This window comes from Brachycentrus maculatus, unplaced genomic scaffold, assembly GCF_059751285.1.
Source record: "Brachycentrus maculatus isolate JH-2025_06_01 unplaced genomic scaffold, ASM5975128v1 h1tg000324l, whole genome shotgun sequence".
Taxonomy (NCBI): Eukaryota; Metazoa; Arthropoda; class Insecta; order Trichoptera; family Brachycentridae; genus Brachycentrus; species Brachycentrus maculatus.
This window is the reverse complement of record NW_028281073.1, coordinates 495,810-566,079: the sequence shown is the minus strand read 5'-3', so window position 1 is coordinate 566,079 and position 70,270 is coordinate 495,810. Positions and strand designations below refer to the sequence as shown.

Sequence of the window (70,270 nt, the reverse complement as noted above, 5' to 3'; positions counted from 1 at the left end):
ACGCTGATGACGTTACTATCAACATGTTTTTAAGAAAGAATTGCCTTACATATTATCAAAAATCAAGATAATAATACTACATCGATACGATGGAGTACCCTATCATTGAGTGCTCATAAGGGGTTATTAGAAACGATTTTACACTAAAAACTTGGCACTTTAAAACTAGTAAATTTATAGAAATAATTACTCGTTTAGTGACAATTTCCAATGTGGCAACCGTCAATAATATTTATGGCAATACGATGCTGGTCGAATAGTTAATTATTTATTATTTATATCAGCCTAAGAACAGTATAACTAGGTACTAAATTAAGTAAGAGAGGGAAAAAAGACTAAATATAATGTTTTTTCTTGCTTTATATTGAGATATTTCAACAAATGGTGTCTTCAAAAATGTAGGTTGTCGATAAGTTCTGTCGGGTCAGATGGCGTGTTTCCTTCCAGGCTACTTAATATCTCTGGATGGAAGGAAATCTGGTGACATCACACCCAAACATTGCACAGAAATGCATTTGTGCAACCGATGGACTAAATAAATTCATACAAAATACAATGCAGCTTTATCCGGCACTTTGATGGACCTAAACATCACAAAACAAATTGCTGGCATACTCATTTGGCACTTTTATACTATACGAGATTTTTCCTATAATATAAAAGTATATTCTAACCGCAAATTGATATAGTCTTGACGTTTATATCTTCCATGAACTTGACATAACAAATCACTGCTGACAACCCTAAAGTTTTTTCTATAACTTGTATGAATTTAAATACAACAAAGCATTGCCGACAACCTTATAGAATATAAAACAGTCGTGCTAAACATATTGAAGTGTGACAATGCATACAAAATATTATATATATTTATACACAGAAAATAAATAAATAAATATTCACTAGTATTTTAAACATTAGTTTGGAGACCTGTATTTTTTTAATGTAAGAATTTAACCAAAAATACATCTGCGTCATCCACTACAAGGCGATTATGATTTATTAAAAATTTATATAACTATTTGCGTTTTCGGCTGACATTACTGACTGCTTTGCACCGTTCATTACATAGCAATAAAACAACAAAAAAACAAACTGAATTTATCACAAATATATAAAACAAATAATTAATTAATATATGATTTAAAATTTAAATATAAATTATATAAAACAAAACACATTTGAATTATTTCCAAATTTTTCATCAATAGTGCAATTATTTTATGTTATATAAAACAAGAGGATTGATTTTCGTAAGTTAATTTTTTTTCTTGAGTGGGATTTCATACAAAAGTTATCGTTTTAACTACATAGTAAACATAACATTTTTACTGAGCTTTTATTGCCTAAAATCTTAGCATTTTAAACCAAATTTCGATTAGTATTATCAGAAATCTAATAACACTGGAAAGAAATTTGATAAATGTTTGTTTAACGATTTAATAAAGGTACATTTGAAGTTGTCTACACTACAAAGAATAAACTTTTACTTTCGTATATAATCGACACCCTGAAGTGTGTATATAGTAGTTGATAATACAAAATAAACATATTTTTAAATAACATTAAAATAAAATTAAAGTATAATGATCCATTTTGTTGATTTCTTGAGTTCAGACATTTTTCTTTTTTTTACAATTTTGTTCTTCTCGTCTCCGGTCGCTTCCTGACATCCGTTGGGACAATTATTTCTTGAATTCTTGAATTTCTCGAGCTCCGTGTAGCGTCAACTGCATTCGGTTGGAGAATGTGTACTATGAGGAAAACATCTCAAACACGAGACACGGTGGCGGCCATTTTGTGAAAATGGACGCCATCTTTTTTCATTGCATTCTGGGAAAGACATGTGTGTATTTGCGGCATCTTTTTGAGTGGAAAGGGAACTTTTGAATAACATTTTATTTATGAGGATTGAATAATTGATTTGTGAACTATAGAAGTCATAAAATATCCTAAGCTTCTCAATTTTTATTTAAAAATTATGTCATAATAATTACATTAAATAAAGTTATTTTTCTCCTGATTTGAACAAAAAGGATGAGTTTTATAACTTCTATTTAGAAAGGTATTTCTGTGGATTTTCAAAATACTTTTTTGTGTCGATTTTATTTCAATACATTAGACTTTTTATCCAAGATATTTTTGACTTATGACTACATGCCAGTAAATGTTTTTTTTTCAATCACATTTCTGTGTTTTTTTTTGGTACATTTAGTCTGTATTTGTCAAATGAACATAGCCCTTAAAGTTATAAAAAATACAAACGGCTTTTACCATACAAGGTTCAATACACTATTGACTTTATCGACAGTTATTATCATAACTTTGCATTCTTTCCGCATTTCCTTAACTGTAAATCATTCAGTATAGTGGTTGGAGAGTTTGGCTACCATTCCTAAAGTCCCAGGTTCAATTTTATTTCTTTTCCTGGTTAGTTAACGGACGAGAGATTGAAAAAAGGTTATTAAAACAGTATATGCCAAGTATTTTATATTAAATCCATCTGTAAGCAATGCAATTTTCCATGTCTGTAGTTAGCATGTTTGTCCCAGGAGATAAAAATAGGACTTTTTCATGTTCATTTGAATGATTATTTACATCTGTTTTTCTTTGCGGTATACAGTAGGAAAAACAGAATCCATCCATCAACACAGTCGTCTACCTCGATGCAACGATTTTAGAAACGTTGAATTGTGTGTTTCGTTTCTAAAGTATAACTGAGAAAATGCATAGTTCACACGTTTCCTTTAATATCAGTTTTTTTTTTCACACTAAAGTAGGTAGGCACTGTTTATGTGCCTACGCGGAACGCACGCCACTGTCTTGATTGGTATTTCAAGCTAAAGACAGCATCGATCCGATGCACTATTGGGTTCATATGCGCCAGGAGAAATAATTTCATAAACAGATCAAAATAATTCACCTGGAAAGTCAAACATATATATCTTGGATAACGTAGTCGATGTACTGTAACGCAATTAACAAAAAAAATTAAAAATACACATTATAATATATTTTTGTTAGTATGTATTGAAAAATGATTGATATTAGATGCCGCATGCTCTATTTTTATCTAAATTTTCTAAAAGGCTGCTCGAAAATGGGTTAAAAACGAAACAAAACCAAAATAACTATAAAATGGGTTTAAAAACAAAACAGAACCAAACCAAAGTAACTCTAAAATGGGTTATTAAGTGCACAAATCGTTTTCGTGATAATATAATTTATTTTCTGAAAATCACTGCGTGGTTTACAAATTGTGAGCGGTGATGTAATGTTACTGTTAGATGGGCCATTCTTTGGTTGTGATCAAAGCATCAACGAGTCATTTGAATAAACTAAACGGTGCAAAACTAGCTATTGAATATATAGAAAAGTATCGTAACCACGTGCAATCTATCATCGGCTTTCAAAATACAAACATACTTATCTTGAAAGTTGAAAGGATATCTATCGATGGTAGTACACAATAAAATATCTCTTTTAGCTTTAGTTCTCTGTGCCGGCGACAGATGGCAGCGCCTGTCAGACAAATCGACTCGATACAAAATGGCCGACCATCTCCTCGAGCTGTCTACTGGCGGGTGATGCGCTGAGTGATTTTCTACAAGATGGTGATGGTAAAAATGATGATCAACTGCGGCTAATGACTCTGTCACATGCTTTGATCAAAACTAATTACAAAATCATCAAAAGCCACCGATATTGTGGAGGTTATAAGAAATTACAAGAGTTTGCAGTTAGAATTACGTACAATGTTTGGTTAATGATTCCGCATTGGCCAATCTTGCACTAATGAAGAAACAAACAATTATTATTTGTTTAAAATCATTATATATCTACTATAACTATTTTCGACTGATGGAGATTCCATTCTAAGCCTTGATGAACACCAAAGACAAGAGTATCAATCAATGGATAGTTTTACATTTTAATAATGTCGGAAAAGAAGCTGATGGCTTTAAAACCAGTCGAAATTATAATTAAGTAGTTATAACATTTAGAGTGATTTTAAACAAAGTTATTTTATAAGTTATAAAATAGAAAATCACATAGTAAGTGCTTCACTATGTGATTTATTCATTAGTGCAAGATGAACCAAGCCTTTTAGTCAGTTTATATGTAATAGCAAAAATACAAGATTATTCCTCTTAGCATTGGAAAATGCAAGCAACTGTGAAGAGCACTTGCCGAAATGTTTTAATGGCATTATTTTTTGTAAAGATTTGATATTTATTGTATAAATCCAATGTTTATTGTATGGATGCAACATGTATCGTATAAATCCAATATTTATTGTATAAATCTGATATGTCTTGTATACATCCAATATTTATTATATAAATTCAATGTGTATTGTACAAATAGTTATCAATCAGATTGTAGCATCATTTGTAATGTACATTCTATGCAAATTTATCACATGAAACATTTTAATTATTGCACATTTATTGTATAATTCTTAAAAATGCAATATTTATGTTCATTTTGTGTGAAGAAATGTTAAAATTATTTTTATATTTCTAGAAGCATTCGTAATGAACATTGCATTTAGAATGCGATATTGATTGCACATTTTTCAAGTAAATAAAAATGATTTATTGTATAAACCGCAATTTGTCCGCCTCCGTAGCGTAATGGTCAGCATGCTCGGCTACCATTCTGGAGGTCCCGGGTTCGATTCCCAGGGGAGGGTCAAATAAATATAAGTGATTTCACTCTAATATTTATTCGATTTATACTATCCACTGACACTTCGTGATGGAATTGCATTTTTAATTTATTATTAGATTAAAACCAATATTTTTAGCTTTTCCACTTTTTTATTTGACCAGCGACCGGGTTTCGTCGTTACCGACATCACCAGTCTGATGATGTCGGTAACGACGAAACCCGGTCGCTGGTCAAATAAAAAAGTGGAAAAGCTAAAAATATTGGTTTTAATCTAATAATAAGTTAATATTTATTCAATATTACCCTGGACTGGTACCTAGAGCGGAGGGCTGATCACCTTTCCTTCATGTGTTAACGATCGAGATAACACTGCGTGTATATGATGCAGTGCCCTATGCACCATTGGGGTGCGGATTAGGGTTTGAATGAAAATAAACCGCAAAGTCGCAGCATTACTTGTATAAATATCAAATGTTCCAATATTTAGGTTTTTTTTTAGTCACTAAAGAGGAATTTCTTGCATTTTTACACAATAAGCAGAATTTTAAGTGGTTAGTAAAATACTCGGTAGAAATTCTCAGCAATCGATTTATCTATGGAATACAGAGCTCGTTGAAAATGCCGGATGCATTTTCGTAAGATCCACAGATTTATCGATTGCCGATTTTTATTTTAAATTACAATTTTCGGATGGTAGGAAGTTCATTTTGAAAAAGGTGAAGAAGAGAAACTATTAGTTTAGAACCAATTCGTACCTATGAGCTATTTACAATTTTAAAAAAACATTTTGGACGGGCGATGGTAGTACTATGTTACAAGTAAATTAATATCAAAGAATTTTTCAATTGAAAAAATAAAGTTACAACAGCAAAATATATTGTATAACAGGTTATGATTGTATAATAATGTGTCAGGTTGGTTTATTTTGACACTAGAACCGCAGAGTTGCCATTTTAACCGATAAAATCATTGTACGGTAACTAACCTCAGAAGTATTATTTATATCCCAGGGTAGGTACTGCAATAAGATAACTTTCAATAATTTCATTAATTGATTCGGCAGCCATTTTGTGGTAAAATCTAATCACTTTTAATTTAAGTTTTACTTGGTAAATACCACTATTTTGTCAAATCTATTGTGACACGTGTTTCAATGCATACATTGTCACAATAGATTTTTACAGTGTCACAATAGATTTTAAGAAAAAGTGGTATTTATTAAGTTAACCTTATATTTAAAAAATTAATTAAAAAACTTTAAATATTTAATATTGTATTGTAAGTAGTATGATAAATCAGGTTTTGTATTTTTATAAGATGAAAAAAAAAATCACAAACATTCGTGTATTTTTTTCAATGTATTTTTTTTGAGGTCAAGGGATCTTGCTTCCCTTATGCCACTGCGACCATCTAAGGTCTATTGTGACCTCCCTCTGTGTCACAGCTCACTCCCAAGACCTTCGTGAGTCATGTAACTCACGACCTGTCTTGGTGGTAGGAGCTTCACCTTCTCGGAGTCCAGTAGAGGTCCTCCAAGGATGTGACTTCGTTTGCGAGCGAGTGGGTCACAATTATAGAGAATATGGATTGGCGTTTCGTTATTATATGATCGGAATGTGTTATTATATATTTATTTATATTTGACGCATATACGGATCATATAAAGATGTATTCTTAGTGGCCAACTCGAAAACTTGGATGTCGAAATTACCTACTTGCAGTTTTTACCCCACAATATATTGTCATTGATATATATCTCATTTCAATTCTGAGACTATAACTTCTCTAGTTATATACAAACTAGTTTTTTAGTACACGATATATCGGCAGTTCTAGTGTTAATTCAGATTTCCTTGTAAATTTTGACACAATATATTTTAACCCTGATTACAAAATTTTTATTTTTAATGGATAAATGAAAATCAATCAAATTATATAAGTTTGGTGCATTTGTTAAATAAATAATCGTTGGTATACTGACATATCTACAAAACAATTGTTAAAAAAATCGTTAATTTTATATATATATATATATATATATATATATATATATATATATATATATATATATATATATATATATATATATATATATATATATATATATATATATATATATATATATATAAAATTTTAGATAATGTATACAGCGCCATTTTCGTAAAATACAATCTCAAGGCCTCTTCGAGATAAGCAGCCAATCATATTATTAATTCCTTTAAAGATAACACTGCATAAATTCATTTCCATACCATCTGAACAAGTAATTATCGACAACGAAAAAAATAACAAGTCAATCATTAAGACTTAAGTTTTTTTTTACATATTTCAATTTTGTATCAGGCAATAGTTTTTTTGGAGATATGTCAGTATACGTGTGAACCGCTAACATATGCTATATCAAACGCCTACGTAAGAAATTAAAATCTAAAAATATAACACGAAATCAAAATGAACTTCTATATTTTTCTATTGTAACTATGTATTTCTCATTTTAAAACATGCTGTTAGTACTAACGAAAAAATACAAAATGAATATTACATAATTCAAGTATAAATAATTATTACAATTGATTGTCTTACCGAAATAACCACAGACAAAAGTTGAGCTAAAAGAAACAAATATTACGCAAAAGTAAAGTCTGAAATGGATCGCTCAATATGTAAAAATAGTCAAATTACACACACAACCCTTATCCGCACCCAATGATGCATAGGGCACTGCATCTAATTGATACACGCATCTAATTGATAGACACAGTGTTATCTTGATCATTACTTGCACGAAGGCAAGGTGATCACTCTTGCGCTTCAGGAACCACCCGCCCCTGGGAATCGAACCCAGGACCTCCAGCACGGTAGCTAAACACGCTGACCATTACACCACGGAGGCGGTCTGTATATATATATATATATATATATATATATATATATATATATATATATATATATATATATATATATATATATATATATATATATATATATATATATATATAAATTTATCTTGTCCGCCTCCGTAGTGTAATGGTCAGCACGCTCGGCTACCGTTCTGGAGGTCCCGGGTTCGATTCCCAAGGGGGGTAAAATAAATATAAGTGATTTTTTCATATTTTCAATATTACCCTGGACTGGGTACCTGAAGCGGAGGGCTGATCACCTTTCCTTCATGTGTAAACCATCAAGATAACACTGCGTTTATATGACGCAGTGCCCTATGCACCATTGGGGTGCGGATAAGGGTTTTATGATTATTATTTTTTTTTTTTTTTCAAGACGATGCCGGCCAGAATGTTACGGTCAATGAAGAGCGCTACAGAGCCATGATTACTGACTTGTTACTGACGTTGAATGGCATGGATGTGACAAACTTGCGGTTTCAACAAGATGGCGCAACATGCCACACGGCGGGTGCCACCATCAATTTATTGCGGGCAATTTGAATTTGTACACCTCTAAAAAAAGAGCCTATATTATTCCGAATTTAATGAATATTGTTTTGATTGATATATAGGTCTATTTTAAGTCTTAGAGCGAAAAATTAAATTTTCAGCTAACGTATTGCGTATATTTTATGTTTTATTTGATTTCTTTTACGCTTGACTTTTGTTCAGCACCACCTACACAACATCAAGCAGTGCCTTCTGTATTGAAAATTTTAGCTACAGTCCAGTTTTATCTGAGTAGGTACTATTAAATTATTTTATATATAATTGTGGTTTTTGAAAGCGTTTTATCAATATATTTTGATATGCATAGCATGTACAGCGATCAGTGTATTAAAACAACTATCCATAGGGTTTTCGATTTGATCACTGAATGTTTCAAAATTAAAACAAGTCTTTTTCTCAATTATAAATTATAAATTGTACAAAGACCTCTTTGAATATAAATCATAAATTATTGAAATCTAATGTTATGTTATATGAACTATTTATAGTAAAAAAGAGTAGTTTTAAAGATCAACGAATTTAAAATGCAGGTTTACTTAAAACAGCTAGTTTTTCAATACAGCACGGCACTGTTTGATTCTTAACATAGGTGGCACTGCTTTTTAATTTAAATGTGGAATTCATGGTTGAAGATTGAGAACATCAAAAAGGTTGAAAGTATGAAAGTTGGCGTATTCATAGACGATGAGGGTCTGTTTTAAACCATATCTAGCTATATTCATAACCAATCAGCGATGGTGGATGCGAAAAATAGGTTGATTTTGGTACAAAAAAGACCCGCAATTATATTTAATTCAGAAAGGATTTATTCATTGTAATCATAGTATAAAATTTTACTGACCAAAAATATTAAGAAATTAATGTGTTTGAATAATTATGTCTTCAGTAAGTAAAATGAGCAAATTTTTTCATTTTAATAATATATTTCTGCGTCTAACTTACTTGTTTTCGAATAATTCCGATAACATGACAACACCTTATAGCCAAGTAAAAAAAAAAACACTATTATAACACCCAAAATGAGAAATAGAAATTACTCATCGGGAATATTATATGTATGACTTATGTATGTAATATGTAAAAAAAAAAAAAAAAAAGTTCATATGAAGCAGTGCCCTATGCACCATTGGGGTGCGGATGAGGGTTTTATTATTATTATTATTATGTAATATGTTTTGAAAAAAATAAATAATATGTTGCACACAATTAATCACCTAATCGGAAAATGTTATAATTTTTGCAAACGAGGTCGTACGTCAATCATATTTGACATTTCGCTCACTCCTTTCAACAACGTCATATATCAAAAATCGTCAATCTTCAGTTGTGCATGTATTCGGAATACCCAGAAAATGTACTATATCCCAGCAAAAGCGGCATATTTTTAACTTAATATTTACCCGCCACAGGGCAGAAAGTGTTGTTTTTGCATTTTGAAGAAAAGGTTTTGTTTAATTATTTTTTTTAAATGTACTAAATATTTTTCAAATGGAGAAAAAACCTTCAGGTTTTACCTAAAAAGATCTGTTGCACAGTAAAAAGTTCAATAAGTGGTTTGATATTTATTTTTAATACATTGTGTTATATTTTTAAACTTTAATAACGTTCTCCTGAAAAATCAAGTTTTTTGATTTATGACGTTCTTGAAAGGAGTGAGCGACATGTCCACTTTGTATTTGCGATCAGCTTTCATCCTATGTAGGAAAAATTTGAATAGAATTACCGAGAAGGTAGGAAATGGTCCGCATTCTCACAGTCACACAGGTATTATTAGCTTTCTATTAAAATGATCGCTTCTATGCAACTATTAAGTATTATAAAACAATCAGGGCTGGCAATGGATCTTTGTCAGACGGGAGGAATATCTAATTTAACATACTCAACCTATAAAGGGATGTATTAGACTCGTGTCACTAAGATCCTAGCACCAAAAACACAATCATTTATGGTCACACAAAATATAATTGCTACATCTATTAAAATCTAAATATTTATGGTCAGAAAATTCATAACGAAGATGAAAATCACGAATAGGTTTTTTTGTCTGAGAAGCTTAAGAATTTCATTATAAAATTTATACCTACATAACAAATTTAATACAATTATAAGTCAATTTGATTATTTGTAATTTATTAATAGTTTTTTTCTGACATATCAAAATTATTTTGTTTCTTATCATTAATACAAAATGTCGAATCTAACGCGAGATTAGATTATTCGCTTATATCGATAATCGTATTAGTTTAGTTTAATCATAATATGGCAAGATTTCAATTTATTATTATTTATTTTAAATAGCCTAGGAATTGTTGAGTTTATTTACTATTTTAAACTTTGAACCGTTCACAATCATTTTATTTTTGAAAAAAAAACCTAAATAATTAGAATACAATGTGTATCAAAAAACATGGTATACATATTTTTTCTTGTTATTTTTAAATAATAATATTACAACTGTCCACCTCCGTAGTGTAATGGTCAGCACGCTCGCCTACCGTTCTGGAGGTCCCGGGTTCGATTCCCAAGGGGGGTAAAATAAATATAAGTGATTTTTTCACTGCCATATTTATTCAATATTACCTGAAGCGGAGGGCTGATCACCTTTCCTTCATGTGTAAATGACCAAGATAACACTGCGTTTATATGACGTAGTGCCCTATGCACTATTGGGGTGCGGATAAGGGTTTTATTATTTTTTTTTATTACAACTGCTGATAGCATTTTTCTAGTTTATTAGGGCAGACTATATTTGCATTGTTTATCGACAATAGTCAGCACGCTCGGCTACTATTCTGGAGGTCCCGGTTTCGATTCCCAGGGGGGGATCAAATAAATATAAGTGGTTTATTACACTTTTTTTTTCTAAATCGTATATGCATTTCTAAGTAAAACTTTTTCAATACATAAACGGGGTTTCAAGCAAAGAATTCAATTAATTTAAATGTAGGTACCTGAATTTAAAAAAAAATCTGTTGTGATTAATCACATATTGGGCAGTAATTATTATTTATTTTTTATACCGTGTTTTTTGATAAATTCACATATTTAAAAATATATATTTAAATTAAATTAAGTAATTTTTTACGGGCGGTTAAATTTTTAACCGACTTTAAATTATATCGGTTGGTTTTTAATTATTGATAAATTAAATATTGTAAAAAATAATGTTCAAATGAATACATTACCCTGGAGTGGCGTTATATTTTATCATAAGTTTGTGATATGGTGTTTTAAGGGCAATTCTCTTTATATATAAAGCTGAATATTGTTTTTATTTTAATTAAATGCGATTTTTTTACTATTGTAATCATTATTTAATGATTTTTTACTTTTTTCAGCATTAAAAGAAGCACGACTTTGCAACACGACACTTCAAGTTTGTGGGATGAATGATAAAACTTCTTCTTTTTTTTTTAAAGTGAAACTTCTTAAGATGCGATTTGATAATCAATAATAATCGGACAACAATTGAGAGTGGCATTTCAAGGACGCGTCACGTCTATTAGGCACATTTAGTTACACGAGAGAGAAGAAAGATATAATGTAGAGAGGAGAAAGAGAGCTTTACATTCCGAAGCCAGTGGAGCAAAAGAGAGCGACGTTTACCCAACGACACAAAGAGATAGAATAAGGAAGAGCTACCGCTCTACTGAACAATATCACACTGGATATTGATCTGTTCCATGTGTCTGAGGGGGTACACCAAAGCAAGATTCTTCTACATCTTTAACAAGAATGATCTTGATTACTTTATAATTTTTGTGTTAAAATAAACGCTTTAAATTTTAGTTTGTAACGTATATGTTAATTCTTTTTTAATAAATTTAATTTAATTGAATAAGACAGTGTCGCGCATTGTAGATGTTCACGTCAGACACTATATATGAACAGCTGGCGTGCAAGTAATATTTATCATTGTGTTTTGACAAACCCAACTTATCAATAACAAAATCAGGAACTATAACAGATGTTATGTTTTCTCGTTATCGCAAAAATATTGAATCACGGACATATATATCATATTTCAGTATTACTAATTGAAATACGAATAAATGACAGTGTAAATATCTCAAATATCTCCGCCTCCGTAGTGTAACTGTCAGCACGCTCGGCTACTGTTCTGGAGGTCCCGGGTTCGATTCCCAGGGGGGCGGGTCAAATAAATATAAGTGATTTTATCACTCTAATATTTATTCAACATTACCCTGGACTGGTACCTGAAACGGAAGGCTGATCACCTTTCCTTCATGAGTTAACGATCAAGATAACACTGCGTTTATATGATAAAGTGCCCTATGCACCATGGGAGTGCGGACAAGGAGTTTGAAGAAGAGTGAAGTAAATATCAAATAAGCATAATATTTTGTACGCAAATTTTGTATCATACTTTTTTTGAGATGCTCTCTTCTGTCTCTCTTATCAAATCCCTCTTATTCTTTATTTTTGAAGAAGTTTCACCTCTAACGCGTGTACGGCGCTTTACACTCAATTTTTTTCTCAAATTCTTCGATAAAAATTAATTATACACTTGGGCCTCGTATAACACGGTCTTATATAACACGGATGTATAAATTGTGGCATATTTTTTGTGTTACATGTTACACAGTTACATGTTACACATGTTTACACAACAGTAGTGTAAACACTTTTTAAAACATGGTTTCAGAAAAATAAATAAATAAAATAATGTGTTTGTTATTAAAAAAATTAAGTACATATTCGTACAGACTATCTTAGACTTTTTTTGGAACGCAAACCCTAATTTTGTATGAACTTCAAACCTTGCATAACACGGGTTTTTTAGGAACTATATACCCATGTTATACGAGGTTCGAGTGTGTATATATATATATATATATATATAGGAATATATATATATATATATATATACACACATATATATATATATATACATATATATATATATATATATATATATATATATATATATATATATATATATATATATATATATATATATATATATATATATATATATATATATATATATATATATATATATTTACAGTAAAATCTAGATTTTTCTCCGTCTTATTCCTCATTAGTCCGCCTCCGTAGTGTAATGGTCAGCACGCTCGGCTACCGTTCTGGACGATCCGGGTTCGATTCCCAAGGGGGGTAAAATAAATATGAGTGATTTTTTCACTGTAATATTTATCAATATTATCCTGGACTGGTACCTGAAGCGGAGGGCTGATCACCTTTCCTTCATGTGTAAACGATCAAGATAACACTGTGTTTATATGACGCAGTGCCCTATGCACCATTGGGGTGCGGATAAGGGTTTTGTTATTATTATTATTATTCCTCATTACTGAGAGTCGTGACCCTTGTGGAAGCAATGACTCTTCTCCAGTTATCCCTTGCCTGCGCTGCACGTAGCGCTCCAACCACCGAGGTGCCTGCTGCTGCCTTAACTCCATTGGTCCATCGTGTGGGGATCTTCCTCTCCCTCTCTTTTTCTCCAGGCTACCCATCACAACCAGTCGTTCCAGGCTATCCTTATTGCCACGCGCAACGTGTCCAAAGAACTGGGGAATCCGTCATGTACAGACATAGCCAGAGTCAAGTCATCCAAGAGTAGTTCCTGGCGAATGGACTCGTTGGTGCGTCTAGCTGTCCACGGAATTCGGAGCATGCGCCTCCAACACCACATTTCGAAAGCGTCAATTTTTCTCCTTTCTGCTGCTTTTATAGTCCATGTTTCAGCAGCATAGAAAAATGGAGTGGACCAAGCTCCTGACAAGCTTCATCTTGGTGTTGTTACTCACACCCCGGTCATGTCTAAACTAGATTTTAAGATAATCCAAGGTATTTAAAGTTTATGTTTTATGTTGCTGTGTGTGTATGGGCGTTTGTGCACTACTCGGAATTTTCAGGAGGTTTCAGCAGCATAGAAAACAAGGAGTATAACACGGGTTTTGTAGAACCATATAACCGTGTTATAACCGTGTTATACGAGGCCCGAGTGTATACGTGTTTTAACATGTCGCTTACTCCTTTCAAGAACTTCATAAATCAAAAATTGTAAATTTTTAGTTGTGCATGTTTTCGGAATGCCCAGAAAATGTACTATATCCCAGCAAAAGAGGCATATTTTTAACTTAATATTTACCCGCTATACAGGACAGAAAGTGTTGTTATTGCATTTTTAAGAAAAGGTATTGTATAATGATTTTTTTTAAATATCCTTAATATTTTTCAAATGGAAAAAAAAATCTTTAGGTTTTACCTAAAAAGATCTGTTGCAGAATAAAAAGTTCAATAAGTGGCTCGATATTTATTTTTAATACATTGTATTATATTTTTTTTCGTCCGCCTCCGTGGTGTAATGGTCAGCGTGTTTAGCTACCGTGCTGGAGGTCCCGGGTTCGATTCCCAGGGGGGGGTGAAAATAAATATTAGTGATTTAACACTGTAATATTTATTTAATACTACCCTGGACTGGTTCCTGAAGCGCCAGAGTGATCACCTCGCCTTCATGTAAGTAATGATCAAGATAACACTGCGTCAATTTGATGCAGTGCCCTATGCACCATTAGGTGCGGATAAGGGTTATAAAAAAAAATTCTATTTTTAAACTTTAAAAACGTTCTCCTGAAAAATCAAGTTTTTCGATTTATGACGTTCTTGAAAGGAGTGAGCGATGTATGCAACAGAAATTTATCGAGTTAGTTTAAATATGTTATTTAAAACATTAGGAAAATTCTTGCCAAATCAGTTGATATAAAAATTATTATACTTTCATCACGAATACCAAATGCTTCAACTCCCAGATAAGTAAAACTTAACAATTTAAAATGAATTAACTAAGTATTTTCATAATCCACACAGCGAATGATAACTTCTCTGGTATAATTAACAGTCGAGATGATATTCCATCATTGCAGTGCCTTGTGCACCATGAGAGGTGCTCGTAGGGTCCTGTTTTAGTGCCATTTTGTCCATGTAACCTAGCTCTAATTTTTTTTTCTAGCAGCCTTTAATAAAATGGGGTTAGTGTTGCGGACTCTGAGTGAGAGTTTCTCGGTTCAAACCCACTCTGCCACAATTTGATACCTATTTCTAATAATGAGCCGCTTAGGCTCACAGAAATAGTTTGAAATTGAAGTATTTTTGTAAATAATAAAAAAATACAAATATATATTTTTTTTAATTAAAAAAAAACACTACTTAAAATAAATATTTAGATAAATTATTATCATTGTTATATTGAAATATCCTTGGTTAAATTATCAATCTTTTTTATATCGAGCGAAAAATATCACATTTTTTTTCTTAACTTTTCGCAATAAGTTAATAAGACATTACAAATAAAGCAAACTTCTAAATTGCTTTAAAAATTATAAGTAAGTACTAAATAAATTAGATAACACCATATTATTTCAAAAATTACTAAATATTGTAGGTAGGTACTTGATAAATTATACTGTCAAAATAAGAACAGCGTGATTATTTCAATTTGAAAAATTACTGAAAATCGCAGGTGGGTACTTTTAAATAATGCCATTTAAATAAAAATAAATAAAATGTATCAATTAAAAACAAATTATCGAGGCATGTAGGTAGGTAATGAATAAATTATATTTTTAAAATAAAAATAAATAAATAAAATACTTCAATTAAAAAAATTATCGAGAGTTGTAGGTAGGTACTGAATAAATAATACTATTAATAAAAATAATAAAAAAAAATCTTAAATTTTTTATCGGGGGTAGTAAGTAGGTACTGAATAAATTATACCATAAAAATTGAAATAAATAAATAAAATATTTCAATTAAATTTTTTACCGATAGTTGTAGGTAGGTACTGAACAAATTATACCATTAAAACATAAAATAAATAAATAAAATATTTCAATAAAAAAAAATATATCGAAGGTTACGGGTAGGTACCGTTAAAATTGGAGCACTTCAATTAAATATATGAATTTTAAAAAATAAAATTATGGTTGTAGGTAGGTACTCAATAACACAAAACAAACTTGGAACAAATTGGAACACATTTTAAATATTACAATAAAAAAAAATATGGAAGCTTGTAGGTAGGTACTAAGTAAATTATACCGCCAAAATATTTTTTATTATTATTTTAAATAACTACTAAGGTATCAACTAATCTATATAAGAGGCCGTGTTATTTTTTAAATTTTTTTTTTAATTATCACTATGGCACTGGTATTTAGAGGACCCTACGCGTAAGAGGATAGTCATTTGGTATGATGGATTCATTTAAAAATATTATTTAAAAGTCAAATTGCTAACGCAAGCAAATTTGACAGGCCGCAGCATCCGTTATGCTGTAGAGAAGGAGTAAAATCCCGAAACCCAAATAATATAATAATGTAACTTTGTTTTAAAATCACTATAAATATTTTATTATAATGTCTACCGGTTTCCAAGCTAACCGCTTCTTTATCAAGACTGATTAATACTAAAACACTATCTACTTAACAATATTCAAATTAGATTACTTAGAAATATTAGAAATTAAAAAGGCAATTGATAATAATTTACAACTAATAAATACACAAGTAAATGATTTTTCTAAAAGTCCGTTATTAAATATGTTTCCAATCACTCATCATCCCTGATCCCTTATGACTGTGACTGCCAATCAACACAAGAAAATAAAGCCACTTGAGATCTACCCAAGCTCCTTTGCATAACCGTCAAAATATTTTGAATATTGTTAAGTAGATAGTGTTTTAGTATTAATCAGTCTTGATAAAGAAGTGGTTAGCTTCGAAACCGGCAGACATTATAATTAAGTTATAATAAAATATTAACCGGATCCACGCGGCTCGCATAACCGTATGTGTTTTAATAAAACATGCCCCATACGCGGCTGACATAACCGTTTGTGTTTTTACTTTGCTCCAAGTTTCGAACCTCAGTTCATCTTGGAGGGATTTTTTCATGGTTTGTAACTTTGGATAAAATAATACGTCAATCCTTGGCCTTATGACATCTGTTGAAATATCTGACTAATGATTTGTAACATCACAAGGATAAATAAAAGAACAGATCCCTGATTTTTCTTGCGGTCGGTAATTAGTCCGCGCCATAATCATGCCCTATATCTGTCTCACTCTCGATGCTACACATCGCCAGCGGGTAAGAGTGACACACGATGCGTGCTTTGATTTATTTATGTTACGATGTTATTTGTTTATATTATGATATATTTCAAGAATAATGTGACACACGTGTATTATAGAATACCAAAAAGGCACAATGAATCCCATTGAACGTTTTTGTTTAGGAAAATAAATTGTTTCTTAACTAAATACATGATAAAAGTAATCATTTTAAAAACGGGGAAATACCGCCGCGTACGGGCGTCTCTCAGGAACAAAGTTGACGCGGTTAAAAGGTTAATAGTGATTTTAAAACAAAGTTACATTCTAATTATAAAATGGAAAATCACAAAGTTAGTGCTTCAAATATAAATTATATAATATAATAATGTTTCATTTTATAACAAGTAAAATTGCTTAATTTATTTATTGCGGATTATTGTATTATGTCAAATTTTACGTAATATGAGCGAAATTTATTTTATTTTATTTACTAAGTGCAAAGGTCGAATCTCTTCACGCATTTTTATAAATTGTCCTTAATAAATAATTAATAGTTTCAACAATAAATAAATAAATTGAATTAATAATATTTATACAGTTTTATCACAATAATTGTTGACGCTTTTTACTGGCCTACAAATATCAACATTGTCTTGGAAATTGCTTTTGATATTTCCTTAATTTGTTAAAGAAGAAAAAAAAAGCTCTCCTCAGGAAATAATTTTTTTTTTTCAATAATAAAAGCTTTGCAGACAGTCTATTTCTACGACAGGCAGTCTATTTTATGGCTTGAAATAACAAAGAGTAAATTTTTATAACTGAGAGTCGAGAAGTAGTCTGTTTGTATGATCGAGAGTTAGAGAGAAGCCCGTTTGTAAGACTGAGAACTTGTTGGCAGTCGTATGTGTGGTTGAGAGTCATCGAGCGGCCCGTTTGAGTGACTAAGAGTTAGTTGGCAGTCTGTTTGTAAGATTGAGAATTAGTTGGCAGTCTATTTCTATGACTGAGAGTTAGTTGGCAGTCTATTTCTATGACTGAGAATTAGTTGGCAGTCTATTTCTATGACTTGAATTGACAAAGAGTACATTTGTATGACTTAGATTTAATAAGCAGTGCGTTTGTATGATCGAGAGTTAGATAACAGTCCGTTTGTAAGATGGAGAACTTGTTGGCAGTCCGTTTGTAAGACTGAGAATTTGTTCGCAGTCCGTTCATATGATCGAGAGATATATTGCCTATTTGTAAGACTTTGTATTGGCTTGTTGGCAGTCTTTTTTTGTGACTGAGATTCATCAAGCAGTCCATTTGTAAAACAGAATTGGTTGGAAGTCCGTTTGTAAGACTGAGAGCTTGTATGCAGTCCGTTCATATGATTGAGAGATATACAGCCTGTTTGTAAGACTTTTTATTTGCTACTTGGCAGTCCATTTGTATGGTTGGAGTTATCGAGCAGTCCATTTGTAAGACTGAAAGCGTGTTGGCAGTCCGTCTGTGACTGAGAGTCAAGCCGTAGGTTTGTGAGAATGATAGTTATCAAGCAGTCAGTTTGTACAGTTGAGAATTAGCAAAGAGTCGTTATATACAACTGAGAGTATGCATTTTTCTTTGAATATACCTATAGCCTGTCTCACAAAACTATTAAATAATTTCCATATTTTGATAGAAATAAATTCTTGATGCGTGATTTATTCAATCAAAATTGTTGCACTATTTAATATGAAGTGTTTTCGAAAGTGTAATTTAATAATTAAAATATATATAAATTAATTCATATCATAAATTTTCCCATAATTATTATTGTTTTCAATATATCACTACAATACACGGACACGCTAATGTTGCCATTATTGAAAAGAAAAATGGCGGATAAGAAATTGATCAGCTGGTTAAATATTTACTAATTAAATGTGATATTAAGAAATTTAAAGTATTGTGCATATGAGGAGCTGTGTTTTTTTGTTTGTTTAGTATTTTTAACATCAAGTCACAACTTTTTATAATAAATCACAACTTTTTGCACCAATTCATTAAAAAATCACAAAATTTTTAAAGTATGTTACAGCCTAAAGCGTAAATCAATGATTACTTTATTAAGTGACAAATTCCAGCGACAAGTACCTAGCAATTCTTTTCAACAAATGGCAACATTGCCACCGCCATCAACAAAACATCATGCAGTTAATAATTATTTCATAATAATCACATTTTGACATAATTAATATTTTAAAAAAGTAAAATATGTTCATGCCAGTGCAAAGCTAAGTATCTAAATTTAAAAAAATCTATCTACAGATATTTCCCGGCGATGGCAACACTTTGAATTTTTTTCTAAATATTTTAATTCATTATCTGGGAACGCTAGCGCAATGCTAGCAATAGACAAAGAAAAATTTTAAAATTAAACATCAGAGAAAATAATGACAGGTCACTTAAAAATTAATTGAAAAAATTCTATTATTTAAGTGTTTTTTTTTTTAATGCTTACCAAGCGTTGCGGATGAATGTGTCATTTTCATATCTGATGTGAAAAATAAAAATAATTAGTACATATATATATTTATAAAATTGGACACATGTTGAAAATTATATGCTAATTATAAGATGTAAAAAAATTCAAAACCTTTGCCATCACCGTCCTAGCGTTATCGTCATAAACTTACACCTGCGTAGAGCCAACGTAACCCGTTTACGAATCCGGTTACGTCAACCTTCACGCGGTCTAAAGTCAATAATATCTAATGGTATGACACATCGGTGATTTCGGTTTTCATTAAGTTACCACGCACAAACAAAAATTTTGAGAATCAAACGACGCAACGTCTTTTGGAAGCAGATTACGCGTTGAATAAGTGTGAAATTAAACGTTATTTATAGTAACACGTTATTTAGAGTAAAACGCTATTTATAACATATAAAATATTACGTTATTTATAATTTATTGCGTTTTTAAGTGGAATTATAGGATATAAAAAAGACGAGCGAATTGTAAAAGCCGGGTTAGGTTTTAATTACTTAAAAGTACGAATTATTTATCGATAGAAGTGGCTTGTTTGTTGCGTCGCCTGATTCATAGATGGCGTTTGTACGTGTGGCATTGGACGTCTCGCCGCGCCTGCGGAATCGTCAAAAATCCAGGATTGCACGGCCGAATTCAATTATTTAACTACCTATAATATAAGTTCAGCTATAACGGACATACGACTGAGTAAAACAATAAACGTTTTGCTATATTCAAAGGCACTTTTATACTATTCTATAAGGGAAATTGTTTCATAAGTACTTATATAAAAAACATATCGATCATATGTTTTACCGCCAATTTGTAATATCGTGCGACTGTTTTTTTTCGTCATTGATAAAATCGTTCCAACGCTTATTAACACCGTTCCAAAACTGAATAATACTGAACCAAACACACGGAAATAAAAACGGGGTATATATGTTTTTTTTTTATATAGGAACACACTGAAATAAAAACAGGGTAATATGTTTTTATTGATATAGCAACATATACGAAGGACGAATTGAAATAACATGGGCATTACCCGACGTACATCTGTCATTGGCTGGTTTAAGTATCGTTATTATTCAACTTAAATTTTGTACTGACATTTGTTGTTGGAACTGCATCGCATAAAATACAAACAACTATATATAATAGTTTTTTCTTCTTCTATTATATTTGACCGGTCACCGGGTTTCATGTCGTTACCGACATCTTTAAACTGATGATGCTAGTAACGATGAAACCCAGTCACAGGTCAAATAAAATAAAAATAGAAAAAAAATGTAGTTTATATTTTTATTTGATTATCACGCTGTAAATTCACCATTTTATCCATGATTCAAAATTAATGCAATTTCTTGAGTTTAACTGACTAACCTACTAACTAACCATCACAACGTTTCTCCCAAAGGGTAGGCAGAGAGAATAGAACACTACATCAGTCTCTCTTCGCAAACAATCTTCGCCCTTATCACATTCATCCATTCACGCGCAAAACGGGTATCCACCATATACAGATGTTATGTATAAAAAATCAGAGAGTTGTGTTACAGGGGGAATCATGAATTTTTCAGTGTGCACAGTGATCATTAAAACCAGCTGATGACAGGCCATCAGGCCTGTAAATGTCCAGACTTGAAATATATGAGTATTCACAATATGTTGATCATCAAATTTTGTGTTCATAAATTCTGGATTTAGCTTATAAATGTGGAGCTTTTTATTGATATCTCAACATGGATGAAGAAGAATATGATAGTCTAGGCATTTACGGGGCTTACAAACTGTCACAGGCTGGTTCAGGTGATCACTTTATACGCTTTACACACATCATAGATGGTGTCGAAGAACTAGCATGGGCAAGATGTTTTCAATTGAAGAATATAACAGAGAATAGAACGCTACACCAATCCGTCTTTGGAAAATACCTTCTCCTCTTTTACATTCATGCATCTCCTCACACATACCCGCTGATTATTCCTCAAATATAACGTCCAAATTATTTTCATCTCACCCATAGATGTCTCTAGTGAAGTTCTAGTGTTTCAAGAAAGATATATAGAAGTTCCAAGAATTTGAGTAGTCTGGTTGTCAATCATGGGTAAAATGGCGAATGTTACATGCGTATAACTGGTCATTTATAACTGAGATTAACAGGTCGTAAGCCCTGGAAATGCACAGACTTTCATAGTCTTTTTTATGTTGATATATCAACAAAAAATCTATTTATATATATATATATATATATATATATATATATATATATATATATATATATATATAGGCGCTGTGGCATGGTTGGGTAGACTCGCGACTGCGAAACTGGCGTTGCGGGTTCGATTCCCGTCAAGTGCAAAATAAATTTTAAAAAGATTTATTTTCAATTGGTCAGGGTGTTTGTGATGTATTTTTCACATTTACCTTCCCTATCCTTACTATCCTGCGTGTTATTCCTTTGAATAAAATAAAAAAAAATTAAAAAAACATATTTGTATTTTTTTGTATTCGGTCAGTATTTTTTCGAAGCATTTTTTTAAGCGTTGATCAATTATTTATTACCCTCTTTTCAATTTTTTTCTAGCAAATACAAGAGAAAATTTTCCGTAACGCCAAATTATTTATTATCCGCCTCCGTAGTGTAATGGTCAGCACGCTCGGCTACCGTTCTGGAGGTCCCGGGTTCGATTCCCAGGGGGGGTCAAATAAATATAAGTGATTTTTTCATTGTAATATTTATTCAATATTACCCTGGACTGGTACCTGAAGCGGAGGGCTGATCACCTTTCCTTCATGTCTAAATGATTGAGATAACACTGCGTTTATATGAAGCAGTGCCCTATGCACCATTGGGGTGCGGTAAGGGTTTATTATTATTTATTATTTTAAAAAAAAAAAATTACTTGCAGTGCAACTCTCAAAAGGCATTTAAATTTTTAAGATTAAATTTTTTGAAAAAATGTTATTTTTTTCTTCCTTAAATGATCCAAAGCAGAATATTATTACATAGTAAAAAAAAAAACTTTTTATTATTTTTTTTCAATATTATAGTATGCGCAACTTCTTTATACGTAAGTGCTGAGTACAGAATCGAACATTCGATATCGTTTCAATGATCTGAGACTCGAATGTAAGTAAAAGAAATGTCGGGTTGTGGTCCCGTGGTTAGTGTCGCGGACTCTTAAGTCAGAGTTTCTCGGTTCGAACCCACTCTACCACAATTTGATACCTATTTCTAACAATGAGCCGCTAAGGCTCACAGAAATAGTATGAAATTGAATTATTTGTGTAAATAATAAAAACACAAATATTTCTCTTTTAAAAAAAATTATATAAATATATATATATTCACAATGTTTTTTGGTGTGCCCAAATCATTATTCACAAATCTGGGTTTCTCCTCTTATGACTTATTTTTACATTTTTAACATCTCAACATAGACGAAGAGGAATATGGAAGTGTCGATATTTACACAGCTTACAACCCGTCATAGGCTAGTATAAGTGATGACTTTATACAAACAGTTTAATATTCACCATTCTACCCATGATTGTCAACACTGGTTGTCAGTCATGGGTAGAATGGTGAATGTTACACATGCGTAAAGTGATCACTTAACCAGACTTTGACGGGTCGTAAGCCCTGTAAAAATAGCCATATTCTTCTTCATCTATGTTGAAATACAAGATGTCAGAAATGTAAACAAAAAAAAATGTGTCCGTATTGAAAATGTATATATATGTACAAGAATGGATAATTCTTGTAGCCTTTCACTCTCAACGTCCGCCTCCGTAGTGTAATGGTCAGCACGCTCGGCTACCGTTCTGGAGGTCCCGGGTTCGATTCCCAAGGGGGTAAAATAAATATATAAGTGATTTTTTCACTGTCATATTTATTCAATATTACCCTGGACTGGTACCTGAAGCGGAGGGCTGATCACCCTTCCTTCATGTGTAAACGATCAAGATAACACTGCGTTTATATGACGCAGTGCCCTATGCACCATTGGGGTGCGGATAAGGGTTTTTATTTTATTATTCACTCTCAAACGTCTGTATACGTTTCAGACTTTGATCACTATCGCCATTTAATTTTTGGTTGGTTGGAAGATATCGCTCCTTAGCAATAAGCTCAGAATTGTACAAGAAGTTTCGATAAATAAATAAATAATTACTATACTTAGATATTCATTCAATTATACCCTGGACTGGTTGGTACCTGAAGCGGAGAGTTGATCACCTTTCCTTCATGTGTAAACGATCAAGATAACACTGCATTTATATGACGCAATGCCCTATGCACCATCGGGGTGCGGATAAGGGTTTTACTATACTTAGATAACCCTTCAACAACATTTCGTGGGAAATTAAAATATGAGTTTGTAAGCTTTTTCTTCCTTGTTTGCACGCAATGGTGCATTGGGCACTGCATCATACCGAAGCAGTGTTATTTTGATTATTAACAACATGAAGGTAGGTGATCAGCCCTGCGCTTCAGGTACCAGCACAGGGTAATATTAAATAAATATTATAGTGTAAAATCACAGATGTTTTTTTTACCTCCTTGGGAATCGAACCCAAGAGTATCAGCATGGTAGCTAAGTGCACATTGGTACGCGTAGGGCGAGCGGGAACAATTTGACGTATCACCAATGTTTCTGTGATTGCGGGTATAATTTTTTGTACCTGAACGTACGAGATACGGCTTGTTGCGTTTTGGCGATAATTTGGCGGACGTATCACGTTCGTTCGTATGGGTAGGGCGGTTATTCCTCATTGCTGAGGGTTGTGACCCTTGCAGAAGCAATGACTCTTCTCCAGTTATCCCTTGACTGCGCTGCACGTAGCGCTCCAACCACTGAGATGCCTGCTGCTGCCTTAATTAAGACAATACTCTACATACAAAATATTATTTAAGACTATAAAAATTGAGCCATTTTTATCATTTTAAATTTCTAAATACGCCATTTTAGAAAGTCGGTGACCAATTGCATCATTACGCATTGGTATAGTTTTAAATATTTGGTAAAAACTAGTGCGTTGAGGTTCATATATGAACTTCAACGCATGGGATCCAAGAAATTAGTTGGCTATATGTTGAATTTCATATAGCCATCTTATCTCTTGAATCTCCCACTGGTTTTTACCAAATTTTCAAAACTGCATATCCGTAATGACGCAATACGTTACCAACTTGCGAAAATGACGTATTTTTCAGTTAAAAATGTTAAACGTGGCTCTATTTTTATGATCTTAACCCTTTCCACTCTGACCATTTTTTCTCACAACTGATCAGCTACTCTGATAAAAAAAATACGACGTTTTTCTACCATTGAAATAAATATTGATTTCCCTAATTTTGGGACACTCTGTCTGGCGATTCTTATGGCCATGTTAATTAAGATTAACTGTATTTATCTGAAATATTTGTTGGTAGAATATACTTGGGTGATAGAGAAATCAGTGATTAAAGTTATACCTGCGCCGGGCCAGACATTGTGGCCCACGGAGCTGCCTACTAGAATCATACGGGCCAGAATGCCTGGCCTACAGAGTGGTAAGAGTTATTTTTCATTAATTGATTCGGCAGTCACTTTGTGGTAAAATCTATCCATTTTTAATTAATGTTTTACTTAGTAAATACCACTATTTCTTACAGTGTTTGAAAATGATGCGGAATGCATCGAAACACGTGTCATAGTAGTATTTACTAAGTAAAACATTAATTAAAAATGGTAAGAGTTAAATAATATTTTGTATATAGATTATCTCAAAACCGCCTTATCTATATGAACGCATGTAATACGTCGACTATATTATAGTCCGAACGCAACAAACAATAAGGGGCATGTGAAAAATATATTGGGAACCATTGGACTAAGAGGTACCCCTAGAGCAGTGTTTCTCAATCAGTATACTTTATGGCCTTTACTATGACCTAAATTATATTGTATACCCACACACAGGTCATGCCTTTGTGGGATCTTTTTTGTATTTGGTCATGCCTTTGTGGGATTTTATTCATATTTTTTTGTATTTGAATTTATGTCACGTTTGTATAATGCAAAAAAAAATAAAATAAAGAAAAATAAAAAAATAAAGAATTTTTTTTAGATAGTTAGGTACGTTTAAAAAAATCAGATAATTGAAACGATGGCGTTGTTCGATTCTGTACTCAATATTGGTTAAAAGCGCATGGTTATTTTTTCCTTGAAGCCTACTTATTATATGTAAGACCTCCTTGAAGCTACGCCAGGAGCGGTCCAGTGGATGTAGAGTCTAGATCTGGACATGTGACAGCGTAGAGAGCTCTCAAATTCTTGCCAAATGAAAAGTGAATCTTATAATATGTATGTGGGTATCTCAAAGCTACGCTAGGAGCGCTCAAGTGGTTATAGGGTCATACTCTTATTTTTGCCAAACAAAGTAAAACTTATATGTTTTTGAAGACCTCCACGAAACTAATGATTAGCCAAGTTGACGGAGTCTAAATCTGCGCCTGCGACATCCCCAAAGAGCTCTCTACCTCTTGCTGAATGGAAAGTGAATCTTATTATATGTATGTTAACACACTATCCGCGGGAAGGGTAATTTTACCTTTTCACTCGACTCGTCGTAAATTGCGTGTGAGTCATTTTTACGCATGACTTTTGCGGCATCTTTTGATCTCATTTCGATATACACGGTATGGTTAAATGTTGTCACGTCTTTTCGGAGATGTTTATCTCTATTATGAGCGCGAATCCGCCCGCAGATAGTGTGTTAAGACATCCTCAAAGCTAAAGATTGGCCAAGAAGATGAAGATTCTGGATCTTCTTCTTCTTATAGGCCTTGCGGCCTGTTTTTAAGAGGGATAAGCCTCCTGCGACGTCGATTCCCAGCTATCGACCCATCTCTTTGGTGGTCTGCCCGGGAGTTGTCTACCATGTGCAATGTGGGGGAGTCTGGATGGTTCCATACTCCTCACACGCGCATACCATTGTCTCCTTCGTTGCCTTCCCCACCTAACGACATCTTGGATCTCGCATATTTCCCTGATCCTGGCATTTCTGATTCTATATCGAAGACTCTCGCCTGTTATGCTTCTCAGAGTCTTCATTTCTGACACTCTAAGCGCGTTTTTTGTGGCTTCTGGATCTATTTAAATTAACTTGTTGCGAAACGAAAAGTAAAACTTATTGTATGTACGTTAAGACCTCCAGTGGTCAACAGAGAGTCTGGATCGCCTGGAGATCTCTCTACTTGTTGGGAGAGGAAAAGTAAACTAAGTACAGTTGCACTGAAGCGTTTGCCGGGCAATCCTGGACGTTTGTTCCGGCGACGTCGCGCTAGCGGCTGCGGGCGGGCGCGGCGGCTCAACTGTTTGGCAGTGCGTCTCTGAGGCTGGCGGTCGCGGCCAGCCCCAGCAGCAGGAGGGGGCAGAGCGCCAGCGCGAGCGCGCGCGCCGGGCGCGCCGGCCGCAGGGCCACGAGGAGCGCGAGCGCGAGCAGGAGGGGGGGCGCGGGCGGGGAGGGGAGGGGGGCCGCGTTGCACATGTCCTCCTCGCAGAAGCACATGTGTCCCGTGCCGGAGCTTTCCATCATGCACACATGGTCCACCATGAACAGGTTGATCTGGAGCTGGGAGGTGCACGTCCGACGCACGGATTCGTATGCTGCAACACACAACGCACGCATGTTATTTATTGAATTGTCGGGTTGTGGTCCCGTGGTTAGTGTCGCGGACTCTCGAGTCTAAGTGTCTCGATTCGAACCCACTCTACCACAATTTAATACCTATTTCTAATAATGAGCCGCTTAGGCTCACAGATATAGTATGAAATTGAAATATTTGTGTAAATAATAAAATAACAAATATTTCTCTTTTTCTTAAAAAAAAAAAAGAATTATCTTTTTTTAATTTTATATATTTGTCCGCCTCCATGGTGAAGTGGTTAGCGCGCTAGGCTACCATGCTGGAGGTCCTGGGTTCGATTCCCAAGAGGGTCAAAATAAATATTAGCGATTATTCAGTCTAATAGGACTGGTACCTGAAGCGGAAAGCTGATCACCTTTCCTTCGTGTATTTAACGATCAAGATAACACTGCTTCTATACGATGCAGTGCCCTATGCACCATTGGGGCGCGGATAGGGGTTAGAAGAATATTTACATTTTTAAGTATGTATAACATAGTACATTTGAAACATTTATACATATGGAAAAAACTTTTATATTTCGATTCGCTGTGCCTCTCCAAAAAAGAGACTGAGCTCTTGTGCTTGGAGAGGGACTTACACTCGTGGTTTAATGTTATACAACAAATGGTATAAAAGTATTTTTTTTTTGTATATTTTTTCAAGATTTATTATAATGGGCTTTAATTTTTTTCTTAAGAATTTTTATATCATCTATTTTTTAAATTTCATTAGGCAGTTTATTGAAATATTTGGAAATATCACGGAATGACACGTTGATAACCTACACCTGGTTATTTTTGATAAAAAATATTATTTGTGATCACCTGTCGATGAAAACATCTGTAGTTTTCGAAACTAGTCGTGTGAAATAAAATGTCTAATACAGGTGTTTAATTTTTAATACACATCACGCATATTTGGACCTACATACTGTGTGCGGTACACTTCATGTGTAAGGTATGTTGGTGACATGGTGGTGACAACAACATCCCGCAATCGTGTATACACCCGTATAGTCTGGCAAGCGGCATTCTAGATTTGTCTCTCCTAGAAACCAGTCGCTCACTTAGAGCTACCTAGTAACTTGTAAGACTTACTATGCAACCCCGAGTGCCCTAGCCATTGTTGCATAGGCAAACATAATAAATTGGATAACTTAAACAGATCCATGCATATACTACCTACATTACCTCGGGCGGTATTCCCCTTCTCTTCTTCTAAAATACCTTGTATTCCTCCTTGATTTCCTTTCCCATATAGCGGTTATGTCCTTCACCCTGAGCTCCTTCACTTACGTCATCTGTATTCCATCAAAAATTCCTATATCCATGAATTCTCCAGAATTCAGAGCAGGACTGGTCATCTTGCTTTCATATAATGACGAACTAGTTTCCTTTGGAGTAATTTCATTATTAAGTATGACTGGGTGAAAATAGTGTCTAATCTCTTTACTGGGTGAAAATACTGTCTAATCTCTTGACTGGGTGAAAAATACTGTCTAATCTCTTGACTGGGTAAAAATAATGTCTAGTCTCTTGACTGGGTGAAAATAATGTCTTATCTCTTGATTGGGTGAAAAAAATTCCTAATCTCTTGACTGGGTAAAAATGTTAAAATAATATCTAATCTCTAGACTGGGTGAAAATGTTAAAATAATGTCTAATCTCTAGACTGGGTGAAAGTAAGGTTTTATCACTTGACTGGGTAAAAATAATGTCTAGTCTTTTGACTGGGTGAAAATAATTTCTAATCTCTTGACTGGGTAAAAATGTTGAAATAATGTCTAATCTCTAGACTGGGTGAAAATAGTGTCTTATTTCTTGACTGGGTTAATTATAATATCTAAGGTCCAGACTGTATGTGAGTATGATCTCTAAGCTACAGTCTGTATGTCAGTACGATGTCTAAGCTCCAGACTGAGGGCGGGCTTCAGACGGCGGGCGCGTATGGGACGCTGACGCAGTAGTGAGCGGGCATACTGACGCGACTTGGAGTGGCGCACCATCTTGACGCAGCAGCCGTTGCACGTCATGAGCGGCGGCTGGTCGCGCGGCAGGGCGGTGTAGTTGAAGGGGTCCTTGCAGCGCAGGTCGGTCCAGCTGTCGCACTCGTAGCAGTAGATGGAACGGGCTGCAAACACGGTACATAATATTATCGGTGTCTCCAGCAGTAGGTGGGAAGGGCTGCAAACACGGTACATAATATTATCAGTGTCTCCAGCAGTGGATGGAACGGGCTGCAAACACGGTACATAATATTATCAGTGTCTCCAGCAGTGGATGGAACGAGCTACAAACACGGTACATAATATTATCAGTGTCTCTAGCAGTATATGGAACGGGCTGCAAACACGATACATAATATTATCAGTGTCTCCAGCAGTATATGAAACGGGCTGCAAACACGTTATATAATATTATCAGTGTCTCCAGCAGTAAGTGGGACGGACTGCAAACACGGTATATATTTTTTTCAGTGTTTCCAGCAGTGGTTGGAACGGGCTACAAACACGGTACATAATATTTTCAGTGCCTCCAAATCACTTTAAATAATAATAATAAATAAAATAAATACTAAAATATCTCATAGATGAAGAAGAAGATGGAAGTCTGGGCATAACAGGGCTTACGACCGCCATATTCTTCTTCGTCTATGTTGATATGTCAAACATAATGCAAAAAATAAATCCTAATTGGAGTTTCTTGAAAGTTTTATATATATGAACCAATTTCGAAACATTGTTTTTGAATCACTAGAGACATCTATGGGTGAGATGAAAATAATGTTTTTTCATCATCAAACCACTAGACTGTTATTTGTTTAATTAAGCGAGCGATTAACACATTTTTAAGTTGAATTCTCTGGTCTGCCGATAAACTCATTATTTTTATCTAAATTTTAATGGCCCGTAAAACTGAAGCGTAAACACGCGAGAGACAATCCGTAAATATTTACGCGAATAAAGAAAAAAATTAGAAATATTTACGTTTAACAAAATCACTGGTAATACAGTAAAACATCGATATAGCGGACCTGTATTTACGAATAAAACGAACAAAAAACGGGCAAATGGACGAAAATTTAAACTATACATACTTAAATTCAAGTCGCTCACTCCTTCTAACAACGTCATATATAAAAAAAAAGATCATTTTAAAGTTTAAAAATATAATAAAATGTTTTAAAAATAAATATCAAGCCACTTATTGAACTTTTTACTGTGCAACAGATCGTCTTAGGTTTTTTCTCTATTTGAAAAATATTTAGTATATTTATGTATTAATTTGAAATCAAACACAGTATTTTTGAGTCTACTAAGTTGTATTTTATTAACAAAACCATATAAAAAAATTAAATTGTGACAATTGTTTTGCCTTGTTAGGGCATTATCAAACGAATGTCAACAATTGTCACAATATAAATTTTTTATGTGTTTCTGTTAATAAAATACAACTTAGTAGACTCAAAAAATCTGTGTTTGATTTAAAATTAATACATAAATTAAAATGGAGTTCTACAAATTAAACGCCAAATCAATAAATATAATATTTAGTATATTTAAAAAAATAATTAAACCTTTTCTTCAAAATGCAAAAACAACACTTTCTGCCCTGTAGCAGGTAAATATTAAGTAAAAAATATGCCGCTTTTGCTTGGATATAGTACATTTTCTGGGCATTCCGAAAACATGCACAACTGAAAATTGTCGTTTTTTGATATATGACGTTGTTGAAAGGAGTGAGCGAAGTGTCAATTCAAATGCACCATTTTGAGTGTGTCCAAATACTTGTTCACAAATTTGGATTATCTCCAATTAGGAGTTATTATTTAAATTACTTTTTGACATCTCAACAAGACGTTCGTAAGCCCTGTAAATGCCCAGACTTCTATATTCTTCTTCATCTATGTTGAGATGTCTAAAAATTGAATCTTGAAAATGATATTTTCTAGCGTTTGGCAAGACTATGAATACAATCCAGGATTCGGACCTCACATACAAATGAAAGAGTTTCCACTCAATAAAAAGCTTCTCTCATACTACCATAGATGTCCCTATAACGTCATATATCGAAAGTCGTCAATTTTCAGTTGCGCGTGTTTTCGGAATGCCCAGAAAATGTACTATATCCCAGCGAAAGCGGCATATTTTTAACTTAATATTTACCCGCTACAGAGCAGAAAGTGTTTTTTTTTTTTTTTTTTTATTCATTTAATATATTTACATTTTTATTTATAACATAATAACATTTGAATCATTTATACATATGTAGAACTTTTATATTTCGATTCGCTGTGCCTCTCCATAAAAGAGTCTGTGCTCTTGTGCTTGGAAAGGGACTTACACTCGTGGTTTAATGTTATATAATAAAAGATATAATAGTTTTTTAATATATTTTTTTAAAGATTTAAATGTATAGAGCTTTAATTTTTTTCTTGGGGATTTTTATATCATCTATTTTTTTTATTTCTTTAGGGAGTTTATTGAAATGTTTGATTGCCAAATATTTGAAGTTTTGCTGAAATTGCTTGGTGTTGCATTTTGGAATAGAAAAATCGTTTGAGAATCTCGATGATAAATTCTTTGTTAAATTTAAATAGTTGTCACCCTTTAGTATTTGAAAAACTGCGGTTTTTTTATAAATGGATTCTATATTTGGGACTTGAAATTTTTTAAATAATAATTTTGTTGGAAATATGTTTTTTTTTTTCAAGATGACTTTAATTATGGTTTTCTGTACTATTTTCACTGAGTTCAGTATGTTGTTGTATGAGCCTCCCCATGCAATAATGCCATACTGTAGTAGTGAGTGAACGATAGCATAGTAAACTCTTTTTAGGTTGTCGATGGTTAGTATGTTTCGGATTCTAATGAATATATATATGCATTTTCTTATTCGTTTTACTAGTTCATTAATGTGACTATGGTATTTCAAATGTTGGTCTATTATAACACCTAGATATTTTATTTCTTTTTTTGGACATAAAACAGAACATAAGTTTTTGCAATTTGAATCCCTGCAGTCACCATTGTGAATTGTAATTTTTATATTTGTCGGTATTTTGAGTTTATGGATACAAAATGGGATAAAGAATGTTTTATCTGTATTTAGGGATAATAGATTATTGTCAAACCAGAATTTTAGGATTTTCATGTCCTTATTTGCGCGAACATTTACGGTATTCCAGTTGGGTCCGTTTATAACTATTGCGGTGTCGTCAGCATAGGATATTATGTTACCGCTGATGTTTTGGTGAAATATGTCGTTGACGTAGATGATAAATAGTAAAGGGCCTAAGACTGTACCCTGAGGTATACCGAAATTACTAGTAAGGGGTTGGCTATAGGCTTCATTGATTTTGACAATTTGGGTTCTTTCGAGAAGATAACTCTGGAAAAGTTTTAAGGCTTTACCCGTAATTCCGACAGATTTTAGTTTTAATAGAAGTTTATCATGAGAAATACTGTCGAAAGCTTTTCTTAGGTCGACAAAAATTCCTATACAGTTGAGTGATTTATCGAGAGAATCTTGGATGATGTATGATAGTTTGGCAATTGCATCTTGTGTGCTTCTTTTTTCCATGAATCCATATTGGTTTTCATTGATTATATTAAATTTATTTACATATGTGGACAGTCTTTTTTTAATGATTTTTTCAATGATTTTACCTATGTTTGATATGAGAGATATAGGTCGGTAATTTGTGACTGATTCTGGATTTCCAGATTTGTAGATGGGGATGATAATGGCTTTCTTGTAAATTGAAGGGAATATGCCGGTTGTGAGGCTAAGGTTTATGATGTGTGTCAAAGGTTTAGAGATTTGTTTTTTTATGAATTTTAATGTATTAACAGAGTGTCCGTCGTATCCCGGGGCAGATCCTCCTTTCATATTTGTTATGATTTCTTCAATTTCCTCCTGGGATGTTATTTGTAATGATGCTAATATATTATTGGAAGTTGGAGTATTTGTTTTGAAAATATCGGAATTAGTTTGAGTAGGGATTTTTTGCGCTAAATTTTTACCAACACTGGCAAAAAAATTATTAAACATATTAGCAGTTTTGTGAGGCATTTCTAAGCAATGAATTCGTGAATTTTCGTTTGAGAGGTACATTATTTTTTTTTGCTGGGGGTGTTTTTTATCAATTATATCATTTATTATATTCCACATTCTCTTACTGTCATTTTCTGCAAAATCTATTTTTGTTTTGTAATATTTTTCTTTGGTATTTTTGATGAGAAAAAAAAGTTTTTTTCTATACAGTTTAAAATATTTTTTTAGGCTTTCGTTTTCGGGATTTTTTCTAATTTTTTTTATTAGACTTTCTTTATGTCTTATAGACACAATAAGTCCATGCGTAATCCACGGTTTTATTGGTTTGAATTTTGATGATTTTTTTCTGAAGGTTTGGTATTTGCTGGCATTCATGATATGACAAAATTTTTCTTCGAATAATTTAAAGCATGTGTTTACATCGGTACATTGGAATAATTCTTCCCATTTCTCGGAGTTGAGTTTATTTAAAAGTGAATTATTTAATGCCGGTGCTAAAGAGGTTTTATTTGGTATGTTTATATTCGTTATATGTGTGTTAGGTAGGTTATATGAGTATTTAATTATTGTTGTAAAATGATCAGTAATAGAGGTGTGTATAACGCCAGCTGTTATATTATCAGAATCGAGTGCGTTACAGAAAATATGGTCTATACAGGAAGGTCGTTGACCTTGAATGTTTCTAGTGGGATTATTAATAAATGATGTGAAATTGAATTCCGCTAGAGTATTCAAATAATTATGTTTATTATTGCAGTCATATTCCCTGTCGATGGATAAATTTATGTCACCTATTAAAAAAGTTTTTTCATTTTTGAGATTGATTAAGATACATTTTAAATGTTCTATGAATGTTGTTATCGATGAAGAATGAGTTCTGTAGATTGCTAAAACATTGTTAATGTGACCTTTGTAATTAATTTTAATTTTTAGGATATTAACATTTTTTATTATTATTTCTTCGAAATCAATAACGTTATGTGTATTTGCTATGAAAATTGCGATTCCGCTATTTTTGTTGATGATGTTTTTTGTTGCATAATAAGTGTAGTTCGGAATGTGGTAATCGATATCATATGATGAGTGAGTTTCTGTCAATATAATCACGTCCAGTCTATTAAAACTATTTGTTACTACTATGAATTCGTCAAAATTTTTTCGTATACTTCGAATATTCATATGCAATATAATTAAGCTATTGTCAGGGTTTGGATCTATTATAGCATTTGTATCATTAACGGTATGAAAAGTTCGTTCGTCTATTTGGAATTTAGTATCTATAGAATTAATTAAGAAGTCAGTCATTAGAACTGAGAGAAGATATAAAGATAATAAAAATAAAATAAAAATTAGAATAGGTAAATGATAAGGAGAAAATTACGGTTAGTGAAGTACGGTTAGTGTTGTTTTTGCATTTTGAAGAAAAGGTATTGTATAATTATTTTTTTAAATATACTAAATATTTTTCAAATGGAGAAAAAACATTCAGGTTTTAACTCAAAAGATCTGTTGCACAGTAAAAATAAGTGGCTTGATATTCATTTTTAATACATTGTGTTATATTTTTAAACTCTAAAAACGATCTCCTGAAAAATCAAGTTTTTTGATATATGACGTTGTTGAAAGGAGTGAGCGATATTACACAGTACACTAAAATTATCAGTCTCTGAATACGATACGTTGGAAATATATTGAGTTATTTTTAAAACCCATAAATTTTGCAATAAAAACTGTGGAAATTCACAGACGTCTGGATATTTATACAAAATAGACTTATTAATCCGTATAAAAGTGGATTGTTTTCTTTATGTAATATATTTTTTTGTCCGCCCCGCAGTGTAATGGCTGGCGTGTTTAGCTACCGTGCCGGAGGTCCCGGGTTCGATTCCCAGGAGTGGAAATAAAAATTAGTAGAATTATTATATAATAATAATAAAACCCGCACCCCAATGGTGCATAGGGCACTGCGTCATATAAACGCAGAGTTATCTTGATCGTTTACACATGAAGGAAAGGTGATCAGCCCTCCGCTTGAGGTACCAGTCCAGGGTAATATTGAAAAAATATTACAGTGAAAAAATCACTTATATTTATTTGACCCCCCCTGGGAATCGAACCCGGGACCTCCAGAACGGTAGCCGAGCGTGCTGACCATTACACTACGGAGGCGGACTAGAATTACCATATACTATAATATTTATTTGAAACGCAGGCGCAGGAGTGATCACCTCGCCTTTGTGTAAGTAACGATCAAGATAACACTGCGCCAATACGATGCAGTGCCCTATGCACCATTGCGTGCGGATAAGGGTTAGATCATGTAATATCTTTTGGAATCAATTGAATTTTTTAATCCATGTTCACGCATTTAAAACACTCTCCTTATCATTCGTTGTTCACTTTGTGTAATACAACATTTTGAGTGTGTCCAAATACTTGTTCACAAATCTGGATTATCTCCAATTACAGGAGTTATTTTTCATTTTATTTTTTGACCTATGACGGTCGTCAGCCCCGTAAATGCCCAGACTTCCATATTCTTCTTCATCTTTGATGAGATGTCAAAAAATAATACGAAAAATAACTCCTGTAATTGGAGATAATCCAGATTTGTGGACAAGTATTTGGACACACTCAGAATGTTGTAAATAAATTAACTGGCCAAATTATAAGCTATAATGATAAAATGAAAAGGACATTTTCTGGCGGTTCTCATGTATGTGATTATAATCCAGGATTCGGACCTCACATACTAATGAAAGAGTTTCTGCTCAGTAAAAAAAAATTGGAAAAAAAGCTTCTCTCATCTCACCAATAGATGACTCTAGTAAAATTCTGGTGATTCAAGCACAATGTTTCGAAATTGAGCCATATATAATACATATAAAGGAGTTCCAAGAATTTGTGTAGTGTGGTCGTCAATCATGGATAGAATTGGTGAATGTTACACGTGTGTAAAGTGATCACTTAAACATCGCTCACTCCTTTCAACAGCGTCATAAGTATATCAAAAAACTAGATTTTTCAGGAGACCGTTTTTAAAGTTTAAAAATATAATGAAATGTATTTAAAAATAAATCAAGCCACTTATTGAACTTTTTACTGTGCAACAGATCTTTTAAGGTAAAACCTGAATGTTTTTTCTCCATTTGAAAAATGATTAGTATATTGAAAAAATAATTAAACAACACTTTCTGCCCTGTAGCGGGTAAATATTAAGTTAAAATATGCCACTTTTGCTGGGATATAGTACATTTTCTGGGCATAAATCAAGCCACTTATTGAACTTTTTACTGTGCAACAGATCTTTTTAGGTAAAACCTGAATGTTTTTTCTCCATTTGAAAAATGATTAGTATATTGAAAAAATAATTAAACAACACTTTCTGCCCTGTAGCGGGTAAATATTAAGTTAAAATATGCCACTTTTGCTGGGATATAGTACATTTTCTGGGCATAAATCAAGCCACTTATTGAACTTTTTACTGTGCAACAGATCTTTTTAGGTAAAACCTGAATGTTTTTTCTCCATTTGAAAAATGATTAGTATATTGAAAAAATAATTAAACAACACTTTCTGCCCTGTAGCGGGTAAATATTAAGTTAAAATATGCCACTTTTGCTGGGATATAGTACATTTTCTGGGCATAAATCAAGCCACTTATTGAACTTTTTACTGTGCAACAGATCTTTTTAGGTAAAACCTGAATGTTTTTTCTCCATTTGAAAAATGATTAGTATATTGAAAAAATAATTAAACAACACTTTCTGCCCTGTAGCGGGTAAATATTAAGTTAAAATATGCCACTTTTGCTGGGATATAGTACATTTTCTGGGCATAAATCAAGCCACTTATTGAACTTTTTACTGTGCAACAGATTTTTTTAGGTAAAACCTGAATGTTTTTTCTCCATTTGAAAAATGATTAGTATATTGAAAAAATAATTAAACAACACTTTCTGCCCTGTAGCGGGTAAATATTAAGTTAAAATATGCCACTTTTGCTGGGATATAGTACATTTTCTAGGCATTCCGAAAACATGCACAACTGAAGATTGACGATTTTTTATATATGACGTTGTTGAAAGGAGTGAGCGACATATTAGTTATATCTTTGATTAAGTATATGGAGTCCTGTTTCCGACCCTAATGTATGGAAGTGAGGCATGGAGTTGGCGAAAGAAGGATGAAAGTAGACTGAATGCAGTCGAAATGCGATCTCTCATAAGAATGTGCGACAAAACGATGTATGATAGATGTTCGAATAGTGAAATAAGGAAGGAATGCAAAGATGAGACAAGCATTATCGATAAAATTAAGAAAGGTGTGTTGAGATGGTTTGGACATGTAGAACGAATGAGTGAAGAAAGATCGGTAAAACAAATTTACGAGGCGAATGTAATTGGAAAAAGGAGCAGAGGAAGACCGAGAAAAACTTGGCAAGATCAAGTATGCCAAACACTTGAATGTGGTCAGGTTAGGAGTCGTAACAATCGGCGCGTATGTATGAGGAGATGCATGAACGTGGAAGAGGCGAAGAATGTTTGCAAGGACAGAGTGGTGTGGCGTTCTATTCTCTCTGCCTACCCCTGCAGAGAAGCGGCGTGATGGTTGGTTAGTTAGTTAGTTTTTACATACTAAGTTTTCTTTGTTTTTTGGGCCATTCTTATTATCGACGAAAAAATACTGGTTTATCTTTGTTTACTTACTTTGACACTCCGCATCTGTTAGGGGTGCTGTTGTTAGAGCCAGTAAAACTGCAAAAAAACACAGAAAACAAATTTTTATTAGTTTTGTTAGTAACACGCTCAAAAAATCAAAAACAAGGAAAAAAGACACAAAAATTCAAACATGCCACGGATTTTTTAATATGACAATTTCATCTAATATATCACAGAATATGGCCAGAATCCTTTATTCGGTGGTTAGAGCGCTGTACTATCGTTCCTTGCGCCAAGGGATCGATTCACGACTAGTCAACAAAAAAAAAAACATATAATTAAAACGCAACTTTGTTTCAAAATCACTATAAATATTTTATTATAACTTACAACATTTTGAGTGTGTCCATATTCTTGTTCACAAATCTGGATTATCTCCAATTACAGGAGTTATTTTCATATTATTTTTTGACATCTCATCAAAGATGAAGAAGAATATGGAAGTCTGGGCATTTACGGGGCTGACGACCATCATAAGCTGGTTTAAGTGATCACTTTACACACGTGTAACATTCAGCAATTCTACCCATTTTCGACAACCACACTACTCAAATTCTTGGAAATTTTATATTTAGGAACCAATTTAGAAACCTTGTTCTTGAATCACTAGAACTTCACTAGAGACATCTATTGGTGAGATGTAAAGAAGCTTTTTATAAAGCAGAAACTCTTATATTAGTAGTATATATTTCTTTTTTTTGACATCTCATCAAAGATGAAGGAATACGGAAGTCTGGGTATTTACGGGGCTGACGACCGTCATAGGCTGGTTTAAGTGATCACTTTACACACGTGTAACATTCACCAATTCTACCTATTATTGACAATCACAGATCTCAAATTCTTGGAAGTTCTATATATATGAACCAATTTTGAAACAGTGTTCTTGAATCACTAGAACTTCACTACAGACATATATTGGTGAGATGTAAAGATGCTTTTTATCAAGCAGAAGCTCTTATATTAATACTCAGTATTAATCAGTCTTCATAAAGAAGCGATTAGCTTCGAAACCGGTCGACATTATAATTCAGTTATAATAAAATATTTATTTTAATTATAAAATGGAAAATCACAAAGTTAGAGTTTCAAATAAAATTATAATAAAAAACAGCTATTATTATTATTTTTTGAAATCTCAACATAGATGAAGAAGAAAATGGAAGTCATGGCATTTACGGGGCTTACGACCGTCATAGGCTGGTTTAAGTGATGACCAATTCTACCCATGACTGATAACAACACTACTCAATTTTCGGAACCCCTATATATATCGATCAAACTCGTGACACAATTCATGTGAGTTCACTACCGACATCTATGTCGTGACAGGGAAAGCTTTTGTCAAGCAAAGTCTTTTCTATTTGTATGTAAGGTCCTAATCTTGAATTAAATTTACAAACTTGAATCCCGCCTGAAAACATGACTTTAGTTTTTTTATGTAGCTAATAATTTGACCAGTTGTTTTATTCTTCTTCATCTATGTTGAGATGTCAGAAATGTATTAAACAACTCCCAAGCGGAGATGATCCAGTTTTGTGAACAAGCATTTGGACACACTCAAAATGTTGTAAATGATTTTTGTAAAATTACGCAGCTTATAATTTGACCACTCTTTTCTTTCTCTGCCTACCCATGCGGAGAGGCGGCGTGACGTTCGGTTAGTAAGTTAATATGTTAGTTATAAACCATGTTTTTGAAACTTCTGCACAATTCGCTCACTCCTTTCAACGACGTCATATTTCAAAAATTGACAATTTTCAGTTGCGCATGTTTTCGGAATGCTTAAAAAATGTACTATACCCCAGCAAAAGTGGCATATTTTTAACTTAATATTTACCCGCTACAGGGCAGAAAGTGTTGTTTTTGCATTTTGAAGAAAAAGTATTGTTTAATTATTTTTTTAAATATTTTTCAAATGGAAAAAAAACCTTCAGGTTTTACCTAAAAAGATCTGTTGCACAGTAAAAAGTTCAATGAGTGGCTTAATATTTATTTTTAAAACATTGTTTTATATTTTTAAACTTTAAAAACGATCTCCTGAAAAATCAAGTTTTTTGATATTTTCAATTTTTCAATTTAAATTTATTCAATAATTAATATATACATTACAAACTAACATTTAAGGCGTATACATTTAAAATAAAAAAACAAATTGAAAAGTAAGCAAGAAGACTCTTGTTAAATGTGTTGAAGAATCCCGCTTCGGAAGACTCCTTCGGACACATGGAACAGATCAATATCCAATGTGATATTGTTCAACAAAGCGGTAGCTCTTCTTCAGGCATAACCATCGGCAGGTTGGTCCTGTGTATAGGAATGTGAAACAATCTATGCCGACGCTGTCTTAGGTAACTATCGGGAACATACAGACCAATGCTCCGGATAATTTCAGGATTATCGATCACGCATATATGACGTTGTTGAAAGGAGTGAGCGAATTGTGAATGTGTAAGAGGTGTTATCATTATCATATGTGTAAATTCTGACCGGTCTTGACACATGATGTGCCTTTCGCTTGTTCTACACTTCCGATCCACGAAAACAACAGTACTGCAACAAAAAAATAAACAATAAAATATTTAAAAATCAATTAAAATAATTATTTTTTGACATCTCATCAAAGATGAAGAAGAATATGGAAATCTGGGCATTTACGGGGCTGACGACCGTCACCGGTTGGTTTAAGTGATCACTTTACACACGTGTAACATTCACCAATTCTACCCATTATTGACAACCACACTACTCAAATTCTTGGAAGTCCTTTTATATATAAACCAATTTAGAAACCTTGTTCTTGAATCACTAGAACTTCACTAGAGATTTAATAAAAAGCTTCTTTACATCTCACCATTAGATGTCTCTAGTGAAGTTCTAGTGATTCAAGAACAAGGTTTCTAAATTGGTTCATATATAAAAGAACTTCCAAGAATTTGAGTAGTGTGGTTGTCAATAATGGGTAGAATTGGTGAATGTTACACGTGTGTAAAGTGATCACTTAAACCAGCCGATGACGGTCGTCAGCCCCGTAAATGCCCAGACTTCCATATTCTTCTTCATCTTTGATGAGATGTCAAAAAATAATATGAAAATAACTCCTGTAATTGGAGATAATCCAGATTTTGTGAACAAGTATTTGGACACACTCAAAATGTTGTAAATTAAAATAATAATGTCACACGGGAGGACTATGTAATTTATCATACACAACCTATAAAGGATTGTATTAGACTCATTTTGTGTTTATAACAGCCGATGTAATTAATATTTTCATTCATCATTTTCTTTTGAAAAATTCGCATTCGAAAAAACGTTATTTTCGTAAGTTGGCAATGAATGACGTCACAGAAACGATGTAGTTATTTTAATGTTGGTAAAATTGCTAAATTATTGGCAGCTCTATTTGTTGATGTCTATGGTCCACCCTCCCCTCATATTTCGCTCACCCCTTTCAAGAACGTCATAAATAAAAAATCGACAATTTTCAGTTGTGCATGTTTTCGGAATGCCCAGAAAATGTACTATATTCCAGTAAAGCAGGCATATTTCGAACATAATATTTACCCGCTACAGGGCAGAAAGTGTTGTTTTTGCATTTTGAAGAAAAGGTATTGTTCAATATTTTTTTTTAAATATACTAAATATTTTTCAAATGGAGAAAAAACCTTCAGGTTTTACCAAAAAGATCTGTTGCACAGTAAAAAGTTCAATAAGTGGCTTGATATTTATTTTTAATACATTGTATTATATTTTTAAACAACATTTTCTGCCCTGTAGCGGGTAAATATTAAGTTGAAAATTTGCCTCTTTTGCTGGGATATAGTATATTTTCTGGGCATTCCGAAAACATGCACAACTGAAAATTGACGATTTTTGATTTATGGCGTTCTTGAAAGGAGTGAGCGATATATCGAAAACCTTGATTTTTTTTCAGGAGATCGTTTTTAAAGTTTAAGAATATAATGAAATATATTAAAAATAAATATCAAGCCACTTATTGAAGTTTTTACTGTGCAACAGATCTTTTTAGGTAAAAACTTAAGGTTTTTCCTCCATTTGAAAAATATTTAGTATAAGTATTTAAAAAAATAATTAAGCAATACCTTTTCTTCAAAATGCAAAAACAACAAATTCTGCCCTGTAGCGGGTAAATATTAACTTCATTAATATATTCGGCAGTCACTTTGCGGTAAAATCTATCCATTTTTAATTAATGTTTTACTTAGTAAATACCACTATTTACTATATTGTGGTACTTACTAAGTAAAACATTTTATTTATCGTTTCGGCATTAACTTTGTGGTAAGACATGTTACAATAATTAAAGAAAACACTTCGTTTTTTACCACTTGAGTTTTATTATAGACTACATGTTTCAGAAGTTAAACTTCCATCATTCAGGTCTGTATAATAACAGATTATACAGACCTGAATGATTATACTGTGTCTGTTATTATACAGACCTGAATGATGGAAGTTTAACTTCTGAAACATGTAGTCTATAATAAAACTAAAGTGGTAAAAAACGAAGTGTTTTCTTTAATTATTAAGTAAAACATTAATTAAAAATGGTAAATATCAAGTTAAAAATATGCCGCTTTTGCTGGGATATAGTACATTTTCTGGGTATTCCCAAAACACGCACTAAACTAACTAACCATCACCCCGCTTCCCCGCAGGGGTAGGCAGAGAGAAATAGAGCGCCACACCACTCCTTGCAAACATTCTTCGCCTCTTCCACGTTCATGCATCTCCTCATACATACCCGCCGATTGTAACGACTCCTAACCTGACCACTTTCAAGTATTTGGCATACCTGATCGTGCCATGTTTTTCTCGGTCTTCCTCTGCTTCTTTCCCAATACCATTCGCCTCATAAATTTGTTTTACCGTTCTTTCCTCACTCATTCGCTCTACATGTCCAAACCATCTCAACACACCTTTCTTAATTTTATCGATAAAGCTTATCTCACAGCTTTGCATTCCTTCCTTATTTCACTATTCGCACATCTACCATACGTCGTTTTGTCGCACATTCTTCTGAGAGATGGCATTTCGACTGCATTCAGTCTACTTTCATCCTTCTTCTGCCAACTCCATGTTTCACTTCCTAACATTAGAGTTGGAAGCAGGACTCCGTTGGGCACTGCCAGTTTAGCTTCCGCTGTAAACTCAGTTGTGCATTTAATGTAAATATTAATAAAACGGCGGCTAGCTTTACAATTGATTGTAATTTATATTACACTTGTTAATTACAAAGACCTTCAAATTAATTAAACCCTCATTAAGCTATGAGAATACTCAGAACCCCCAGAAAAAAATATTATTAAGATTTGGAGGAAATTAAAATGTGACTTACGAATACTGGGCCTTAATTTTATCGATAATGTCAGCCAATCGCCTCAGCCTTGAATTCTTTCCTTTTTTCACCATTCGAACGTCTATAATACATGTATGTTTTGGCGCACATTCGTCTGAGGGATCGCGTTTCGACTGCATTTTACGGAATTTTAGGAAATTAACGGACAATGGATCATTGTCAGACGGGAGAAATATCAAATTTAACATACTCAACCTATAAAGGATTGTATTAGACTCGCGAAGTGTTTATAACAGCCGAAATAATCCATATTTTCATTCATCATTTTCTTGTGGAAAATTCGCCTTCGTAAGTACGTTGTTTTCGTAAGTTGGTATTAAATGACGTCAGAGAAAAGATGGACTAATTTTAATATTGGTAACATTGATAAATTATTGGCGTCTCTATTTGTTGATGTCTATGATCCCCCCTCCCCTCATATTTGTTTAACACAAATGGTAGTGTAGTGGTAGACAAACAATCCACACTACTACTATTACAGCTCTATAAACCATAGACAATAAACCATGGGACGTCATAAAACGTTCGATGACGAAAATTTGATGACGTACGCGAACGCACGTTTTTCGTTTCATTCAAATATCTAAAGTTTAAACCTTCATATCTCCCTTAGTTCCCTACAGATTTCAATAAGAATGCTACCGATAGTCTTGTGATTTTTCATATTAATTTATTAGCCAATAAACCAACATCGTGACAAAAGCCTATTGCCACACAGTATTTTTACGGAATGTCGCGTTTCTCCTCACCCTGCATAAGAGACCGATTTTGTGCGAAAATAACATAATATATGAGAAAAACAAGAACGTCTCTGTGCTAAAAATAATATCCCTTAGGATGAGTGCGTTCGGTCACTTTCATAACGATGTCACCTATTAATAAACTACACACTATAAAGTCGGGGAACTTTTTTAACCACTAAGCCGCTTGTGCAATACACGGAATTTTACCGTCCGGCAGTCCGGTTTTGAGAAATAAAAGCGACTACGACAGTTTAGCGTGATGGAATTTACGCGCAACGTGTTCACGCACCGATCAAGAGCTCCGATCCGAAAAAATATGGACAAAAGCACAAGCCAATACAAGCCAATCGTCGTTTTATCACGCTAACTAAAGTGCCGGACGGAAACTTCCGTGTAGTGCACAAACGTCCTAACTGAAGTGCAGGACGGTAAAATTCCATTTTTTCTGTTAAATAACGTAACTTCCAAGTGACTCTAAAATCTAGCAACGGCTTATGCAACACCGCTTATCATGACCCTACTCAGGATTCAACGTTTTAAGTTTCATAGCCTATGCCTACTCGTAAGTGGATTTACTCTTTAGGTTCAAAGTTACTATATTTTCATGTAATTCATGAGTGAAAATCAAGGCAAAAACACTCGTAATGGTAAAAAAACGCCCTAACTGAAGTGCCGGACGGTAAAATTCCGTATGGTGCACAAACGTACTTCGGTATTGCGTAAATCGATATTACCCACTCCCCCCATTTTGAAAAGAAGACAATCAATTTATATTTTAAATAAACATTATTTATTGAATTAACTTACACGGAAAATAAAAATAAAAGTCACACGAAAATAATAAGTGTGTAATAGATAAAAAAAATATATAATTGCATCAAACAAAAATTCAGTGGTTATATACTAATATTACTAACATTTTTGTAAAAAAATATATTTAAAATGAAAATTATTGCTGCACATGTTAAAACTGTCACATTGAACGGATCTTTTGTCAGGCGGGAGGAATATCTAATTTCACATACTTAACCTATAAAGGATTGTATTAGACTCGTTTTGTGTTTATAACAGGCGATATAATTAATATTTTCATTCATCATTTTATTTTGGAAAATTCGCCTTCGAAAAAACGTTATTTTTGTAAGTTGGCAATGAATGACGTCACAGAACCAACGAAGTTCTTGTAATATTATTAGTAACATTGCAAAATTATTGGCGGCTCTATTCGTTGATGTCCATGGTAAATATATGAATTTTAAAAGAAAAGAGTTATTGAAAGGTAAGGAGGTAAAAAATTAAAATATTTTTTTCAATACACATTTAAAAACTAATATAATTTTAATTGTATTCTAAAAAAAATGTGCGCAGAGACACGTCTGGCCTTATTTTTTCAATGCAAAAACTTATTTTTACAATGCAAAAACTTATTTTTACAGTGCAAAAACTTATGTTTACAATGCAAAAACTTATTTTGACAATGCATAAAGTTATTTTTACAATGCAAAAACTTATGTTTACAATGCTAAAACTTATTTTTACAATGCATTAAGTTGTTTTTACAATGCAAAAACTTGTGTTTACAATGCAAAAACTTATTTTGACAATGAAAAACTTATTTTGACAATGCAAAAACTTATTTATACAATGCAAAACTTATTTTGACAATGCTAAAACTTATTTTTACAATGCCAAAACTTAATTTTACAACGCAAAAACTTATTTTTACAATGCAAAAACTTATTTTTACAATGCAAAAACTTATGTTTACAATGCAAAAATTTATGTTTACAATGCAAAAACTTATGTTTACAATGCAAAAATTTATTTTTACAATGCATAAAGTTATGTTTACAATGCAAAAACCTATTTTTTCGATGGAAAAGGGTGTTTTAAGACGAAAAAACAATTATGTAAAATGTTACCTGGATTTAGACAAAATTAAGTTGCGACTTATGTTGCCTAAAGGCAAAGAACGTTTGTTTTTGTTGTTTTTATAATTTTCATAGTCAAAATTGGGTCGTTTATGTTGGTAATCAAAACTTGATGTACATTATTTCTTGTTATATTGTTTTTATATATCGTAGTCGTACAGGAGAAAGTGACTAACTAACAAAAGGTAAAATGTTCAGGAGGGCCATTTAAGTCACTTTTACTTGGCAAGAAAATAAACATCAATGCAGTTAGTCATTTTTACCAAGTCAATATACTATACTTACAAGTTTAAAATCCTTTCGGATTTTTTCATGGCAATATTAAGCTAGTAAGATATCAAATAGTCAATGATCACGTTTTTGTAAACAAATACACTTGGTCACTTTCTCCTGTATGACTACGATATGTACAAGCGATCGTGAATTCCAGAAGCATTCATTGTTTCGATAAACTTACAAACTTTAATGTTTTCTCTATACAAATATTTTGTTCACCTCCGTAGTGTAATGCTCAGCGCGCTTGGCGACCGTGCTGGAGGCCCCGGGTTCGATTCCCAGAGGGGCTAAAATAAATATGCGTGATTTTCGCTCTCATATTTACTTAATATCACCCTAGACTGGTACAAGAAGCGCAGGGCTGATCACCTTGCCTTAACTGATTAATGACCACGCAATTAATGATCAAGATATCACTGTGACGCTACGATGCAGTGCCCTATGCACCATTGGGTGCGGACAACGGTTAATAATAATAATAATAATATAAATAATGAAAATTACGGGAAAAGTGTATAATATATAGTTCTTCTTCAAACCCTTATCCGCACCCAAATGGTGCATAGGGCACTGCATCATATAAACGAAGTGTTATCTTGATCGTTAACACATAAAGGAAAGGCGATCAGCCCTCCGCTTCAGGTACCAGTCCAGGGTAATATTGAATAATATCAGAGTGAAAAAAATCGCTTACATTTATTTGCCCGCCTGGGAATTTAACCCGGGACATCCAGATCACCAGGTAGCCGAGCGTGCTGACCTTTACACTACGGAGGCGGAAAATATAATGTGTAAAATTACACTAGTTTTTAAAAAATCTTTTTATAGAACTTATTATAACTTATTATAGAACGTCATAAATCAAAAATCGTAAATTTTCAGTTGGGCGTGTTTGCGGAATACCCAGAAAATGTACTTTATCCCAGCAAAAGCGGCATATTTTTAACTTAATATTTACCCGCTACAGGGCAGAAAGTGTTGTTTTTGCATTTTGAAGAAAAGGTCTTTTTTAATTATTTTTTTAAACATACTAAATATTATTCAAATGGAGAAAAAACCGTCATGTTTTACCTAAAAAGATCTGATGCACAGCAAAAAGTACAATAAGTGGCTTGATATTTATTTTTAACACATTGTGTTATATTTTTAAACTTAAAAAACGTTCTCCTGAAAAATCAAGTATTTTGACTTATGACGTTCTTGAAAGGAGTGAGCAAAATGTGGAGGTCCCCGCCAAAAAGTTACATTTCCAATATTGTACAAAAAATCCTTTAAATGCAAATCTGTTCTGTTTACTGTATTCTATCGAAATCTTAATTAAAGTTGCGTCAAAACGTGACCAATCCTGTGTTAAACCAATATGAAATCATTAAATCGCACCAAAACGTAACAATTTTACAAGCTAGAATTCCTGATTACTGAAAATCATTTATAATGAAAATGTAACGTTTTGGTGAGTACCTCCACATATATAGTTACACCAGTTTTTTTACAAAAAAAAACACTGTATCTTGGTTTAAATTAGCAAAAATGTTTAGTACAATGTCGTATTTACATTTTAAAGGCATAGGAAAAGCACGACATCTATGGAGGTGGCATGTTATACTTGTAATATATGTTAGCGTATAGGTATGTGTACTCCATGTGCCAATGCGGTATTATAGGTACATCTGCATTCCCGCAAAAACTATTACATAAATACTGAAGATAGCGGCAAGAGAGGGTAGCAATCTAAATTGTTTAGTATCTAAGCGTTTAGTACTGGACGAAGTGACGTCAATTAGTAAATAAATTAGTGTCAAATAATTTACCTGGCACGGGGAAAATCCAATTCATCTTGAGTTAAATTCGTCAACAGTCGATCAGCACACGAAACGGCGCATCCTAGATTCGCACACACTGTATCGTACAATTTTTCGCACGTATCACGTGCCTTTGTATCTCATTTAATATAATTTGAGGGGCTCTGTCAACGCGCCGTCATCCCGTCCGGATGGGGATCATCCTCTCATAACCGCGAGAGCGACCCTCGGCACGCGCGCTTGTGGGACACCATGGCCGGAGGAATGGGCGAGAACCCCGGCAAATAAGATTAGGAGAGGAACCTCGGAAATACGGGCATAATTGAATTACGAATTAGCGCGGGGCACGTTCTGACAGGCGCGGCGGGCGCACATTCTCGGCGGTTTTTTCACGTCTGACATTTGAACATTTTCGCACTGTTATGTCAAAGACGATCGATTCTGGCATGGATTATATGGGAATTTGGGTCTCGTTCTCGGTTTGCACGAGTCACAAGGGGCCCTCGGTGTCCGACTGGAGATATTCGAGCATATTCGAGACAGGATATCGATCGAGGAGTCCGTCCGCGCCGCTGACTATGTGGCAATGTGTACGAGTCGAGAGCGACTGTCCCGACGGCTCGGCTGCGATCACGCCGCTACTCCATCCTTGCCTGACGCCTGCGGAAGTCGGGAAGTGGCTCTATAAATACCGGGATAGCCGCGGGACACTGGGACGCGCGCCGCGCTCTGGCGGTACTGCGTACTGCTCGCGAGCGTCGACTCGCTCGGGACGATTTCCCGAGACGTTTCCAGTCGGGTTATGCTGTCTCCCTCGCGTTTGGCGCAATGTTTGGCGCATGCGCACGCCGACGCGGAGTGTATGGCGACGGGATGTTTTGGAGGGAAAACTCGAATAAGCGCAACATCGTAAATTACCATTACATATTAGACGTCTCGACTTCAGATGAAACATTTTTAGACTATTTTTTGACATCTCATCAAAACCCAAAAAAATATATGAAAAATAACTCCTACAATTGGAGATAATCCGGATTTGTGAACAAGCATTTGGACAGACTCAAAATGCTGTAAATGTACTTAATTTAATTTTAATAAACATATTATTTAATTCATTTATTTTTCTGAAACCATGCTATAAAAAGCGTGTACAATACATGTGTATACAAAAAATATGCCACAATTTTTGCATGCGTGTTATATAAAACGTGTTATGCGAGGCCCAAGTGTATAGTTAACTAATAAATAAATAAAATTTTGTTTCTTTACAACAATTTAACAATTCTACCCATTATTGACAAACATACTATTTTTTTTAATTACCTCATCAAAGAACATCGTTTCGAAAATGGTTCATATATTCGCCTAATGTATTTAAAATTCAATTTTAAATAAACTTTGTTTTTATATTTGGTGTACCTCTTAAATGTCTTGATTTGGCAGGTGTACTTTGAACTGAAAGAGTTTGCGGAACCCTGCCCTAAGCTATATTTGCACCCAATCGTACATTGGGCGCCACTGAAATTGACGCAGTGTTATCTTAATCGTTGATTACCTAATGACCGGTATTATGCTTCGGGTAATAATATTATGTACATTTTATTTATTGTTTCGGCATTCACTTTGTGGCAAGACACGACGAAATTGTAAACGAGAACATTTGTTTTCTACCACATGAGTTATATTCAGACCTGTAGATGTAAGTATCTGTAACTTCCGAGGCTAGTCGTTAAAATACAATAAATATAACTCAAGTGGTAAAAAACGAGTGTTCTCATTTACAATATTAAATAAACATTACAGGGTGAAAATTCGTTTCTTTTTAACTCCACGGGAATCGATTTTCTTTTTCTGATGCACCATTTTGTCCGCCTCCGTAGTGTAATGGTCAGCACGCTCGGCTACCGTTCTGGAGGTCCCGGGTTCGATTCCCAGAGGGGGGTCTAATAAATATAAGCGATTTTTTTCACTTTAATGTTTATTGAATAACCCTGGACTGGTACCTGAAGTGGGGGGCTAATCACCTTTCCTTCGTGTGTTAACGATCAAGATAACACTGCGTTTATATGATGCATTTATTTGTCCGCCTCCGTAGTGTAATGGTCAGCACGCTCGGCTACCGTTCTGGAGGTCCCGGGTTCGATTCCCAAGGGGGGTAAAAATAAATATAAGTGATTTTTTCACTGTAATATTTATTCAATATTACCATGGACTGGTACCTGAAGTGGAGGGCAGATCACCTTTCCTTCATGTGTAAAACGATCATAATAACACTGCGTTTATAAGACACAGTGCCCTATGCACCATTGGGGTGCGGATAAGGGTTTTATTATTATTATTATATGATGCAGCGCCCTATGCACGATAAGGGTTCGAATAATGCACCATTCCTGTGCACCATTTAACAACGCAGAAAAAAGAACCTTCGCTTAGTGAATATCTAAAACGTACCTACATACGGTGAACTAGGGATAATTTAAAAGATTTGGAAAAGTTCATTGCGGTGTTTTTTTTTAATGATGTGAATTGCATTTTTTACTTACCTTACTTATTAATACAAGGTTTATAGATCATCAAGTGAATTTTTGTTTCTTCTAGCTAAGAATTTGTTTTATTTGAATCTGTGTTGGAAACAGGAGGGATAATCTAGTGTGCGCCAATGAGGAACTTGTCAGCATTTGCTCATTGCTGGGAGGAAACCACGTTGCACTCCTCGGGAGAAGCCTTTCGTTTTTTTTAATAGAATAGCAATAGAAAAATAGTCGAATCTACTCTGGCATACATTGCTAAATATTATACAGACCAAGAATTTCAATAAAAGGTATGACTAGCTTCCAAATTAAGTAAGAATTTCATCAAACTTTAAACACGAATATCAAATCAGCCGTTATATAATATTAAAATAATAATAATAATAGATAAATCATTGTGTTTTCATTATTTACACAAATATTTAAATTTCATACTACCTACCTATATCTGTGAGCCTAAGCGGCTCATTATTAGAAATAGGTATCAAATTGTGGTAGAGTGGGTTCGAACCGAGAAACTCTGACTTTAGAGTCCGCGACACTAAGCCACAGGCCCACAAGCCGACAACCGGATTTAATTAACATTTTGGTCAATAATCCTGTTTTTAAGCGCCTTTGAGGTAGTATTTTACAAAAATGGCGATATATAAATTTTATAAAATTAAATAACTTTATTTTAACCACTTTTTTACTGGTACACTTTATCCAACCGGTTTCAAAAATAACCTTGTCATCGTCAGGGTTTATGACTTAATTCTAAAACATTAAAATACTCATAATTCATTACCCTCCCTTACCAAAAACTTCCACGCACTCCATACACCATATGAAAATATGATTTTAAAACTCATAAATGTTGCTTTTATTGTGCATTGCGTAGCGAATACGTCTACTCCACAAAAAAAATTACAAAAAATAATTTTAATTACAAATCGGCCGTTGAAATTAAATTTAACTAACGTTTTGATCAAGAATCGCAATTATAGAGCCCTTGAGGCTCCAAAACGATTTATTTCATATTATTAACACAATCGTGGCGCATAAACGTATCCAGATCAGTCTGAATAAAGTTTTGAAGTGTTTAAACTCGCCCGTTTACATCAAATCGGGTGTTGAATTAAAATTTAACTAACATTTTTGATCAAGAATCGCGGTTATAGCGCCCTTGAGGTCGTATTCTACGCAAATGACGCTATATAAATTATCCAAAATTATTTATTTCATATTATTAACTCAATAGTGTCGCATAAACGTATCCAGATCAGTCTAACTAATGTTTTGAAGTGTTTTATCTCACCCGTTTAAATGAAATCGGCCGTTGAAATTAAATTTAACTAAAGGTTTAATCAAGAATCGCGGTTATAGAACCCTTGAGGTAGTATTTTATTAAAAATTCTGGTATATAAATTATCCAAAACGATTTATTTCTTATTAATAACACAATAGTGTCGCATAAATGTATCCAGATCAGTCTAACTAATGTTTTGTAGTGATTTAGCTCGCCCGTTTAAATCAAATTGGCCGTTGAAATTAAATTTAACTAACGTTTTGATCAAGAATCGCAATTATAGAACACTTGAGGTAGTATTTTATGAAAATGCTGCTATATAAATTATCCAAAACGATTTATTTCATATTAAAAACACAATAGTGTCGCATAAACGTATCCATATCAGTCAAACTAATGTTTCGAAGTGTTTAAGCTCGCCCGTTTTAATCAAATCGGCTGTTGAATTCAAATTTAACTAACTTTTTTGATCAAGAATCTCGGTTAAAGCGCCCTTGAGGTAGTATTCTTCAAAAATGGCGCTATATAATTCATCCAAAACGATTTATTTCATATTATCAACCCAATAGTGTCGCACAAACATACCTAGGTTAGTGTACATAAAGTTTTGAAGTGTTTTAGTTCGCCGCGCGCTGTGTAGATAGCGCTAGATGCGTTCCCAACACGCTTGCGGAAGTGCTACCAGTGAGTATATATACTCTGGCAGAAGCAAAGATAGGCATACTTACCTGGCGTAGGGGATACCGTGATCAACACGGCGGTTCCCCCAGGGCGAGGCTCTTCCATTGCACTACGGTTGGGCTGACCCTTGCGATTATCCCTAATGCGGATAACTCGGGCGCGTAATTTTTGGTAGTCGGGACTGCGTACGCGCTGTCCCGCTGTTATCTTTGAATGAGTCCCCCTAGGCTATGTTGCCTGCAGGGAGGAGACGGTGGCCATGCCAGTCGTGTGTCATCTAGTCCATGCCCCACACATGGTATGCTTTTTCGCACGCAGGGATAGGCGAAGAGTATAGAACGCCATCCTGTGAGCTCAGTTCTTATAACTAGGTTAGCTCTTGTGATAGTAGAGATGGTTACCATACTTGCCAATTTAAAAACATCGCTCACTCCTTTCAACAACGTCATACATAAAAAAACTTGATTTTTTCAAGAGATCGATTTTAAAGTTTAAAAATATAATGAAATGTATTAAAAATATATATCATTGAACTTTTTACTGTGCAACAAATATTTTTAGGTAAAACCTGAATGTATTCTCCATTTGAAAAATGCTTAGATTATTTTATAAAATAATTAAACAATACCATTTCTTCAAAATGCAAAAACAACACTTTCTGGCCTGTAGCGGGTAAATATTAAGTTAAAAATATTCCTCTTTTGCTGGGATATAGTACATTTTCTGGGCATTCCGAAAACATACACATCTGAAAATAGTCGATTTTTGATATATGACGTATTGAAAGGAGTGAGCGATATGGGTAGCTCGACAACGTATGAGGAGATGAAGAGGGTTTCGGAAAATAAACCAGAATGGCGAAGAAGATTTCATTTGTTGCTGCAGACCAATTCACAGGATTGAGACGAGAGAATGAGATAGTAACTTTACTTTAAAGCCCAGTATTCGATAAGTCGCAACTTAATTTTATCTGAACCCAGGTAACATTTGACGTAGTTGTTAGTTTTCTTATAACACCGTTTTTGTATTGAAAAAACAAGTTTTTCTTCGAAATAATTACATGTTTTCGAAAAGGAAAGAATTATTGAAAGGAAGGAGTTAAAAAAACATAAAATTATATTTTCCATATACATACATTCCAAAAAATATACATTTAAAAAAAAATCGGGGATGGAAAGACGCGTCACCTTTTCTATCGTAGCGAATATCCCCTTAAACTTAAACATAAAGAGTAAATCCACCCACGAGTCGATAATAGGTTATAAAACTTTTAAGGTTAAAGAGGAGATGGAGTACTTCTTTGCTGTGTAAGTGTAAAAGAGCCAAGATGGCACATAGGATGGATAGCCTTTACTCATACTATAGACATGGAATTATATTCTCAAGGGTTAGCGGAGAGCATGGAGCGCCATCCTAGTTTAAAACTAGGCTAGTTTTCATTGCATCCATATTATATTAGCCCCTTGGTCACATAAAATTTAAGCACGACCAGATTTCAGATTCTGAAGGATTTGATAGTCTTTACTCGTCTGCAAGAGATAAAATGATAAAAATGAAATACGAGATGCTTATGAGAATGCCCTTTAGTTGCATACGTTTGCTTGAAATAAGCACGCTCGTTTGCATACATCGATACTAGCATGCTCATAAGCAAACCTGGCATTTTTTTCACCCTTGCTACAGGTAGCATGCTTGAAAATCAAACGAGTAGCTTATTTCTAGCAAAGTACGAACACACATGCTACTAAGAAGCAATCGCCCAATAATAGCATGTCTTTGTGACAAAGAGATGTGATCTCATATAAAGACCATGTTTATGTAGACCTTATGTAACAGTAGGTAGAGATAAGGGCTGAAAGAGGAAGAAAGAACCAAGACGCGACATGAAAAAAAAATAAGTAGGTACTTTACGAATTTACTTTTTTAAACGTCAATTTTTTTTTACTGGCAATTTCTAAGATCCATAGATAAACGGAAAAGTCACCGGGGGACAGATTTCACTTGGTGACGGAAAATTATTAATATTTTTCTTTATTTATAATCTTCCGAAAGATGCTAACGAAAGATTTTTCTCTTCCAACGGAGGAAGAATTAACCGTAGAAGAAATTAATTTATCGTCTCCCGTCTTGCGGGCGTCTGCAAACCACCTCGGGAAGTATTGCGAAGACAAAAACAATGTGAGTTTTTAAAATATTTTTTTAAAATTATTGAGGCATTCTATCGTACGGAACTGTTATTAAATTAATAATTTTGTTTTTAAAGTTTGCTATTAATAAGTTTTCTAGTTGATTTATTGCTGTTTGAAGTCAATCTTTTCAATTCGATTGCATAACAGTCAAGATTCAATGTTTTGTTCTATGACATCTTATCGTGAACATAACCTCTTAGAAAAGTCAACTTAAAAAATATCGTGATAAATAAATTATTTTCTGTATTTTTTAACGATTTATTAATAATTATATAATTAAAATATAATGTTTTCTTTGAATTCGTTAGCAGACTTACGCGTAAACATTTGAACGCTAAAAAGGTCAGCTGTCATTTTTATGCAATGATGTTTAAAGAAATGCAATCTCTCAGAAGAATGTGCGACAAAACGATGTATGATAGATTTGCGAATAGTGAAATAAGGAAGGAACGCAAACCTGAGATAAGCATTATCGATAAAATTTAGAAAGGTGTGTTGAGATGGCTTGGACATGTAGAACGAATGAGTGAGGAAAGAACGGTAAAACAAATTTATGAGGCGAATGTAAGTGGAAAAAAGAGTAGAGGAAGACCGAGAAAAACATGGCACGATCAGGTATGCCAAATACTTGAAAGTGGTCCGGTTAGGAGTCGTAACAATCGGCGGGTATGTATGAGGAGATGCATGAACGTGGAAGAGGCGAAGAATGTTTGCAAAGACAGAGTGGTGTGGCGTTCTATTCTCTCTGCCTACCCCTGCGGGGACGGGCGTGATGGTTAGTTAGTTAGTTATGTTTAAAGAACAATCTGCTAAGTCAAATTCTCGTAATAATACGTATAGTGTGCAACATTCACCATTCTTCCCATGATTGACAACCACACTTATCAAATTTGTGTCTTTCACTGCTCAAATATTAAAAAAAACTGGTCAAAATACAAGTGTGTATTCTATTATTTAAAAAAAAAAAAACAAAAAAATAATTTGTGACAATTGTTTCGCCTTAATTAACAAGGCTAGACAATTCTCACAATTTTCATTTTAAGATGTTTCAAATAATTGTATACAATTAAGTAGACTATAAAAATCAACGTTATTTTTAAAATGTTTAAAATATAAATTAATATGGAGTTCTACAAATTATATGCCAAATCTATAAATCAAAATATAAGCTTAATAAAAATTGAAAATCATGTTTTCAGGCGTCTCTTAGTATGTTTAATAATTCATAAGTCATAAATAATTATTAAATAATTCATTAAATAATTCAGAATCAAACGTACAGTTCCTAAAGGTCCAAATAAAAAGCTTACTCGACTCAACCACGGATAGTCCCGAGAACTCACATATGAAATAATGTGTCAATTGTAGAACATATATCGCTCACTCCTTTCAAGAACGTCATAAATCAAAAATTGTCAATTTTCAGTTGTTCATGTTTTCGGAATGCCCAGAAAATGTACTATATCCCAGCAAAAGAGGCATATTTTTAACTTAATATTTACCCGCTACAGGGCAGAAAGTGTTGTTTTTGCATTTTGAAGAAAAGGTCTTTTTTAATTATTTTTTTAAATATACTAATTGGTAGACATTATAATTAAGTTATAATAAAATTATTATAGTCATTTTAAAACAAAGTTACATTTTTTTATTTATAACCCTTATCCGCTCCTAATGGTGCATAGGGCACTGCATCAAATTGACGCAGTGTTATCTTGATGATATACTTACATGAAGGCAAGGTGATCACTCTTGCGCTTCAGAAACCAGTCCAGGGTAATATTTAATAAATATTACAGTGTTAAATCACTAATATTTATTTTCACCTCCCCCCTGGGAATCGAACCCGGGACCTCCAGCACGGTAACTAAACACGCTGACCATTACACCACGGAGGCGTACATTTTAATTATAACATAATAATCAATCTGCGTAATCGGAAGGCATGTATGACTAGATGTATGGATGTGAAGGAGGCGAGGAGTGTATGTCAGGACAGAAGAGTGTGGCGTTCCATCCTCTCTGCCTACCCCTGCGGGGAAACGGCGTGATGGTAGTAGCAGTAGTAGTAGTAATAATCAATTTTGTGACAATTGTTTCGCCTAGTTATGGCATTTTTAAACTAATTGTTTTTAGCAATAAAATACAACTTAGTACACTCAAAAAATCAGTGTTTGATTTGATATTTAAAACATGAATCATTAATTGACCCTGTAAATCCACAGACTTCCAAATTCTTCTTCATCCACGTTAATGAGATGAGATGTCAAAAATCTGTATGTTTTGGATGACTGCCTTTTTCAGGAGTTCATGCTGTGCAAGGCGGAGCTGGAGGATCCGAGGAAGTGCATCAACGAGGGTAAGGAGGTGACCTCCTGCTCGCTGCAGTTCTTCCGGATGCTGAAGAGCACCTGCCTCCAGGAGTTCAACCAGCACGCCACCTGCATCGACAAGAGCTCCGGGGACTTCGCCTTCAGGCCGTGAGTCAAACCCTGTCCTCGCTTTATTGTACCTTTGCCGTTGCGGGCCCGATGGCGTGGGAGGCCCTTACACCAACATGCTGGTGTAAGCGTAAGTAAGCAAAGAGTCACACCGTGAAAAAATCCCTCCTAACTGAGGTTCGAAACTTAGAGCAAAGGTAAAACACATACGCTTATGTCAGCCGCGTATGGGTGAACTGACCATTTATTTTTGTCCTTAAAACGGGACATTTACCAAATTTTTGTCCCTAAAACGGGACATTTACCAATTTTTACGTAAAAGTATGTATTGTTTATTCAAGAAAACACGTATTTTTTCATAGTTTAATGTATTAATAAAAAAAGGAATGTTGTTAAAGAAAATAAGAGGAATAAATATTATAAACAACATTTGAGTGTGTCCAAATACTTGTTCACAAAATCTGGATTATCTCCAATTACAGGAGTTATTTTCATATTATTTTTTGATGAGATTTTTCATATTATTCTTCTTCATCTTTGATGAGATGTCAAAAAAAAAAAAAAAAATTATAAACATGAAAAAATTATATTGTTTTATTATTTATATAAAGAGTCGGCGGTCTTCATATAAATAATTAGTCTTTGCACATGACTCACCAGCCACCTGCTTTAGCCATATGTTCAGCAGATTTCGAGGATTTGTTTTGCAAATTTATATGAAACGGCTATAACTACAAACTATCGTCGATTTTTGACACTTTTTCATAAAAAATTCTTACCGTGTGTTTCTCTTTTTTTGAAAACGGGACATTTCGACGTCCTGAAACATTGCTTGGGGACAACGGGACAGGCTATCTAAAAACGGGACGGTCCCGTTCAAAACGGGACGTATGGTCACTTTACGTATGGGGCATGTTTTGTGAAAACACATACGGTTATGCGAGCCGCGTGGATCCGGTTAGCAAGGCACCGATTGGTCTCTCTTGTCTTTCTCCAGGTGCCGCAAGACGCAGGCCGTGTACGACCAGTGCATGCTGGACAAGATGAGCATCGAGCGGCCGCACTGGGGCTACTTCACCCGCGTGCGCGTGCACCACTCGGAGCGTGCGCCGCCGCCGCCTGAGAAGAAGGCCGTGTATCCGGACGCCGCGGACTCGCTGCCCGAGGACGCGCCGCGCCCGCCCGCCAAGTACGGCAGCCGCCAGTACTTCATGACCGAGTAGGAGTGCGACGCAACCTACTCCCGTGGCTCCCATACCGACCCTCCAACTGGCAATACCAATTAACTTATTATTTTTTCCATTAATTGATTCGGCAGTCACTTTGTGGTAAAATCTATCCATTTTTAATTAATGTTTTACTTATTTTTTAACATCTCATCAAAGATGAAGAAGAATATGGAAGTCTTTGGACACACTCAAAATGTTGTGTATATAAAGTGATCACTTAAACTAACTTCCATATTTATTTTCATCTTTTTCAAGATGTAAAAAAAAATAGTTTTTATTTTTTAATTTAAATTTTACTTGGTAAATATAACTATTTCTTAAAATCTATTACGACACGTGTTTCCACGCATTTGGCATCATTTTCAAACACCGAAACATGTGTGAAACCGCAAAAAATTATCATCGAAACACGCGTCACAGTAGATTTTGAGTATTAATGATATTTACCAAGTAAACATAAATTAAAAATGGAGACATATTACCGCCTCCGTGGTGTAATGGTCAGCGTGTTTAGCTACCGTGCTGGAGGTCCCGGGTTCGATTCCCAGGGGGGGAGGTGAAAATAAATATTGGTGATTTAACACTGTAATATTTATTTAATATTACCCTGGACTGGTTCCTGAAGCGCAAGAGTGATCACCTTGCCTTCATGTAAGTAATGATCAAGATAACACTGCGTCAATTTGATGCAGTGCCCTATGCACCATTAGGTGCGGATAAGGGTTATAAATAAAATAAAAAATTACCGCAAAGTGACAAATTAATAAACCCTTATTAGTCCAATGTGGAATCTCATTCGACACAGATTTTTTCCTCTTGGGTCCCATGTCGGATGTTATTCCACATTTTTTTCATCATTAGTATTATATTCATTTGAATTCCAAGCTTACATTTTTGTAAACTTTATAAAATTAAGTATCTGCGAAAAACATTCAAGAAATTACATTTTTGTCACTCGTATCTAATTACAACAGTATGCGGAGCAGAACACAAAAGATTTTTTCGAATTGGAATGTAACTGTCTACTTAGATTAAATTTTTGAATTTTGGCGGAACCGGAAAGGGTTAAAGAAATTAAAATGATACATTCTACTTGTCATGTGTATTTAGCTCTTTCAATACATTGTTTGCGGGGAACGCTTAAAAGCGTCATTTCCATACTGTTGGTAGAGAGCGGGAGACGCTTGTAAGCGTTCTATTTGCTTACTTTAGGTAGAGCGCGAGAGACGCCTGCAAACGTTGTACAGATGGGAATTGGCTTTGCGGCGACTTGTGATTAGTATACTGAGGGTCGGGCGGCAGACTGCCAGAGTATAATTAGGGTCCTTTTCCATACTGTCGGTAGAGAGCGGGAGACGCTTGTAAGCGTTCTATTTGCTTACTTTAGGTAGAGCGCGAGAGACGCCTGCAAACATTGTACAGATGGGAATTGGGTGTTGCGGCTACTTGTGATTAGTATACTGAGGGTCGGGCGGCAGACTGCCAGAGTATAATTAGGGTCCTTTTCCATACTGTTGGTAGAGAGCGGGAGACGCTTGCGAGCGTTCTATTTGCTTACTTTAGCTAGATCGCGAGAGACGCCTGCAAACATTGTACAGATGGAAATTGGGTTTGCGGCTACTAGTGATTAGTATACTAGCATAATTAATTTAATTGATTATGGAAGTATTCTAATCACTAATCGTAATAGTATACTAATTAGGGTCGGCGTTGATGAAAAGACCGCCTGACAACAATTTGTTAAAATGGATATTGTTTTTTTCTTTCAACGGTCCACGGTATTGGGAGCCCGATGAAATTATGCAGTTAAAAAAGAAAAAAATGTCACCTGTGGTCTATGAATATTATATAATACTAGGTTAAAACTGGAATTACTTGCGGTTTTAGCTTATTTTATATACTATTGTGCTTTTCACAGAAAATTGTGGGGTATTTTATGTTCGCTCTCTGATTGCCTTCCAACGATCAGTTGAACGAATTTTGTAAACATGTATTTATGAATGTAATTTTCAACTTGTTGGAAATAAATAGTTATCGGTTATCTAATGTTTTATTTATGTATTTTTAATTAAAAAATTTACTTAGTAAATATCACTATTTCTTAAAATCTACCGTGGCATGTCGGCTGTCCAAACTCAAAACACAGTAAGGGACATTTTTTTTGTAGTACGTTTTTTTTGCATTTTTGGACCAAGTAGATTCTACTTAGTCCAAAAAATCTTTAAATTTGGACAGCCGATGTGTTTCGATGCATTCGAATTGGGTATCTCCAGGCATCTCATCATACATTTTCAAACCCTTATACATTTAACAATTTCGCACTCCGTTTTTTTTTAAATGGCAGTTTTATTTTATCCTTATTTCTAGTAATATGTTCATGAAATTTTTTGTTTAAAACTATTTTATCCTTAAAATATTTGGGTGCAGGTAATAATAAAAATAAAATTAATAAACCCTTATCCGCACCCCAATGGTGCATAGGGCACTGTGTCATATAAACGCAGTGTTATCTTGATCGTTTACACATGAAGGAAAGGTGATCAGCCCTCCGCTTCAGGTACCAGTCCATGGTAATATTGAATAAATATTACAGTGAAAAAATCACTTATATTTATTTTACCTCCCTTGGGAATTGAACCCGGGACCTCCAGAACGGTAGCCGAGCGTGCTGACCATTACACTACGGAGGCGGAGGTGGGTGCAGGTAAGGGTTAGAAAAATAGAAAAAATAAAAGTCAACATAATTGATAATAATAATTTTTATTTCATACTTATTTATACATTTTGCTACATTATATATTAACATAATTGACTAAATGAGATATGACAAATCCACAACAAGTAATTCTATCAATAGTTGCCCTAGTCGACTGTACAACTTCATACTTTGTACACGATCAAATCAAGACACAACACCGTAACATAATTTCCTATAAACATGATATTGCACAGACACAAGACCATAGAAACATGATATCGTACGCATATTATACAGTATAAACGTGATGATGCAAATAACACATACGATACTGTATAATACATATACATACATACATACTGTATAAATTTATGTATTAATTTTAAATCAAACACAGATTTTTTGAGTCTACTAAGTTGTATTTTATTAACAAAAAACACATCAAAAATTATATTGTGACAATTGTTTCACCTTGTTAGGGCATTATCAAACGAATGTCATTCGTTTGATAATGCCCTAACAAGGCGAAACAATTGTCACAATATAATTTTTTATGTGTTTTTTGTTAATAAAATACAACTTAGTAGACTCAAAAAATCTGTGTTTGATTTAAAATTAATACATAAATTAAAATGGAGTTCTACAAATTAAACGCCAAGTCAATAAATATACTATATAAACATGATATTGTATAGATACGATACCACATTAACATGGGCTGTCCAAATTTAAAACACAGTAAGGGACAATAATTAAAGAAAACACTTCGTTTTTTACCACTTGAGTTAAGTTTAACTCAAGTGGTAAAAAACGAAGTGTTTTCTTTAATTATTGTAACATGTCTTACCACAAAGTTAATGCCGAAACAATAAATAAAATACAGTAAGGGACATTTTTTGTAGTACGTTTTTTTTGCATTTTTGGACTAAGCAGAGTCTACTTAGTCCATAAATGCAAAAAAAAACATACTACAAAAAAATGTCCCTTACTGTGTTTTAAATTTGGACAGCCGACATGATACAGTATACGTAATACCGTATAAACATGATGTGGCTATTGTTTATATGGTATTCAGTATAAACATTATATTGCACAGATACAAAACCATAATAACACAATATCGTACGCATATTATACAGTATAAACGTGATGATGCAAATAACACATACGATACTGTATAATACATATACATACATACTGTATAAACATGATATCGTATAGCTACAATACCATATTAACAATATAATTGCTATTGTTTGTATGGTATTCAGTAATTGCACAGATACAAAACCATATAAACATGATATCATACAGCTACAATACCATATTAATATGGTACAGTATACTGTATACCATATATACGAAATACCGTATAAACATGATATTGCACAGATACAATACCATATAAATAAGATATTGCATAGATACAATACCATATTAACATGATACAGCATGCACGATACCGTATAAACATGATGAGTCTATTGTTTATATGGTATTTCAGTATAAACATGATATTGCACGCACACGAAACCATATAAACATGATATATCATAGCTATGTATACATAGCTACGATACCATACTGATACGATACAGTATACATATCGTATAAACATGATATTGCGGACACAATACCATATGAACATGATATTGCATAGATACAATACCATATTAACATAATACAGTATGCATAATACCGTATAAACATGACGTGTCTATTGTTTATATGGTATTCAGAATGAACATGATATTGCACAGACACGAAACCATATAAACATGATATCGCATAGATGCAATACCATATTAACACGATACAGTTATACACAATACCGTATAAACATGATGTGTCTATATTTTATATGGTATTCAGTATAAACATGATAACCCATAAACACAACATTGTATAAAAAAGACACCGTTTAAACATAATATTGATTAAAGCAATTATAAGACAAAGTTTGGCATACTAAAAAATTTTTTTTTGACAACTATTATTGAAAATTAAAAATTGATCACATCCAGAAAAATGCAAATACAGTGGAACCTCTCATAACAAACATGATTTGTTCCAGAATCTTACTCGTTAAACGAAGCGTACCGGCGCAAAAGTTCCGGCTCACAAGTGAATGTCGTAAAAAAGGAACGTTCATTGAGGGAGCAAATTTTTCATGTTTTTTTTTATCGTTATACGAATGAGAGGTTCATTATGAGAGGTTCCACTGTAATTAAATTATATTTATATTCCACCTGTTTTGATGCAAATATATATAAGTATATATATAAGTATATATATATATATATATATATATATATATATATATATATATATATATATATATATATATAATAATAAAATAATAAAACCCTTATCCGCACCCCAATGGTGCATAGGGCACTGCGTCATATAAACGCAGTGTTATCTTGATCGTTTACACATGAAGGAAAGGTGATCAGCCCTCCGCTTCAGGTACCAGTCCAGGGTAATATTAAATAAATATGACAGTGAAAAAAATCACATATATTATTTTACCCCCCTTGGGAATCGAACCCTAGACCTCCAGAACGGTAGCCGAGCGTGCTGACCATTACACTACGGAGGCGGACAGATATATATGTATATATATATATATTTTTTAATATAAAAAAAAACTATGTCTTATGTTATCATTTTCTGATGTAAATATTTAATATTATAATAAAATGTCTTTCATTAAAATCAGTCAAAAAAATCCAAACTAATTATGCAGATTACAAAACAATTTTATATAATATTTTTAAAAGAAACAAAATACATATTTAAAGATAGAAAATACGTCAGTTACGCTTCGGTCAAAAATAAAATTTATACAGAGATATATCAGATATCTCAACAGAGATGAAGATTTGAAAAAAATTCAAGTGTGTGTGGAATATGTCTACGCATTTGCGGGTCTACGATCCGTCACCGGATGGCAAGGTGATCGCTTTATACGCTTGCGTAACGTTCACCACTGTGTTCATGTTAGTTTTCGACAGGCAGCGTTTCCAGGATATACGTACATTTGTCGACGGCTGGTTACCACAAAGCAATATCTTCCAACCAACCGAAAACAGATTACTGATACAGGTCAAGGCTTGTTTTATGTACAGAGTTTGAAATTGATGAGAAATAAACGTTTATTATAGGGAGTAAGATGAATGATGAAATAATTACGATATTGAGTGTTGACGGCATAAGGAGTTGGATCAGGTAAGGTGTTGAGGGGGCGAGAGAAAGGGGATGCGAGGAAAACTTATGGAGTCAGATCAGGTAAGGATTTGAGGGGGCGAGAGGAAGGGACAGGGTGTTGGATCAGGTGAGAAGTTGACGAGGGGTGAGGGGATAATAGCAAGTCACAGGAAGTTGGATCAGGTAAGTTGTTGATGGGGTAAAGGAAGTGGATGCAAGGAAGGCACGGGGAGTTGGATCAGGTAAGGTGTTAAGGGGGCTAGATGAAGGGGATACAAGGAAGATTGGATCAGATAAGGTGTTGAGGGGACAAAAGGAAGCGGATGCGAGAAAGACACGGGGAGTCGGATCAGGTAAGGTGTTGAGGAGAAAGGTCCCTAAAGTTATCTACTTTTGCCGGCAGAACGACATACAGAGCTATCAAATTACCACTTTATTCCATAAGCTTAAAGCATTTTGTTGCCGCAAGGATATTCCTTTTCACAAAGCTTTAATAAAAAAAGCGATCACTCAAACCAGCCCATGACAGGTTGTAAGCCCTGTAAACACCCAGACCTCCATATTCCTCTTCATCCATGATGAGATGTCAATATCAATAATTTCCAATCAAAATTAAGCAAATTTGGGACTCCATAACACTGGCCAACAATTTAAAACTTTTATTTTGTAACTGGCATGGAAATACCTGATTTTTGCATAGCTGAATTAAAAAACGAATGCAAGAAAAATGTAATGCGTCAGATTTTTTAGTTATGGATATTTTTAATTCTGATTGACTAAAGTTCTTTTCTTCTTCATCTTGCTGTAGGCCGTGTGGCCTGTTTTTAACAGGGATTAGCCTCCTGCGATGTGGATTCCCAGCTATCGACCCATCTCTTTGGTGGTCTGCCCGAGAGTCGTTAACCATGGGATTGGCCGTACAGTGCGATGTGGGGGAGTCTGGATGGTTCCATACCATTGTCTCCTTCGTTGCCTTCCCCACCTAACGACATCTTCGATCTCGCATATTTCCCTTATCCTGGCGTTTCTTATTCTATCTCGAAGACTCTTGCCTGATATGCTTCTCAGAGTCTTCATTTCTGACACTCTAAGCGCGTTTTTTGTGGCAGCGGTGTCCGCTCTACTTTGGATTCCATACGTCATGATGGGTCGGACACAAGTTTTGTATATCTTGATCTTGCTGCCGATCTTCATCTCAGGGTTTTTCCATATAGCATTTTTCAGGCATCCTGAGATGGCTGCAGCCTTGTTTACTTGCCCCTCTTATTATTTATGTATAAATATGTAATAAAATACCTAGGTACCTACCCATGCATTTTATTAAGTACTTACAAATAGTACCTACATAAAACAGTTCTACCACCAGATGTCGCATGCGTCGCACTGAATAAAACAAAAGACATCAGATGGAAAAAATATAATATTCTGAACTGTCAGAATCAGATAGATAGATAGAAAAATATTATAAAGATAAATTGAGAATAAACTTTAATTACAAAGCAACACATTGTTTATTTTATTATTATACACCCACTTTACATATTATTTACACCCAATTTACAAAGAAAAATATTACCACATTATAAATATGTATATATATATACATATAATGCTATCGTATTCAATATTAATAAACTAGTATATTTTCACTGTTGCTCCATAATTATTGATACTTTTTTTGAATTCCTTACACCTTAGACTAAAGCATGTCGAGATACCAACCACTATTACGGTTTTAACGTATGGGGTCTTCTTCTTTTTCTAGATCCTAAGGATCTGTTTGTGCCTCCGCTTGTAGCTCTTGGGATGTTGACTCCCAGCTGTCTTTCCACCTTTTCGGAGGTCTGCCTGGGGGTCTGCGTCCTTCAGGGTTGCCTTGGAGGGCGATACGTGGAAGTCTGTCTTCTGACATTCTGTTTACATGATCATTCCAGTATCGCCTTCGTTGTCGTCCCCACCTCGCGATATCTTCCGTCTTACACATGCTCCGGATGTTGGTACTTCATACTCGGTCTCGCAATGTGTTTCCGGTTATGGATCGGAGAGTCTTCATCTCGGAGGTTCCAAGTCGAGATTTTGTTCTGGAAGTATCTGCTCTTGCCCAATCCCATAAGTGGCTATTGGTCGAACACACATTTTGTATATTTTTATTTTACTTTTTATTCTCATGCGTTTGTTTCTCCACACCGAGTTTCTGAGGCATCTGGATATAATTGCAGTATGGGGTCCATAAAAGCAGTAATATGACTGTAACAGCAAAACTTGACGTGATACAAGCTTGTCACCATATAGACTTTGAATAAGAACAATTTAACTTGGTCCAAATCAGTCATCAAAATTCCAGTTACAAAATCATTGTTAGCCAGTGTTATAAAATAGAAAGACAATATTGACTAAGAAGTGTTGTTGAATGACATCGCTCACTCCTTTCAAGAACGTCATAAATCAAAAAACTTGATTTTCAAGAGAACGTTTTAATAGTTTAAAAATATAATAAAACGTATTAAAAATAATTATCAAGCTACTTATTGAACTTTTTACTGTGCAACAGATCTTTTTAGGTGAAACCTGAAGGTTTTTTCTCCATTTGAAAAATATTTAGTATATTTAAAAACATAGTTAAACAATACCTTTTATTCAAAATGCAAAAACAACACTTTCTGCCCTGTAGCGGGTAAATATTAAGTTAAAAATATGCCGCTTTTGCTGGGATATAGTACATTTTCTGGGCATTCCGAAAACGTGCACAACTGAAAATTGACGATTTTTGATTTATTACGTTCTTGAAAGGAGTGAGCGATATGGCAACAAAAAAAATATATATATCACATTATTCTTCCACTTTAGACATTCGGCGATCGTTAATTGCTTTGGTATAATTTGAAATCGGAACATTCAAGTCATAGACAATCACATTTCTTTATTTCAGTCTCTTTACAAAAACATTGCACGCGATTCTTCGTTTCAAATTTGTAATCTCCCGTGGGACACTACGTTTTGGGCGTATGTCCAAATAGTTGTTCACAAATCTGGGTCTCTCCACTTAGGGAGTAATTTTTACATTTCGACATCTCAACATAGACGAAGAATAAGAATATGAAAGTACGGGTATTTACAGGGCTTACGACCCGTCATAGGATGGTTTAGGCGATCGCTTTACAAACGTGTAATGTCACGATTGACAACCACACTACTCAAATTTTTGTAACTCCTACATATATCATGACACTGTCTGTACATGTGGGTTCACTAGAGCCATCTATGGTTGGATGAGGAAAGATTTTTTTAATCCACACATTGTTTCATGCGTGAGTTCTGGGTAGCATCTATGGTTGATTTGAGTAACCTTTTTATTTGGCAGTGACCCTTTGTTTAAATGTATGCAAGATCCTTATTATTTTTATTTTACAAGAATTATTTTACACACTGGGAGACGCTTGAAAACATGATTTTTAAATTTTTATGTGCCTTATAATTGGTTCCAATTTTTTTAGTAGTGTGGTTCTCAAATCGCGGGTGGAATGTTGAATATTACACGCGTAAAAAGTGATCAGTTAACCAGTCAACGACGGATCGTGAGCCCTGCAAATACCCAGACTTCCATATTCCTCTTCATCTATGTCAAAATCTCATAGAACACTTCCTTAATATGGCAAATTTCATAGTCACAAACACTTTTCCATATTATTTATTAAAATCAATAAAATAAAAATTAATTCAAAATTTACAAATAAAATGTACACACTTACCATACAGTTCTAACTACAGGATGGAGCAAAACTAATCACCCTATCGCAAGACGTTTTAATTTTTGCTAATGTAATTGTACGTCAATCAAATTTGACATTTCGCTCACTCCTTTCAAGAACGTCATAAATCAAAAAACTTGATTTTTCAGGAGAACGTTTTTAAAGTTTAAAAATATAATACAATGTATTAAAAATAAATATCGAGCCACTTATTGAACTTTTTACTGTGCGACAGATCTTTTCAGGTAAAACCTGGATGTTTTTTCTCCATTTGAAAAATATTTAGTATTTATAAAAAAATAATTAAACAATACCTTTTCTTCAAAATGCAAAAACAATACTTTCTGCCCTGTAGCGGGTAAATATTAAGTTGAAAATATGCCTCTTTTACTGGGATATAGTACATTTTCTGGACATTCCGAAAACATGCACAACTCAAAATTGTCGATTTTTGATTTATGACGTTCTTGAAAGGAGTGAGCGATTTGTCAACTAGACAACTGCAGTATACAAACAGATTCAGGGTGGCGCAAAATTAATCATCCGATTTTGTCAACGAATACCTTTTTCAATATTATCCTGGACTGGTACCTGAAGCGGAAGGCTGATCACCTTTCCTTCGTGTGTGTTTTCATTTTATTTTAATTATTTACACAAATATTTCAATTTCATACTATTTCTGTGAGCCTAAGCGGCTCATTATTAGAAATAGGCAACAAATTGTGGTAGGAGTGGGTTCGAACCGAGAAACTCTGACTTAAGAGTCCGCGACACTAACCACGGGACCGCAAACCGACACTCAACGATCAAGATAACACTGTGATTGTATAATGCAGTGCCCTATGCACCATTGGGGTGCGAATAAGGGTTTGAATTGAAAATTTTAAAAATTTTACTTAAAAAAAGATGATTTTGAGCGATGCAAATCTTTATATGGACCTTTACAATTTTTGACCGTCAAGCGGTAAAAGATGATATCCGCTGGTGTTGATGCACATTTGTGCCCGTTTTATCAATCCGTTTGTATACTGCAGCTGTCTAGTTCACACATTGCTCACTCCTTTCAATGTCATATATAAAAAAACTTGATTTTTCAGGAGATCGTATTTAAAGTTTAAAAATATAATAAAATGGATTAAAAATAAATATCAAGCCACTTATTGAACTGTTTACTGTGCAACAGATCTTTTTAAGTAAAACCTGAATGTTTTTTCACCATTTGAAAAATTATTAGTATATTTAAAAAAATAATTAAACAATACCTCTTCTTCAAAATGAAAAAACAACATTTTCTGCCCTGTAGCGGGTAAATATTAAGTTAAAAACATGCCGCTTTTGTTGGGATATAGTACATTTTCTGGGCATTCTGAAAACATGCACAACTGAAAATCGACGATTTTTATATATGACATTGTTGAAAGGAGTGAGCGAAATGTCTAATATGGTTGACGCACAACGCAGTTTGCAAATTTTTTAACATTATCCGATAAGGTGATTAATTTTGAGCCACCCTGTATATTCATTTTCAAAAACAAAAAAAACTTATTTTTATTATCTATTATCTTTTAAAAATAAACTATTTGTAATATTATGCCCGATATAACAAATGTTTGAAGAAAAAAAAACGCAAAATTCTATATATTTACATTTTAAAAAAAACTAACTAGCTCGCACTGCTTCTCCGCAGGGGTGGGCAGAGAGGACAGAGCGCCACGCCGATCCGTCTCCACAAACATTCTTCGCCTCTTCCGCATTCGCGCGAATCATTCCGCAATTATGGCACGAAAATCAAAAGTTTTATTCTTTACCAATAACGAGAAAATAAACACATTTGGCAAACAAACATTTGTAATGGGGTAGGCAGAGAGGATGGAACGCCATACGCGTCGGTCTGTGATGTAGGGGAAATATGCCCGATTCTCAACTGAATGACTT

The 70,270-nt window shown here is 33.9% G+C and overlaps 2 protein-coding genes and 1 non-coding gene across 5 annotated transcripts; 2 read left to right on the top strand and 1 right to left on the bottom strand.

Annotated features, from left to right (window-relative positions):
- Nucleotides 1–24,283: 24,283 nt before the first annotated feature.
- qvr (glycosylphosphatidylinositol-anchored protein quiver) lies at nucleotides 24,284–49,152 on the bottom strand. Of its 3 annotated transcripts, XM_088268487.1 has the most exons (5): nucleotides 48,332–49,109; nucleotides 40,678–40,740; nucleotides 38,176–38,223; nucleotides 29,395–29,541; nucleotides 24,284–27,388 (listed from the first exon to the last, which is right to left on the bottom strand). In XM_088268487.1, the coding sequence occupies exons 1-5, from the start codon at nucleotides 48,354–48,356 to the stop codon at nucleotides 27,090–27,092; spliced, it is 582 nt and encodes a 193-aa protein (XP_088124613.1). In that variant the 5' UTR covers nucleotides 48,357–49,109; the 3' UTR covers nucleotides 24,284–27,089. The 3 variants fall into 3 exon arrangements, with proteins under 3 accessions (XP_088124613.1, XP_088124614.1, XP_088124615.1); XM_088268488.1 differs by lacking the exon at nucleotides 38,176–38,223 and having other exon boundaries at nucleotides 48,332–49,152; XM_088268489.1 differs by lacking the exon at nucleotides 40,678–40,740 and having other exon boundaries at nucleotides 48,332–49,152.
- Nucleotides 49,153–52,861: 3,709 nt separating this feature from the next.
- LOC148304349 (U1 spliceosomal RNA) lies at nucleotides 52,862–53,023 on the top strand. The gene has a single exon (XR_015838359.1). It is a non-coding gene; the product is annotated as a U1 spliceosomal RNA (small nuclear RNA).
- Nucleotides 53,024–54,785: 1,762 nt separating this feature from the next.
- On the top strand, nucleotides 54,786–60,313 carry ND-19 (NADH dehydrogenase [ubiquinone] 1 alpha subcomplex subunit 8). Its single transcript, XM_088268490.1, has 3 exons — nucleotides 54,786–55,000; nucleotides 57,313–57,488; nucleotides 58,447–60,313. The coding sequence occupies exons 1-3, from the start codon at nucleotides 54,875–54,877 to the stop codon at nucleotides 58,670–58,672; spliced, it is 528 nt and encodes a 175-aa protein (XP_088124616.1). The 5' UTR covers nucleotides 54,786–54,874; the 3' UTR covers nucleotides 58,673–60,313.
- Nucleotides 60,314–70,270: the final 9,957 nt, after the last annotated feature.

Bases quoted from the DNA above. Each gene is read 5' to 3' on its own strand.
- qvr (XM_088268487.1), bottom strand. From the start codon at position 48,356: ATGAATTGGATTTTCCCCGTGCCAG. The intron at 40,741-48,331 runs GTAAATTATTTG...TTTTTGTTGCAG, and splicing joins TTGGATTTTCCCCGTGCCAG to TACTGTTGTTTTCGTGGATC. The intron at 38,224-40,677 runs GTCAGAATTTAC...GTTTTTTTGCAG, and splicing joins CACATCATGTGTCAAGACCG to TTTTACTGGCTCTAACAACA.
- ND-19 (XM_088268490.1), top strand. From the start codon at position 54,875: ATGCTAACGAAAGATTTTTCTCTTCCAACGGAGGAAGAATTAACCGTA. The intron at 55,001-57,312 runs GTGAGTTTTTAA...TGCCTTTTTCAG, and splicing joins ATTGCGAAGACAAAAACAAT to GAGTTCATGCTGTGCAAGGC. The intron at 57,489-58,446 runs GTGAGTCAAACC...GTCTTTCTCCAG, and splicing joins GGGGACTTCGCCTTCAGGCC to GTGCCGCAAGACGCAGGCCG.